Genomic DNA, 72,089 nt, shown 5'->3' with positions numbered 1-72,089 from the left:
AGTTTGTTTGTTTTTGCTGTGGTGTAATGATGTGTAACAGTAAAGATGGATACAGAGAGACAAATAAAGTATGCATGGAGTAATATAATGTTTATGCGTACAAGTTCTATCGACAGACTGCATGTGAGTCAAGAATTTCTATTCAGAAGCTAGGAGTATAGCTCAGCTGATAATGTTCTTGCCTAGCATGTATGAAGCCCTGGGTGCAATTCCTAGCACCACATAAACCAGATACAGTGGTACGCATTTATAATTCCAGCATTTGTAAGCTAGAGGCAAAATGCTCTGAAGTTTAACACCATTCTTGGCTATTTAGAGAGTTTAAGAGGCTTGGGAAATATAAGACCCTGTCAAAAATATTTTGAATAATTTTATTCAACAAAGAACACAACTATGGATATATCTCAGTTGTTTGTCTTGCATGCACATGGTACTAGGTTTACTCCCTAGTCCCACGTAAGCCAGAAGGGTGGCACTTGCTTATGATTCTAAGACATCTCAGGTAGAAGCAGAATGATCAGAAATGTGAGGGTACCCTCAGCTACATGGGAAAATCTTTACCAGGCAGAAATAAATGGAACTCTATGACTTTGAGTCCAGCCTAGGATATAAGGAGGCCAGGTTCGGCCAAGGCTACATATAGAGTCTTTGTCTTCTGCAAACAACAACAATAACAAACAAAGAAATGAAAATCAGAAAAACAAGGAAAAGAAACAGAAAGGCAAACACTGCTGAAAGTGATTTCAAGGCACATGGGGAATATATATATTGCAGAACCAAATTTGAATTGAAATCAATTAGTCACATTATTATAATAATATTAATCAAATTTGGGGGAAAACACACAAAAAAGTTGTTTGGACCCATATTTTGTATGTTTCAATCTGCGATTGAATTACTTGTTGTTGTTATGGCCCCATGGCAACAACCCAGAGAGATGAGATCCTGTCTAGTAAAACCATGCTACTCACCTAGCAACCTAGCAGGCAGGAAATCAAAGAGAGACAAGGAGAGTAAGACATAGGAGCTCACAAAACCTTCAGTGCAGCACACACAGAATAATCTAGAGACCTCCCTGTAGGCCTCACCCCTTCAAAGTTCCTCCACGTACATCCTTGTAGCGCTCGGCTGGGGACCAAACCTTTAACACATGGGCCTTCGAGGAACAGTCAAGACACAAACGTGAGCATTAAGAATGTGGAAAAATAAGAGCCACAAGTCGTGCTAATGGAAAAGGAGTGATGCCGATTTCCAGAAAGCCATCTGGTAGTACTTAGGGAAATGAAATATGTTTATGCGTGTGCTACAATTTATCAATCTTTCTCCTTGAGTAGGTACCAGACACACTCTCCTAGGATTTCATAAAAAGATATGTACGAACAAGATTTCTCGTGGGATATATGGGACTCAGAAGAATATTTTCGACAGAACTGATCGGCATGTACGACCTTATCAAAATTTATATTTAAAAATTCAGGTGTAGCGGAGTATAGTCAGTGATGAAGTTATGGAGCAATTGCTTACAAAATAGTTTCTTCTTGTCTAAGGAGTTCATGCCATCCATTCGGGTGATCTGCACACCCTTTCCCATCCACTTTTATCGAATGCGCCATTTCTGATCAATTTCACATTTCCTGCCATAAGAAAAAGCAGCATATAGTCGATACTCATAATTTCATGACTATTTGTAGGTTGTAGATGGTCTTGCCTCTGCAGTGGCAGCATGTCTGTTATTTAATACTAGGTACTTGACATAAAGCGGTAACACCCGTCCTCAGTCCCTCCACCCCTGAATACTGCCGCCTAGTGGATACCACCATATATTCTTGTGTCACCCCATTCATGCACAGCAGGTATTACCTTTTTTGTGCATATCACCTATCCTGAGCCTTCCGCACTACAGTCAATGGGTTCCTAAGGTGTGATTTCTCTCTCTAATGACTACGTTGCTTTACTCTATGCGTTCACATCAGCGGGAGTTTAAGGAGTCGTGGAACCGTACTGTGGTCTCAGGAAATGGCCGGCCTTCATTGTTGATACAGATACAGGAGACAGAACACAGTGCCATCCTGTAGGTACCAGAAGATAAAATATGAGGAGGAAATGTTTGTTAGTATAATGTGACAAGAGTACAGTTCTATAATGGCCCTGGAAGAGACTGACGTGATTAACCATGGAAGACTGGCTGACATATGGTTTATAGGAAAAGTAATCAATCTAGGGTTCACAAGTGGCATGGGGTTGGGTGCACAGGGAAGGGGAGTGTGGCGCAGTGTAAAGGACAAACTCCATTTCCTCATAACTTTATATAGCACCCCTAAATTAGTGTGCTAAAATAATCACTGCTCAGTCTGTGGTGTCTGGACCCTAAGCCCTCAGAAGACCTAAAGGCGCGAGCCAAGTAGTGGAACTCAACACGTTAGCAGTTCAGAAAAAAGAAATACAAAGGGAGGAATGGAGATTTAAAGTTATGTAGACTGTGGTTTGGCCTCAGAGCATCACCCTTAATAATGAGCAGTCTCTAGCGTCACAGATAAACCAGGAACTTTCAACACTGTTGTTCCAGTGTACAGCATCTCCTGAAGCTTGTATTAAAGGAGTCTCATGACCAAATCTACAGCCTTGACTTTGTAAGGATCTAGTGATGGTTACCGTTAGAGGTAGCATAGGAAATTCTGTAGGCAGAACGTGGTGTATGAAAATAATGAAATATAAAGTGAGCCGAACAGTCATGGATTCACACTGAGTAGCCAATGTGTCAGATGTGTCTTAGGGGACCTTCCCAGACTGTTGGCCCCATCCCTGAAACTACAACTACACTTCTTCAGATACTACATGGCTGTTTCTGACTTGGCCATATGGAAGATTATTGTCTCCTCCTCTTGGCTTTTCTGTACCCATGCTGTTGGTTATCTATTGAACTCTTTCAAGCATAAGCAAGTGCTGTCTCTGACTGTGGGTGTTAGTTACTGGAGGTCCTGAGTTGGTTAAGGGAGAACAGAAGTCAGCAGATAAACACGTGTCTTGCTTAGGTTCACCCAAAGAAAACAATAAGATGCATTTGATGTCATACTTAGCAAGGTTTCACTGGATTTTTCTGTCCCTGATCACTTGGTTTGCCACAAACATATACACTTGCTATCATTCTCAAATACAGTATTCACATAGAAGTCTCTAACTAAACTATTTGTTTGGGAAAAACCAAGACACATGGGTAGCATTCTTTTTTTTAACAGCATTGTCTAAAAAGTAAAAGATCAAAATGAACAAAATCTGCAGCAAAGTAAAATTTGTTTAAATTGAACACAGTCAGGAAAACCTACATAACAGTATATTTTGGAGTTGTACATATGTGCAACACACACACACACACACACACACACACACACACACACACACCAAGCATTGATGAAGGAGATAAAGAATAGGGAAATGAAGTGGTAGTGAATGATTGATTATAAGTTGAAACCTGAAAATTTGCTCAACAGAAATTTGTATGGAAACAGGGACAACGTGATAGATGAAAATGGGTGTGTCTTTAGCAAAGCCAGACACCTCATGTCGCAACAGAATCCTTTATCTTTCTGATGACTTTGAGGATGAGCATAGGTCACAAAGAAACCAGAAGAGCAATTCGGGAATTTCTACATGGCAGCTATGCTGTCCTCTCAGTCATCGTGTTCAGGAACTGCTGATTCTTCCTGCATGTGTATCTTTCTTGTCTTTGATGTCTCTGCCTCATCTTTGACCTGTTTGCCTGAAGGACAGAATAGTAAGAAATTTAGAATAGGGATATTGCTTCCTTCCAAAGTCTGAACCTCATCTCTGCTGAGTTATTTCATCTGCTTGTGAATGGCTTGTGTTTGACCTGCCTGCTGGGACCATTGCTTTTCTGAGGTTAGGAGGGTGGAAAAAGAGACGAGCCTTTCTAATCTAAAATTAGCCACACTGCGTCTTTCCTTCATGCATACGCATTGTGAGTTTTCACCCAACCATCCTGGGTATTTCAAGAACTGCTATAATTATTTGCCAGCACTTTTTCACATTTGCATTCATTCTGCTTTTGTATTTCTTCAAAATGTGTGAATGTTAACAGGGGAAAAAGTCAGTGGAGATGAAGAAAAATGTGTCATATGCTTCTTGATCCACAGGTGGGCTGCCCAGCTTAGGGTTGGCCTCAGTTATATTGCCTTACAAGGAAGGCCATGTCAAGTGATTTATCTGGCAAATGTTCACTTTTCTTTCACTATGAATGAGAAAGATAATGGGGCTTCCCATTGTGATGGTGGGTACTGAGAGAGAACCAGAGAAGTCAGGTCATTGACAGCAACTGAGTTGTCTCCTTGTAATTTAGCCTTATTCTAATAAATTCAAGCTCTTTCTGGCACCCAAACGAATTAAGGGAGGACCTAGAGTCAAGTGTGAGTGGAGAAGCCTGAATAAAGGAGCTGAGAGCTGAAAACCTCATTGGATGCCTCTCCAGTCACCATTCCCTTGTGCCTGGGCTCCTGTCTGCATTAAGGGGTCCTTTAAGAATGATTCTTCCTTCCAGTCACCGTGCCCCCTTGTCCCTAAAATTTTATTCTCGCGGCTAAAATTTTATGAGGTTAGAAAGATTCCTTCAGCCCTTTTGAAATTAGAATTTCCCAGCTAAAAGGCAGGCAGCATTAAGCTTCTATAAGCCCACTTTTAGTATCTCCAGACTCACCTTGTATCATTGTCCCCTCGGGGAATACCAGGCACTTTGAAGCGACAACTATGTGTGACAGTAGGAACAATAGTTTGTAGAAGAAACTACCTTCATCCATGGCATTTATACTGCTTAGGATTTATTAGAACGTAAAGAGCCCTCATTGTCTGTGGAGGACACATCCAGGAATCTCTGTGTATGTCTGAGACTCTAGACAGAAAGAACACAATGTATATTGTACCTCATGGTTCAAATTATAAATTCGGCATGTAAAAAGTCAAACCAATCATCCCAGAAAAACTGTACCAACATACTAAAATGAAACACATTTAAATATTCTTGCTCTAGATGTATGTATATATGCATATGTGCATGCACATGCGTGCACACATTCACGCGTGCATGTGCACATGCACACAGACACACACGTGCCCGTGCACGCGCGCGCGCGCACACACACACACACACACACACACACACACACACACACACTGGCGTGTACTTATACAGAGCTTCTCCTTTCTGTCTTTGGACTGCACCCATGGAAAATACGCTGTAGATAAGGGGTGGCTAGAAAGGAAAAATGAAAAGGTTGCCTAGGTTCTCAACCTCTGTAGAAGTATCTGCCCCAGAATACCAGGCCTAAGACAGCACAGCACACTGGTACTGTGCTCGTGTCTTCTTCCCTTTCATCCTGCCTTAACACCAAGTACTTGAAGCCTTCATTCCTCTTGGCAGAAAAATGCATCCAAACTATTCTTGATCCCTCTCCTTATGTCTTCCTCCCTCGATTTAAAAATAAATCTTTTGTTCCCTAGGTTTGGAGGTGGCAAGAGAACACTCTTAAAATAGTAAAGTGAGTGAATGGCTGATGTTCAGAAACTTTCAAACATCTTAAGACTATAGACACTGTGAAAATGCTGTTCTAATGATTATAAAATTATGCCTCAGTGTACTCGTTGAAGGAAGAAGACATTGTCTTTATTTTTAACCACAAAAGCTGATAAACTATGAGGCTTCTTCCATGTAGAGAATATTTTCTTTTCTTTTCAATTTTATTTTTTGCCTTAGTGTGTATGCATGTGCGTGTGTGGTGTTTTATGTATATATGGTATATGCACATTATTGTATAAGTATATGGACCCATACAGGTACACATTAAGATCAGACTAAGAAATCATTCTCTATAGCTCTCTGATATTTTCTCTTGAAACAGGGCTCGCACTGAACCAAAAATTTTACCATTTCAGACTGACTGACTGACCAATAAGCTCCAGGAATCTGATTGTCTCTACCCTTCAACACTAGGGTTTACAAGCACACACGGCCATGCCTGGACATTTCTATGGGTGTTTGGGATTCACACTCAGAAACTCACAATTTCATCCCAAGGATTCTCACCCATAAAGCTGTCCTGGAAAACCCATTTCTACCTTAACTCTCTATTGTCCTCTACATGTGCCCCATGTATTGACAAGTTAGAACAGAATAGATACATGGGGATGGGGGAGAAATGGGGTAGAGAGGAGAAGAAAGGAAGACAAAAGAAGAGAGGAGGGATTGAAGGAAGAAGGATGAGGCAGGAGAGATAGAGAACGAAATTTGCTAAAATGAGAAGCCTAAATGATTATTGTGTCTGAAAGGTCCAACATTCTTATGTTGCAACCCAAAGAAATTGGTGTGATAAATTCTAGGCCAATTCCAAAAGCCTGGAAACCCAGGTGTCTGTTTCATTTTTAAAACACAAAGTTGAAGAAGATTGACATCTCTGCTCAACAGTCAGGGAGAAAAAAACTAGTCATTCTCTGTATTTGTTCTCGATCCTGCTCAATCCTTCAGTACCTTGGATGGGATTCAGCCAAGTTGGGGAGAAATTTGATTCATTCCATACTAATGCACTCTCATAGACACGTGTTTGACCAGATATCTGAGTATCATTTACCCAGTAAAGCCTGACACATAAAATAATTAGTCACATTCATCATCTTTAAATGTAAATTTAATGCAAGCATGTCAGGGAAGAGCTTCCAGATTACCCTAAGCACGAGCATTTCAGAGATCTTTAATTAAAAGTCACAATTAGAAGTTAACAAATTTTCTGGGAGGGGGGCAGTGATCGGCATATAAAGCAAATAAGTAAGAAAAAAAGTTTACAAATTTGTCCTCGCTAATTTTGGATGACTAAAATTTTTTTTAAAAATCTGACCATGGTCTCTTAAATGGAAATATTAAAGGATTTACAAATATTTCTTCATTCCAAAATAGTTCCTCAGCATCTTACAAAAAAAAAACCAAAACTGATCAGTATTTTTTCTGACGAGAAGATGCTTCATCTAGATCACAAGCATGTCCTGCTGCTCTCTGATTTTATGACCCACTTAAAAGATATTTGTTTATACTTGACGATGCTGTCACTCCAGGCTTGCCTTGTTTCAATAGGGTGTCATATTGGTGGGCTAGTATGTTGACCTAATATCTGCTGGGCACATGTTCAATGGTCCACATTATCCAAGAGATGCCTTGTCAGCACTTGGGTTGAACTTAAATACAATGCATGGTATATTAGTTAGAAGTTCCTGAAACAAAATTTGGTTGCCTAACTAGTAATCCTTGCTCTACTATTTCCATGACATAAAAAGAATTATTAAATACAAATTTCCTTCTATTTCCTAACTTATAGAATGGTGAAAATTAGAACATTAACTCCATATGGTTATGTGAAGGTTATACAGACATAGATATCATTTATATGAGTCACTATGATTACTAGATGTAAATTGTAGGGAAAATCAACCAAACACATATTATATACAGCTAGGTATCTGAACCTTATGTTCTTACCCATTTTCCTGATCAAGATTATCTTCCTCTTAGGCATCCGTCCTTCACCTCAGATCATGTTACCACATAGAGTAATAAATCTCTCCCTAGGACTCAACCTGGTTGAGAAACCAGACTCTCAAAGATCATATATAAAAATGAATACCCATTCCTACCACCAAAGTGTTATATGGTACTTTCAAAAAAACTCCTAATCCAAGGTCATTGGCTCATTATGGCCAACAATTTCATATTGTCCTCAAGCCTTGATTAGAAGATTACCCAATCACCTCCCCTCCTAAAAAAAAAAGACTCTCTCTCTCTTTCTCTCTCTCAGCTGTCAATTTTTTCCTTAGTTCTTAGTTCATGCTCTGGAGGCACTAGGGCTCATTATGCAAATTAAAATGACTTAGACACAATCCACATCACCTCAGGTTATACTAACGAGTTCTAGATAAGAGTGAATGAACAGAAAATTGCACCAGGGGTATTTAGGAGCAACTGTCCAAGTAAAAGAATAATGAGGTGAGTTGTAAACCAAAGCCATGGAAAAGTAGTTTTGAGTTCATTTTTTTTTTTTTCGTTTTTTTTTAAAGCGCATTCACCTGCTAATGGGTTCTGTATCTGAGCTGTACGTGTAAGAACTCACATGAAATAGCACTCGGTATTGAGCTTGCTAATGTGTGGTCTGGGTTGTGAGGACATTTGCCTCCCTAAGTGCTGGTCCTGAGGGTCAGAGGGTCCTGTTATAGCTCTATAGCTTCAAATTCAGTGACTAGAGACCTCAGCAAAATGACACCTCACTATGCCTTGCAAGAGGAAATTACTGAAAGTATTGGTTTTATTTTTTCAATAACAGAACTCTTTGTCAATCCTAAAAGCCATACGAATCAAATAGGCTTCTACCCCAAAACCCCAAACAGTGCGTGCTAAATCAACATTCAAGACTTGAGATTTTTCATACCTTTTCCTTCAGGAATTCCCACTTGGGGATCTACTTTTTAATTTAATTTATCCTTTGACAATTTTATACATGATTATAACACATCTTGACCACATTTATTCTCCTTATCCTCAGCCCCTCCTCTACTCTTTGCTCTTTAACAAGTGTAAAGTACATGGAGGAAAGTGTATGACTTACATGTGACTACTGTTCAATTTTATATAAGAGGATGAATAGATTAGACTACCAAGAGATCTTGATGCTCACGGGAGATCATAAACCTCATAAGACAGTGGGCACAATGGTACCTATTAGTTTGTTATTATAAGGGCTAATCAATGTAGTTTATTTGAACTTAGAAATTGCACAGAATTGGCTCTCAAATTATGAGGAGCTTATGGAGAGATAAAACTATAGAGAGAAAGAGAAAGCTTACACTTCAGAGTAGAACACACCTGGAACTGTGTTTCCTGATCCAGTCATTGGCAAAGAGCTTGGAGTTAGGTAATTGTTTTGACTTTCCCTCAGTTTTTCTTTCTGAAGAATGTAGTTGCGGGCACAGAGTCTATCATCCAGTACATTCTTAGATGTTTCTAAGATGATTCTCTATGTTTTGTTGCCTGGAAACTTCTGCTAGCCCTTTTGTCAGGCTACCCTTTTCCTTGATTATTTAGTCCATATTCATCTCTGCTGGTCACCTCCTATCTAAATTAACACCCGAGGGGAGAGTATCAGTACCTTCATGCACACCAAACTCAAACCAGTGCCTCAGGACACTTTTCTTCATTTGTGTAATGAGCAACTTTGGAAAAAATTTTTAAAAATTGTTAAACTGTTTATTGAGATCATTACTTCTTTACCTCTAGTTAAGAAAGTTACTTCTTATGTATAGTTCTTTTTAGGAGTTTAATGCATGCTTAATTATGTTTAGTGAGTGTATTTTCACAAAACATAGATTCTTAGAAATAAAGGAAGTCTTTATTCTTAGAAATAAAGGAAATATATATTATATATAATGTATGTTATACATTATATATATAATGTACATTGTATATTTAATATAATATACATTATACATAATGTATATTATATATAATGTACATTGCATATATAATATATTATATTATATTATATTATATATATTATATATTATAAATGTATATTATATAGTATATTTAATAAAATAGAAGGTTGTATTTTTCTTAACTTGAATTAGCACTTCTTATAAAACTTATATAAACTTAATTATTGGTTCCTCACTCCAAGCTTAAATGTATTCATCCAAGCTTTTATTGAACATTCTACTTATATTCTAGTTAACATAAGACCTTGCCCTTGACTTCCAGAAACTCTTAAGTAAATAGAAAGAAAAAGATATGGAGATAAGTGAAATCACATACTTTTCCAGCAAGATGCAATTTAAAGGCCGGCCTGAGCTGCAAGAAGAGTGGGCTGGCTTTATGTTCGTATTCCAAGGGCATAGTAAGAGCGGATCGGTGTGCTCTGTGACAATGTGTTTCTGATGCTATTTCAAATGTGCCAAAGGAATAAAATTGTTTAATTCTTCTTGCTATGCATAAAAGGTGTCATTATAAATATTTTGTAATCTTAAGTTACTTAAGACTGACAAAATACTTTGCAATCTGTCCTAACTAAAACAGGCTAAAGCACATGGGAAAAGTCTCGCTGTAGCATGGAGTAAGACTGGGTTGGCGACAGTTTCAGTGAGAATGGTCTCCACAGGCTCGTAGATTTGAATGCTTGTTAACGAGGGTGGGACTAGCTCTATTTGAAAGGATTAGGTGTGACCTCGGAGGAAGTGTGTCACTAGGGGTGAGCTTTTGAGGTTTTACCCTGTGGCTTTACCTTCTTTTGTTGCCTGTGGATCCCAAGAGAGAACCCTCAGCTACTTCTTCAGCACCATGACCGAAGGCATGTTGCCATGCTCCCCACCATGATGGGCACTGACTAAACCTCTGAAACCATAAGCGAGTCCCAGTCAGATGCTTTCTTTCATAAGGGTGGCCTTGATCATAGTGTCTCTTCACAGGAATAGAACACTGACTACCATGTATAGTGACAATTTAACTCTTTAAGTCTGCAATTTGTCTACCATGCGATATTGCAAGAGAGAACCCTTTCCCAGGGTAATGTCTTTTATAAAAGCAAGAGCCAAATGCAAATTGACAGATTTTGCTAATACTTAGACTAAAGGACAACAACAATACACCCACAAAAGTGGAAATGGCAATATCTAAACCTAAGTTCAAATAAATTCTGAATATTGAAATTTTGATTAAATCTACCAAGGTTAAGCATATTTGGAATTCAGAGATGATCCCTAAGTGAAGACACTGGCTATGTTGCTATTATTCTCTATGCAAGATTAGGCCAAAGCTGATATAATGCAGAGCCCAAAAGTGCAACTATGAAACTCTAGAATCAAGACTAGAGAAACTTTGATATACGAATTCATCAGATAGATTTGTGAGGTGATAGGTGGAGAGATACAGTATGCTATAATATGTGGAGAGGAGTAGAAGTCAGGAAATAATCAAACTCAGAGCTGAAATCAACCAAGTAGAAACAAAAAGGACCACAGAAAGAATCAACAGAACCAAAAGTTGGTTCTTTCAGAAAATCAACAAGATAGATAAACCCTTAGCAGGACTAAGGAGAGGACACAGAGAGTGTGTCCAAATTAACAAAATCAGAAATGAAAAGGGAGACATAACTACAGATTCAGAGGAAATTAAAAAAAATCATCAGATCTTACTATAAAAGCCTATATTCAACAAAACTTGAAAAATCTACAGGAAATGGACAATTTCCTAGACAGATACCAGGTACTGAAGTTAAATCAGGAACAGATAAACCAGTTAAACAACCCCATAACTCCTAAGGAAATAGAAGCAGTCATTAAAGGTCTCCCAACCAAAAAGAGCCCAGGTACAGATGGGTTCAGTGCAGAATTCTATCAGACCTTCATAGAAGACCTCATACCAATATTATCCAAACTATTCCACAAAATTGAAACAGATGGAGCACTACCGAATTCCTTCTACTTACTCCGAATGGAATACTCCGAATTCCACAATTACTCTTATACTTAAACCACACAAAGACCCAACAAAGAAAGAGAACTTCAGACCAATTTCCCTCATGAATATCGACGCAAAAATACTCAATAAAATTCTGGCAAACTTAATCCAAGAGCACATCAAAACAATCATCCACCATGATCAAGTAGGCTTCATCCCAGGCATGCAGGGATGGTTTAATATACGGAAAACCATCAACGTGATCCATAGTATAAACAAACTGAAAGAATAAAAACCACATGATCATTTCATTAGATGCTGAGAAAGCATTTGACAAAATTCAACACCCTTCATGATAAAAAGTCCTGGAAAGAATAGGAATTCAAGGCCCATACCTAAACATAGTAAAGCCATATACAGCAAACCAGTAGCTAACATTAAACTAAATGGAGAGAAACTTGAAGCAATCCCACTAAAATCAGGGACTAGACAAGGCTGCCCACTCTCTCCCTACTTATTCAATATAGTTCTTGAAGTTTACCCAGAGCAATCAGACAACAAAAGGAAGTCAAGGGGATACAGATTGGAAAAAGAGGAAGTCAAAATATCACTATTTGCAGATGATATGATAGTATATTTAAGTGATCCCAAAAGTTCCACCAGAGAACTACTAAAGCTGATAAACAACTTCAGCAAAGTGGCTGGATATAAAATTAACTCAAATAAATCAGTAGGCTTCCTCTACACAAAAGAGAAACAAGCCGAGAAAGAAATTAGGGAAACGACACCCTTCATAATAGACCCAAATAATATAAAGTACCTCGGTGTGACTTTAACCAAGCAGGTTATAGATCTGTACAATAAGAACTTCAAGACTCTGAAGAAAGAAATTGAAGAAGACCTCAGAAGATGGAAAGATCTCCCATGCTCATGGATTGGCAGGATTAATATAGTAAAAATGGCCATTCTACCAAAAGCAATCTACAGATTCAATGCAATCCCCATCAAAATACCAATCCAATTCTTCAAAGAGTTAGACAGAACAATTTTAAATTCATCTGAATAACAAAAAAAACCCAGGATAGCTAAAACTATCCTCAACAATAAAAGGACTTCAGGGGGAATCACTATCCCTGAACTCAAGCAGTATTACAGAGCAATAGTGATAAAAACTGCATGGTATTGGTACAGAGACAGACAGATAGACCAATGGAACAGAATTGAAGACCCAGAAATGAACCCACACACCTATGGGCATTTGATTTTTGACAAAGGAGCCAAATCCATCCAATGGAAAAAAGATAGCATTTTCAGCAAATGGTGCTGGTTCAACTGGAGGTCAACATGTAGAAGAATGCAGATCGATCCAGGCTTATCACCCTGTACAAAGCTTAAGTCCAAGTGGATCAAGGATCTCCACATCAAACCAGATACACTCAAACTAATAGAAGAAAAACTAGGGAAGCATCTGGAACACATGGGCACTGGAAAAATTTCCTGAACAAAACACCAATGGCTTATGCTCTAAGATCAAGAATCACAAATGGGATCTCATAAAACTGCAAAGCTTCTGTAAGGCAAAAAGGACACTGTGGTTAGGACAAAACGAAACCAACAGATTGGGAAAAGATCTTTACCAATCCTACAACAGATAGAGGCCTTATATCCAAAATATACAAAGAACTCAAAAGTTAGACTGCAGGGAGACAAATAACCCTATTAAAAATGGGGTTCAGAGCTAAACAAACAATTCACAGCTGAGGAATGCCGAATGGCTGAGAAACACCTAAAGAAATGTTCAACATCTTTAGTCATAAGGGAAATGCAAATCAAAACAACCCTGAGATTTCACCTCAGAGAATGGCTAAGTTCAAAAACTCAGGTGACAGCAAATGCTGGCAAGGATGCGGAGAAAGAGGAACACTCATCCATTGTTGGTGGGATTGCAGACTGGTATAACCATTCTGGAAATCAGTCTGGAGGTTCCTCAGAAAATTGGACATTGAACTGCCTGAGGATCCAGCTATGCCTCTCTTGGGCATATACCCAAAAGATGCCCCAACATATAAAAAAGACACATGCTCCACTATGTTCATAGCAGCCATATTTATAATAGCCAGAAGCTGGAAAGAACCCAGATGCCCTTCAACAGAGGAATGGATACAGAAAATGTGGTACATCTACACAATGGAATATTACTCAGCTATCAAAAACAATGACTTTTTGAAATTCATAGGCAAATGGTTGGAACTGGAAAATATCATCCTGAGTGAGGTAACCCAATCACAGAAAAACACACATGGTATGCACTCATTGATAAGTGGCTATTTGCCCAAATGCTTGAATTACCCTAGATGCCTAGAACAATTGAAACTCAAGACGGATGATCAAAATGTGAATGCTTCACTCCTTCTTTAAAAGGGGAACAAGAATACCCTTGGCAGGGAATAGAGAGGCAAAGATTAAAACAGACACAGAAGGAACACCCATTCAGAGCCTGCCCCACATGTGGCCCATACATATACAGCCATCCAATTAGACAAGATGGATGAAGCAAAGAAGTGCAGACCGACAGGAACCGGATGTAGATCGCTTCTGAGAGACACAGCCAGAATACGGCAAATACAGAGGCGAATGCCAGCAGCAAACCACTGAACTGAGAATGGGACCCCCGTTTAAAGAATCAGAGAAAGAACTGGAAGAGCTTGAAGGAGCTCGAGACCCCTTATGAACAACAATTCCAAGCAACCAGAGCTTCCAGGGACTAAGCCACTACCTAAAGGCTATACATGGACTGACCCTGGACTCTGACCTCATAGGTAGCAATGAATATTCTAGTAAGATCACCAGTGGAAGGGGAAGCCCTTGGTCCTGCTAAGAGTGAACCCCCAGTGAACAGTGAATGTGATTGTTGGGGGGAGGGCGGAAATGGGGGGAGGATGGGGAGGGGAACACCCATAAAGAAGGGGAGGAGGAGGGATTAGGGGGATGTTTCCCCGGAAACCGGGAAAGGGAATAACACTCGAAATGTAAATAAGAAATACTCAAGTTAATTTAAAAAAAAAGGAGAAAATAAAAAAAAAGAGTATCTTTAGTTCCAGAAAAGTTGTCAGTGAATTATACATATTTTGAAGGCATAGCTGAGACTCTTTAGAGGCAAACCTCAATATATATATAAAAGATATATTAAAGTCATTTTTATTTTCTCGTTGCCATCTGTGTTACTATTTTCCTTAACTCTATTTTGCTCATTTCGGATACTTAAAAGTGTTGGCATTCTAATTCTTCTGTTCTTTCTAATCTGTATTACTCTACATAATTTCAACACAGTATCTCTAGGATTATTGGGTAAACAGTGATTGAGGATAGGTAGATCAATAAGTAGATATTAGATAATAAGCAAATGGAAGATAATAGATGAGAGATAGATGAGAGATCAAAGGTAGATGGTAGACAGGTAATAAATAATAGATGATAGATGATAGGCAGATGGATATTAATACAATACTTCTTAACAACACTATGTGTTCACCTAGTGACTAATGTAAACATTTTATAACACTAATTTAATTTTACCCCTCATTTTCCTACTTTTACTGAGACTTTTTTGTTTGTTTAACAGTTCCATACACAAGTTCATCACTTATATAGATTATTTAATACAATTGGCTGAATTTAAAAAGAAACCCATGAGTGTTAATTCGAATGTCTTGATTCGTCTTTAGACCTATTTTTACAAATTGCCTTTTGCATTTGTATATCTCAGTTCCAAATGTTAAATGCTGGAGTGTACCCTGCAGAAACTCTAGATTCTGCTGTCTTCCAGGGATGAAAAGCCTTTCTCTTGCAGACAGCTAAACTCACGGGAGGAAACACAGGTTGAGTCATGCTTGGTGTCGCTATCTTTAAGATCAAGTACATTTCTCTTTTGTCTCTAACATGAATCTCTTGGCTTTTGTAAGTGGGCATTCAACAAAATGTCTAAAATAATTACCAAACCACCTTAGTCCCATGGGACCTACGTCCCTAAACCAGACTCCTCTGTGAAAGGGAGCTATGTTGCAACTATTTCTCTCTGAATCTACCTACTCCCTTCTGAGCCCTGAGGTCCCTCCTCACACATATCCCACAGTGCGGTTTAACATATCAGAAGGTAATTAGGGAGTTTATCACACAACTTGGGTTTCTCCTTGTGTGGCTCTACTCTTTCTGCTATGCCCCTCACCTGGCAATTTCCCACCATTTTTGCATCCCCACACTTTATCCCTTCACTCATGAGACTTAATAATACTTGGATTTCTTTCTCATTTTTTTCTCCAACTGGGGAATCTGGGATTTCCCTGGCAGGGGAGAATCACATTAACAGGCTTTTGCCCACCTCAGGTTTCCTTCTTTCATGAGATGGGCCCCCTCCGGTGTCTACCTGATTTGGGTCATGCTCCAGTGCTTTCAAACAGCTTTCTAAATATAATTGTTACCAGCAGGCGAACGTAACCAATGCAAGCGACTGCAGACTATGGAAATAGGAACCGAAAGATAAATTCTTAAATATGAATTAATTTCAATCTGAAAGAATAAATTGTATTCATCACAGAATGTAAGCCAAGACTAATGACTAGATCCCGCTCTAGATCCTAATCTACTCATGTAATTGAAGGTAAATGGAATTGGGCTACTTCACCTAAAGACTTGTTTTCCTCCATAAAATGGCTCTTTCCCTAGGGGTGCCCTCCCTCTACAGGGGGCAGCTGAAGACCACTGGGGTTAATATTTTGAAGTAAGGTGAACACTGCTGGGAAGAGGGAAGTTCTCTGAGTTAATATAATTTCGGGGTTGCTAAAGCAACTGAAGGCTGTGCAGTGTAAAAATATGATTTATTAAGTTCTATGAATAGTCTCACTTATTTCTCATCACTTGTCCTTGACTTTGCCTCTTTCCTGGTTGGTGGGAAAGACAAATCCTGCCTTCCCCAGTCATTATTTTTTTTAAATCTATTTTAATTTATTCTTTGAGAATGTCCTCATGTACGTTGTAGCTCAGCCTTCTCTATGCATGCACCCTCTGTCAGCTGCTCCCAGACTCTCCTTCTGTGTCCCCTCCCAACCTCATGTTCTTTTAAATATTATTTTATTAATACTTTAAGCACATGTATGCATGTATGGAGAGGGTTGTATGTATACGTATGTTCAGGTATCTTTAGAAGCCAGAGGTATTAGATCCTCCTGAGTTGAAGTTACAGGTAGTGAGTCCAGTTGTGTGCCAGTCCAAGCGTGTCAAGGGACACAACTCCAGCCTTCTGAAAGAGCACAGTGTAGTCTTGGCTGCTGAGACATTTCTCTAGTCATGTGTCCTCTTTATTCTTTGTTGTTGTTGTTATTGTTGTTTCTGCTATTGTTGTTGTTTAATTCCATCTCTTCTTTTTATTTATTCTTTAATCTATTTTTACAGTCCAGACTTCATTTCCCTTCCAGTCTACCCTCCAACTGTTCCACATCCCACACCTCCTTCCCTGTGCCTGCTCTCCAAGAGGATGTCCCCACCCCTACCCCACCAGACCTCCCCATTCCCTTGGGCCCAAATTTCTCATTTTTAAAAAATTTATTTATAATCTACTATGTCAAATTAGTACGTGAATAACATATCAGAGACCACAGTCCTAAAGAAAACTGCCTCTTCCTTACCCAGAAAGCATCAACTGCCAATATCTTTTCTGGTAGGAGTGAGACATCATGAACCCCTTCATTATCCATGCTGGAAATTTGACTAGCTTCATCTTGTATGGGTGTTGTACATGCAGTTTCAATCCTGCTGTGAAACTATGTGAATATCTGATGATTGGGAAAACATAGCCCATATGTACAAAACTGATAATAAAAGTTTTTTTTAATGGAAATTATTTTCATGTTACAAATACATCTTGAAGAAGAATCAGAAGGTTGATTGAGGCCAATAGACACCATATAATTCTTTTGTACAAAAAGTTTCCAAATATTCTAAATAGCTTTCAAATCATTCCTTTGAGCTAACTACATACTAGAAAATATTTTGAAATAAAATTTTGGCAAATTCTACTAGAAATTAAGTTTAATACTATTGCATAGATGAGAGTTATTTTCACTATTAGAAGAAAATCCTACTATAGAGGTGTTGACCGTGGAAGCTTATGCAATCAGTTTGCGTTGGAAGAAAACTTACATTTCTATGATTTTGCTGTATCCTAATATCATGGACTTTTGGTGTCTACTTTTATAGGAGGTAAAAATGCTAAACTTGAAACAGGAGAGTGAGACATAAGTGTGCATATTCCCTCAGCAGATTTATAATGTAAGCTTTCATTGGGGCAGGAGGTGATGATGAAGACCCTGTCTGGTCCTCCTTACAGATGAGAATCTGTACTATGCCAGAGGAGGAGTCTCCACTTCCACTAAACAAAGAAAGCAGTGATGGGGTTTCTCAAGATATTCCCCAGTACATGGACACCAAAAAGAACTCACCAAATGTTATGTAGAAAGGTTGATGCTTTCCATAAGAGCAATATGAATGGAGACAGAGGGGGGCTGGGTGGAGAATGACCAGTGAGGGAGAGAGGATAATAAGAAAATAGAGATGGGCTCGAGACCCCATATGAACAACAATGCCAAGCAACCAGAGCTTCCAGGGACTAAGCCCCTACCTAAAGACTATACATGGACTGACCCTGGGCTCCAACCTCATAGGTAGCAATGAATAGCCTAGTAAGAGCACCAGTGGAAGGGGAAGCCCTTGGTCCTGCCAAGACTGAACCCCCAGTGAATGGGATTGTTGGGGGGAGGGCGGTAGTGGGGGGAGGATGGGGAGGGGAACACCCATATAGAAGGGGAGAGGGAGGGGTTAAGGGGATGTTGGCCTGGAAACCAGGAAAGGGAATAACAATCGAAATGTAAATAAGAAATACCCAAGCTAATAAATATGAAAAAAAGAAAAATAAATAAATAGAAATCAAAAAAATAAAAGAAAGAAAGAAAATAGAGGGATAAAGGAAGGGGGAGGGAGAGAGGATAAGGAACACTGGGACTCTACAACTCCTAGAAATGCAGGGAGATGAATTGGTATTTCATCATAAGAAAATGTTTCTTAAGGAAATAATAGTAAGTCTTGATCCCACACAGCTGTGTTTGAATCTGTTGTCCTTGTTGTTTATTTGTTTTGTTTATTTCGGACTGATTTCCATCTGTACCCCAAGACTGGCCTCAGGCCCACAGCAGTCCTTCCGTCTCATGCTCTCAGATGCTTGGGTTACGAACTGAGGAACCATATCCAGAATGGATTTGAATCTTTATTCTGTTGAACTCTATGTAAAAATTATCAAAATTACTTCTCTGAATTTTTCTCTTCCTCTCTATAAAAATAAAAGTAGCATTTAAAAATCTGCAAGCATTTCCCTGGGATGATGTGAGTTGTGCTAGCTAACCAATGTTAGAAATGGTGCCGTGATACACCCAGGATGACTCCTCCATAGACTAGAGATGAATGATTCAAACTAGTGAAGCAAACTTGCAATTTCCTTCTTGATTGTTACCGTCTTTGGGAATAAATTTCTTTTCTTTTTAAGAGAAAACCAAACCAAACAAAAATAATTTGACTCTACACATCTATGCAGAAAAATTGTTCCCTGTCAAGTCTATAATTATCCCTCCAGATATACAGATAGGTCTCCTATGATATTTTAGCATCCTCTTTTTTTTTTTCAGGGAAAATCCGAATTTCCATTTCTAAATTTCGAAGAGCAAGTTAATTACTCAATTCTGCAAAAGATTATATTTTTGAAATGATATGTTCAAACAAGGGCCACAAGTAAGGATACAGCTGACTGTGATTAGCATTCAAAACCAGAATGATCTTCCAGTGGTCACACATCACATGAACAAATCACTCCACTCATCCCTCTGGTCGGTGCACTGGCAGAATTAGCTTCAGTGCTATCTTGAAATGACCTCATGGAGTTCCTTCTATGTGGCTCGCCCCTTTGTAACTACATTAATTCAATATTTATGCACCTAAGCCATTTTATTGCTATCACCTCACATTATTCTGACACCAATCCCTAAACAGTGATACCATTATTCTCTTTCACAAGGGAAATAGCTGAGATTTAATGAGTTTTCCTCCAAATCACACATCCAGCAAGACCTAAAGCTAGATTCCGCACCAGACCCCTCCCACACCAACGCTCTGCTTTTACCTACACCCTTCCTGGGCAGACATGCCCAGACAAAGGCACTGTCATAGCTTCTCTCTGGGACAGAAAGTCTTCATAACACTTTCTGTTTTCCTGGATGGCTTATCCTGTTCCTTCAAGGACTTGCAGGATAGTGGTTTGTAAACAAAACACAAAGGATGTGTTTAAATGAGAATATGTGTCACAAAATGGCCTCTGGTATATGTGTGTGTGTGTGTGTGTGTGTGTGTGTGTGTGTGTGTGTGTGTGTGTGTGTGTAGTAAGCATGTGTTCACTAGTATAAGACAGGAACTTTGAGCTTCTGTGCTTTGCCTAGTTACCCAGAGCGGTTTTAGTTCCTATAGCAGCAACAGTGGCAACCACAACAGCAACAGTAAGCCCCATATTTATGTCCTGGGGCTTCTTTTGCCTCACTTGCACGATTTAATACATTTTTCCCAAACACTGATTGGCCTCACTTCATAGTATAGATGCCATGGAGGGCCTCCGAGCAAATCTCCTGAGTGCTTTAACAGTGGAAAGCTCTGGTGTTAAACACACAGCTCCAGAAAAGACTACAAGATATTAATGATAAAAACACACATCAGATATGTTTATCAGAAGAAAGCAATTTCACTATGAATATTGAGGTATTTTCTGTGTGGATGAGCCTACAGTAGCATACAGCTTACCTTAAACCTTCCACCAGAATCTCTAATACCAAGTTGGTGTTGTTGTTCTTGTTTTAACAACCCTCATCACATTATTTGAAAATTCCCTGTCATCCAACAGATGTAAAAAGTCATAGCAATTCCGGACACTCCCCTAAGGATAATAAGCAGAATTTCCCTATGAAGCTGGTGATTCAAATGAGCATAAAGTTTGAGTAGGAGGCAGATGCGGAAGAAGCCCTGTGAGAAGACATTGTTCATTTTCATGTTGGTCATGCACAAGAGGTCTCAAATACATACAACGTTTCCAATATGGACGGATAATGAATCAGATGCATTTTTTAAAAGATGTATTTATTTTTACTTTATGTATATTAGCATTTTGTCTGTATGTGTGTAAATGCACTACAAGCATGCCTGTTACATGCAGAGGCCAGAAAAGGTCATTGGACTACCTGGTACTGAAGTTACAGATGGTCGTTAGCCACCATGAAGGTGCTGGGGACCCACACACTTCTGCAAAAGCAGCAAGTCTTCCCAAACCATGAACCATCTCTCCAGCCCTTCTATGTATTCGTTTTTGCTTATTCGTTTTTAATTAGTTATTCTATTTATATTTTTGTTGCCCCCCCATTTCCTGTCTCCCCTTCCCGATCCCCCTCCAGAACCCCCCACCAAATTCTCCCTCCCCTTTGCCTCTAAGAGGATGCTCCCCTAACTACCCATCTACTTCCACCTCACTCTAGAGTCCCCTTTTTCTGGAGCATTAAGCCTCCACAAGTAGATGTATTCTTAAACGTAAGTACTTCCCCTAAAGCTTCTAATAGCATGTGGATATATAATTTTTATGATTTATTTTATGTATGTGCATGTGTGTGCATGCATATGTGCTTATGTGTGTGTCCATATGTGAGTACGTGTGTGTGTGTGTGTGTGTGTGTGTGTGTGTGTGTGTGTGTGTGTCTAAAAATACCACGGTGTCTGATTCCTCAAAACTGGAGTCACAGGTAGTGATGAACCATTGTATGCAGCTGCTGCAAATCACACTCTTGTACCCCTGGAGAACAGCAAATGCTCTTAGCCATTCAGCCATCTCTCTAGCATAGATACTTTTAAGTCCCCCTCTTTCCAAATTGGACTACGATAAATATTGTGACTCATTACTATACCACAGGCTATTGGAAGCCATTAAATAAGTGGAAAGTTGATAACAGATATTGAGAAATATTGGAGACAGGAGGGAAAGGACAACCAGAAGTGAGTTTTGGGGTATTCAAGGGAAATCATAGAAAGACACACAGGACTGTCCCCGTGCCTTTGCAGATGGGAAGTTGGCAGCTGGAGAGGCCATGTGTAAAGACAAGAATGGGAGCCATCTTCCAGGGACAGGAAAAGAGATAAAGCTATAAGAGACAGAGCACAGGCAGGCGTAAAGACCACGAATTCATACAAATGCAGACAGGAGGAAGACTTTGAAGAAGAGGTGGGGGGTTAATAAAGCACGGAATCAACAGCTTTTGTTGCATTGCATTTTCAAGACCAGAAGAGATCACATCTGTGTGTGCATGGGCATGGGCATGTGTGGACTCTAATTGTGATGTGTGTGCACATACATGTGCCCTTGCACTAATGGAAGCCCAAGGAGGAGGTTTTCAGTGTTGGGATCTATCATTCACCTCGAACTTTGGAGTGACACTGGTAGACAGCAGGCCTTAGGAGACTCCTGTCCACAGCCCAGAGCAGGGGACTTATGGACTCCTTTGTTGCTATGCCCAGACTTCTACACTGTTGATTCCTAATTTGAACTCAGGTCCTTGTGCTTGAACAGCAAGTGCTCCTGCCTACCCACCTAGCCACCTCTCCAGGACCACCATAGCATAAGCAAATACTAGTGACAAGACAAAACTAAATGAAGACTTAAATGGAGTAATTAGGAAAAGAAAGTCACTAATAAAAATACCTAAAGACCCCTCAGGGATTCAACTTGGAAGCAATAGGACTAGGAGGATGGACACTGCTTACAAACTCAGGAAAAGCCCGTGTAGATGTGAACAGGTATATGTACTCTATATTTTCTCTCATAACTCCTCCCTCTCCTACATATTATATTAAAAACTCCATCGCGTAATGGACTAATTAAACTATGCCAATGCAATTAAGATTCATGGAGACATTAGGTGGTATTTGTGTGCTTGTTGTTTGGGTCAGGCGCACGCTAGTAGCATCTGCTAACGCCCTCTAAGGAGCAACTTTGTCAAATGTCAGGAGTTGGGTATAAAATTAGCCCATTCCACAGCCTCATTTATTCCTTTTTGCCGTTCGGTCAGCTTTCTTCAACATCAGGCTGTGTGACCAGGATTTCATGTTTATGTTAACACATCCGAGGCAGGCAGGATTGAAGAACTTCAGTGTCTCAGGTACGGCATAGAAACAAAACACACCCGCCCATCTTGGTTCCCATACAGGGCTCCTTTGTGTTCTGAGTTGCCTCTGAAGTTATTTTCGGAAAATCATATGGATTTTTTTTTCATTGAAACATCTGTGTTAACTTTTATTATCCCTGCTCTGCTTTGTAATTTTGGAAGCGGATAGAAAGAGTGAGCATCCCAAAGCACAGTAATATAGTGGGAAGCATCCTTCATAAGTCAATGGAGGAATTTAATAATCTCTTTAGAAGTAAGCTCTACAGCTATGAGAAAAATGTGTGGGTTAAAGGCCTTCCAATTAAGAAAGGTTTCTCTGTGGATTTATAGGCTGGTGCTTCACTCTTCCTGTTCGTGTTTCCATAGCAACTGTCAGGTAGATTTTCTGCTACTTGCTAGGAAGTTGGAAATGTTGAGTCTGGTTGAGCCTTTTCAATTCAGTGAAGCTTAAATGAAATTCTTTGCAAGGAACTGGCATTTAGCCTGGGTCATTTATTCATATCTAGAAGGAAAAAAATCAATTATAGTAATCAAATGTGCAAATGTTTTATTGGGGATTATTTTGGGTACATATTTTGTGCTGTAATCTATTTTTAATGCCAGGGTGCTAAAGGTTTTAAGGCTGCAGCTGGCCTCTTTGCTATCTGATGGCTTGTGGCTTTAATTACAGCCCAAGACATAGGAAGGCATGCCTTTTTTTGGTCTACTTTTTTGCAAGCTATAATCACCCCTGGTGATATTCAGAAGCGAACGAGGATCCAGAAGGCTCATTAGTTTGACACACCTATACTGCACAAAACATTGTGTACAACCTTTTGTTCTTTTTATTTTTCATGTCCCATTGGTTATTTGGATCGCGGCCTAGGGATATAAATAATATAGATGCTATTATTTAACCTCCTTGTGAGTGCAGTGTCTTCGTTTTCCCTTCAGATTAGACCCAGTTGGGCGTCACTCTCTGTGGTTAATTTCAACTCACATTGACTGATGCCTGACAGCTCCACGTAGGATGGTCTCCTTTAATCCCTGAAAAAGGAAAAGAAAAGAAAAGAAAAGAAAGAAATATCAAGCCTGTGGGAGGGCAAAGGGAGGAGCGCTTTATGTAACATGCAACATGTGCCACACAAGGGACAGACATCTGAGGGGCATGCCTCAATGTGTCCTTTTGTATGCCTCTTTGCTCACTAGCACACAAACACCAGCTTCTATAGAAAATAAGGGGCAGACTTTACCTGACAGGGTCCTGGGTTTTTGCCTGCCAGCTTCCCTGTGGCTGTTTCTTATGTATCGTTATCCACGGTGCCTTCAGATAGATATTTCAGAGCCTTTCATTCTGTCTCTCTTCTTTTCTCTTGTCATTTATGTGGCACACCTATATCTATTATGTTGACGGTTCATAATGCTGTAATTGACTCTTGGTAAAAATACAAGTAAAGGAAACATACACATGGTGGTGGAGATGGAGAGGGAGAGGGAGAGAATATGACAGAGACAGAAACAGGAAGACAGAAAGAGCAAGAGATAGCAAGATAGATTTTACGTCAGAGTTGAAATGTCCCTTTTTCCTCCTCTTTGGTCTAGAAACTGTGCTTTCTTCTGTTAAGCTAAATAAAAACTTTCTCAGGAGAGCAATTGAAGTTGAAGGAAGCTCACTGTTCAGTCACTCTACTAGAAAGTGGAAATGAAGTTGCTCGGCCCTGCTCTCAACTTTATTTACTCTAAAAGGTGGGCAATTTTCTCTTAGAATCAATTGTACTTGGAGCTGCATGGCTCACTCAGGAGAAGATGTATCTGTACTCAGGAGCGGAGAGAGGAGGAGAGCTCTGTTCAGGATACTTGTGGCCTCTGGAGAGCTGAGAACTGAGAGATGAGCTGAGTTACAGAAAGGCATTGCAGTATACAGATGTATAAACACAGAAACCATTTGGCAAGACGCAGACATGCTGACTCATGCTTTTGTCCATGAAAGCAAGTTGCTATTGGTGAAGTAAGAAAGCTGGAAGTCCCCTCTTGGGATGAGTGGCAACCCCTAGACTTGGGCCAACAGTGCCCAGAGGATCCAAGCCATGTCCTCCTTGTTGCCAACTCTGCCTCCATTTGCACATCAGTGGGAGTTCCCCCTCACTGGCTCTTGCCTAGCTGGGAACATAACAGTATTTGAAAAAAGCACTTATCCATCTTAGTTGACTATGCTGTTAATTAAGTAAATGTTCCTATATCCTTAACTCAGGTCCTTATGACCACTCTTGCTCAATGACCTCTAAGCTTCCTACCTGGTTCAACTTCTATTCTTACAAACATTTGCTCTTAAAATAATAGAAAACCCCTACCTCCTAATTAGATTCACTGTGAGAAATCACTTTTAGGACTCAAGCAATCAACCTTGAGTTTCTTCATTTCTCTAAGGTTTCTTTGGTACAGCAGTGAAGTGAGTAGAATTGTAACCCATACATGTTCCCATAGTCCTGTGTTTCAAAAGCTTAGGGAAGAAACAAATCCTGGAGTTCCAGCCCAGTCAAGGAAAGATAGCGAAATCCTGTCTCTCTGGGTCAAGAGTTTTGACTGTGAGTTAGTAACCCTGTCCCTCCATTTGAGGCCCCATCTATCTCCTGGAGGTTAACTCTTCCAGTTCCCTTTCCCCAAAGTTGAGTCCAAAGGTCACCCCCAAGGAGTTCGAAGACCAGCAGTCTCAACTAACCCAGACCCAGGGAGCTCTCAGAGACTGAGCCACCAACCAGGAGCATACACGGGCTGGTCCGAGACCCCTGTAGCAGAGATCTACCTGGTATGGCCTCAGTGGGAGAAGATGCACTTAATCCTTGACAGACCTGAGGCCCCAGGAAAGGGGGAGGTCTGGTGGGGTAGAGCACCTTCTGGAAGGCAAGGAGGAGGAAGAATGGGATGAGGTACTGTGGGAGAGGGAATGGAGATGGGGGCGAAGACTGTAATATAAATAAATAAAATAATTTAAATTAAATTTTAAAAAGAATAAAATAAAACTGTCCTAAACTACATACATCTAAAGTTCACTCTCAATGATTCATTTCCTCCATCAAGGTTCCAAGTCCTAAAAATACCATATCCTCCTTAAGAAGCAGCAACAACTACATACCAAATATTTAAATAAGTGAAACCAAGGCCAACATTCATCATTCAAACCACAACAAAAACCAAGCAAACATCAACACCGACAACACAAGCAACAGATAAAATCATTAGATGTAAACAAAATCTCAACAGGAGAGTCCAGCACTCGAACACTGTTGGATAAATATTAGCTTACAGAATTGGCATTGTGGAACGTCTTATGTTGTCACAAAGACCTGAGAGCCGAAACCCTACAAATGCCTGTCGAAATCTCTTCTCTGCCATGTGACCACAAGAGACCTTCAAAATGAATAAAGTCTGCTTCTCTTTTGGTAAAGTAAAAAAAAGTCACACTTGGTCCCTAGGTCAGTGAAGGTGTGTTGCTGGTCTGACATCTACTTCATGTCTATATGTTCTCTTCTGACCCATTAGCATGTTGACTCCTTAAACATCTTAACTATTCCTATGGTAGACTTACTATTGTGAGTCTATTGCATGTATACAATTCCCCCCATATCACTATCGTATTTTTCTATAAAATGTCCTTTTTCTTTATTCATCCTTGACGGGAAGGATGTTTATTTGATACCAGAAGACTTGGAATATCATATGAAAGTAGAGCAGCCATCAAGTCATCCCCTTCCGTCTAGGTGAGTGCTTACAAATGTATGAGTCCCACTCACCAGGATAAGACGTCCTGGCATGAAGAAGGCGTGTCGTACACGGGGATGGTGCTGAAGGAAGACGCCTTTAAAGCACCTATAACCCCAAGAATCCTCTTTCCCCTTTGTTCAGGGATACATCTTTTCGACAGGGCATGAAGTGCTGGAGATGTTCTATGTCTCTTGTTCCAAATTTATATTTGGATTTTTTTTTAAATCCATCAATCCTTGACATGTTTCTAATCCCTTTGTTAAGTTCGCAGTCTCCTGCAGTTGCCAACGGTAGAATTATTTGTGTCAAAACTGCCCCTTTCAGATTGGCTAACTCGAAGATCAGAGCATTCTGCACAAGAAAAGGCTTCCTGGCTCAGTGTGTCAGCTCCTTTTCATGTAGCTAGATCTTTCAATTTGTAGCATAACCCCTGCAGCACCAGAGAGAAAGGATGGTCTGTCTGAAATACTGAACTGCAGTCACCCCTGCCTACCATTGTATTTCCACGGGCATTTCTATAAAAAGCTGCCAAACCCAGGGCTCGGAGATCTGACACCTGGAATGGCTGCAATCGCCCAAAGGCACCCCTTTCTCCAGCTCTTGCTGATTTGACCCCATCCCTTCCTGTCTTTCAACACACATCCCATCGCTCTATATTTAGGCGGATGACCACAGACACCCACGCAGCCGCCAGACACTTCTCACTCTTCTCCGGACAGCTCGCCTGGAAAGTCTGATGTCAACTCGGAAGAGCTCCATTTCTGTGTCGGCTGAAACACTTAACTGAGCGACAGTACGCACTTTTCTGGAGCTCTCCAAGGTCTCACTGTCTATGTAATAGTAAATAATGGTGAACCGATTTCTGCCAGGCATGATGCTGAGCACATTAAGTATGTGACTGCATTCGTGTGGAAACTCCCTTAAATCTTTAAAAAAAAAAAACAAAAACAATGATTTCATATTTTGAGTTTATAATTACATCACTGCCCATCCCTTTCTTCACTAAAACCCTGCCATATGTGCTTTATCCTTTCTGTGCTTCCATTCAAATTCATGACCTCTTTTTACATTGACAGTCATTATACACATTGTATATACTCATCCATTCTTTTTTTTTTTTTTTTTTTTTTTCCGGAGCTGGGGACCGAACCCAGGGCCTTGCGCTTGCTAGGCAAGCGTTCTACCACTGAGCTAAATCCCCAACCCATACTCATCCATTCTTAAGTATACAAATACAACCTGTTCGGTCTCTATAATTTTACTTGTATACATGGTTTCAGGGCTGGCCATTTGGTATTGGTTAGTCAGTCAGTGTGCTCTTTTCTAGAGAAGATTATTTTTCCCGATCTCAGCATTTCTTGGTTGCCTGTAGATTTTTGTCCACAGTGGAGGCCTCAGGAGCTTTTCCTTGTGCACATTAACATATCAATAGATATCCTTGTAGTTTATTTAATGCTTAGGTAGTCATGTTAGTGAGACTTTATTATTACTTCACATATTACTAAAAAAAAAAAAAACCATAATCTTCCAGCAAATCCTCTGGCTTTTCAAATATTTCTAGCCCCTCTTCTACAGTGTTCCCAAGCCTTGGGTGCGTGAGCATTTTGTAGACGTATACATTGGAATTGGGCTCCATAGATCTGTGGTATGATTAATTGTGGTTTTCAGTAATGCTCTCCTTCTGCTGCAAAATATTCTTGACTAAGGGTGAAGACTAGATTTAACTGTGAGTATAAGGAAAATATTTAGAGTATAATTAGGGAGTATTCTGTTTCAATCGAGCGATGGTTAGATGAATTTCCTCTTCTTGAACAAGTCTCAGGTCCGTTAGAGAGTTGTCAATTACTCCCCAGATCTAAGTCCCACTACAGGACCTCAAGGTTTCATGACACGCTGGTCACTGTGGTGGTTCACAGGTGACTGTTGCTTGCGGCCCTCCTTTGGAAGTTTACATGGTATCTTCTAGTACTACCCGAGATGGTCCTCAGGGAGGAGGCTTAGGTCAGTGGCCTCTGGGCATTGTGTCTGAAGTGCCTGGTGTCTTCAGCAATCAAGTCTTATCCTTTACTTCAGAGGGGTGAGGGAAGACAATGAAAGATAATAGCCAGAGCTTGTAATGTGCTGAAAATATCTTGGACAACCCTGACCAATGATTCAAGACTGCTTTCCATGTCCGGTGTGGGTTTTATTGTTGTTTTTAGAATTTTCTTTGGTTCTTGAAGGTAACATTGTCATCCTAAGTGGGAAATTTTCATTTCACCCACATAGGCATACTTATACACAGATTAACATGTATTATAGGTACGTATAAGTAGGTAGTTGAGAGTATGATTCCTTATATGATTTCTTCTCAGATAGCTTTGGTTTTATTTTAACCTCCTCCTAATTAAACCACCACAGTATAATCCCATATCCTCCATCAGATCGTTTGTATTGTCCTCTCCCTTCCCCCACCCTGACTATGGGCCCTTTTAATGTCCTAGCTTCTGGACTTATTCAGGTTATATCTTCATATTTGAAGATTTGGGCTAGGAGGCTCCAATGTGCAAGAACATGTGATGTTTGGTTTTCTGTGTCTCTCTTACCTCACTCAGTGCGATTGCTTCTGTTTAGTTCATGGTTATATTTTTCTTTACAGCTGAATAGTATTACATATCGCAGATGTGCCACATTTTGCATTATCCATCCATTGGGTCTTTTGAAGGGCACTTAGGTTGTTTATTATTTGCAAAACATTGTAAATAGAGCAGCAAAGAACATGGCTAGTCAAGTATCTGTGGTGTATGATGTCGAGTCCGTTGGACATATGCCAAGGAGTGGCGACGCTGGGTCATAAGATAGATTTGTTTTAGTTTTCTTAGGAACTTACCATATTGATTTACACAGTGGCTACTCCAGTCCGCAATTTCACCAAGAGTGAAGAAGTGTCACCTCTCCCTGTAATTAACTCCAGCCTCTGTTCTCAGTTGCTTTACGGATTGTCCCCATTCTGATCTTTTCAGTTCCCTAACTGTTGAAGAAGATGAATGTTTTTCTATGATCTGTTTGTGAATTGGGCATTTTTGCAAAAGACGGAATCAAAGGATGTTTTTCCCAAGTACTCAGTGGTAAAATTGCGATTTGAACTCAAAGCCTATGATGAATAACTGTGATTAGTATAAAGAGATGTGGTGACTCAGGAAAGCACGGTTCTGAGTGTTTGCAGAATGGGGGCGGAGCTTCATAGATAGCTGGTGTGTGGAACACCAACTGAGGGAATGTGGATAGTACCACACAACATGGTGGCACTTCCAATGGTACAAAAGGAGGAACATAGAAGCCTACCTGTACAGGCTTGTCCTGACAGCTCTGATTCTAGGCTGCCATACATGAACCAGCTTTTTGTGACACACCCTTTCATCATAATGGTCTCTTTCACTATAGACCCCAAAACAGGAAGTCAAGGGTAAACACACTGAAATTACAGAAATCACGAACTGAAATAAACCTTTCCTTCTTTTATTTTAACCAATGCATCAATTGATTTTATTTATATTACCAGAGATTAAGACCTGGGTTTTGCAATGTTGGATGAGTTCAGCCTCCCTTAGCTCTGTAGTCAGCCTTCTTTTTATCTTTAAGTCTTTGACACAGTATCTCAGATTACTTTGGCCAGAATAACCTGAAATTTACTCTGTAACCTATGTTTTAATTTTTCTAGATGAATTTATTTTATTTTAAGTATATAGTTTTGTCTATGTGTGGAAGTGTACCATATGTGTTCCTAGTACCTATGTAGGTTAAAAGATGGCATTAAGTCCCCTGTTACTATAGTTACGGTAGTGAAGGACTACATGGGTTCTGGGTATTGAATCCAGGTCTTCTGTAAGAGCCACACCTGGTCTTTCCTCTTGAGATATCTCTCCATTCCCCCTATGTCAGCTCTAAACTTGTAGTCTTCATGACTCAGCATCTTATGTAGCTGGAATTACAGGCCTGCACCAGGCTCCACTAATCCTCCTCTTCAATATTTTCTTTCAGCTATGTGTCACAGCAGCACAACATTAACAGAGCCCATGTGTTTAATTGGAAGTAATTTCTTTGCTTCAAAATGCATTTTGTAATATAAGTTAGAAATATATTTATTATAGTCCACTATTACTATAAGCAGAAGTCATGGTCTATACAGTAACTAGAAGCATTGAATTAAAAAATATTCAGCCATGTATCAAGGGTGAAACACAAGGGTAAGGATCTACAAGACTTTGGCCAAATGAACTGATCCATGTATAATTTTATCCTAGGATTATTTCTGTTTAAGGACCCCTTGCTTGCTATAGACCTTGGATTCATTAACAGTTAACTTGTGGCCTACCGCATTATATCTCTTGTTCCTGAATAAAATTTTTGTGACACATGGATTTTTCTGTGAAGGGGGCATCATACAGTTCTTGTACACAGTAAGTCTCAACAGCACTTTATGATTACAGTTATGGGTCATTTGAAACAGCAAAATCACTAAAAAGAAGAAAAACATAAAAACACAGTGGTAAACAAATCAGAAAATGGTCTTGGGTTATAAGGGTGAGAACAGAGCCGGGAGGCCTTCTATATCTGACCGCACCTCATAACGCTCTCCCACTCAGATCATAGATTTTGTAAACTGTGATGTATAGGTAGATGAGCTAGTGGCTGGGTGCTGGATGTCTGCTGTGGTTCTGAATATGTTGTTATCAAAGATGGTGAAAATGGCATACGGGCTAGCAACATTGTTGTTACCTGATTGTTTATAAAAACGTGGATGCTTTGGCCTCCCTGGAATCTGCTTAATTAAGTCTATATATACTTAATCTGCTGAGCTTCCTGTCAAAGACAGAGAAGTAGGCCATTGCCACACCCACTCTAGTCTGGTTTGTTGGTGTTTCCTGATATTGGATACCCATTCATTTTCTCCTCAATCATAAATTTAACTACAGCTTTTGCATGATGTCTACCTGGTCATGTAGTCTACATGTTGGATGACAATTTTCCCTGCTATCTGGCCCAAATAAGTGTAAGAGGATTTTAAATAGTTCAGTTTGTTGTTTTTTAAGCTCAAGCTTCTACCCTATACGTGTGTCTAATTCTGAAGCCCATGACTCTCCAACTTAGTCATTATGTATCAGAAGATTCAGTTAAGATTCTCATTGTTACATATAAGTTCTCTTAACCTAGTTTCTCATCGTGTTGGCTATTAGATAATAGAACACTGCTCTGATTCATCCAACCATCATAGAGATCTAACGAGAAGGCAAGGATGTGCTTTCTGTACCACAGAGTGCTCGGGTAAAGGTCAGTTACTATCTTGCTCTCACAATAGTAACAACGCACAGTATTAATTCTCTTAAGATCAGCATCCCATTAACACCAAAGATATATGTGTGTTTTCACATTCAAGCATAGAAATATATTCTCTGTATGGGGTGTTATGTGTCTAGAACTGCAGCTGGAGCCTCTGAAATCAGCTCACATCTTTTCACTATTGAATATTTGATGCTTCCAGAGTGACAGATAGCTAGACATCCTGGTTTCTTTATGAAGTCTGAAGTTATTTCAATGCATAGAAAGTACTCGGGCCATTTTTAGTGAAACTGTCATCCTTGGCATTTATGAGAGCACCAGAAACTAACAAACTCTCCAAGAAACCTCACCTCATATTACCTTTGGAAAGCAGGGGTGGTTGTGCTATTAAATGTCCAGTCATGTCATCGTTTGCTGCACTGCACATACCATAATATATTTTACAAGCATATGAATGGATAACTGCGGTTGATAATCCTGACTCCCCTTAGATTCTGAATCTTATTAGAACTCTGCTTTTAAATAAAAGGATATAGCTAGAGAGGTAGCTCAGAAATTAAAAACACCTGCTGTTATTGTAGATGATTGACTATGATTCCAGTTATGGGTGGATCTGATATATTTTTCTGGCCTCTGTGAGATATAAAATGGCGCAGACATACACCTAAAAAATGAGGAATAATGTATGTAATTCTTGAATCACTTCTGAACACCACACATGAAGTCCCATAAAACCCTCATTCCATTCTGTCTGATAAAGATTCATTGGTCTCTATTGTCTAAATCATTTTGTATTGATACCTGTGAAATTTTATAGGGCATACTTCTTCATCTGAACCATGGAATTGCTGCTTCAATAGCATAGTATAATCAACAAACCTAGCCATGTCTGACAAAGCCTGAATGGTCCCCCCCCTCCATAATGCAGAAATGATGGACTTTGTCCCCTTGAGGTGACAATGTACTACTCAACAAAGGGGTCTCATGGGAAGTGTCAGAGCCTAAATTTTGGGTTGCTTATTCTTTTGTTTCCTCCTTGCTTAGGATTAGCAAGTATTGTTTTCCAGTTCATGTCATGATGTCTGCAGCCCAGTGTCCCATCTAGCATGTGGCTACTGTAAAACCCACACAGGAACAATATCCTAAGACTTTTCTGTTATACTTTCCAAGACACAGTCAGAACTAATTCTGATAGCTTCTGCTCCCTTTTAGAATGTCACACTCCTCTTCATTTCAGGATACTGTTTACTTTGATAATGTTTAGATCAAAATAAGAAAATTGGGGAAGGCATGGACTTAATGTTGAAAAGACTTAGGAGTCACTAGAAATAATAGCACTGTGTTGATGAGCTACAGTGCTTTATTTTCAAGGTCCTTGAGCGCTCAGCTTTTTCATCCTCAGAGAAAACAAATGTCAGGCCCTGAGGATTCACAGGTGGGAGGAGCTTGGTCTTGGTCTTTGGCTCCTTGCAGTATAGAAAAGACCAAAGAACAGATTCAATATGGTGGTGGGTGTGAGCTAGAAACAAGTCTCCAGAGTTCCAAAGAAAACCAGCACGGGACCTGGGAGAAATGTTGTCTGCTTATTAAGAGGCAGATATGAGTAAAATACATGAGGAAGTTGGGATGGAAATGGTAGGTAAGAGGTGTTTCACACAGAAGGGCACAAAGGTTGAAAAGCCTTCCAATGTGGCAAATGTCAAGCAGCTTGGAACCACTAGAAAACAGTGCTTTTAGGGAATGGAGGCCTAAGAGGGTAGAAAGGAGGCCAGAGGCCAGATCAAGGCCATGTCTAGGGACCTGGCTTTATCTTTAGTCAAGGTGAGGGGATGAAGGAAGAGGGTTCATCCTGAGAACCAATGCCCTGTCATAACTGTACAATAAATATGAGTTCAAACTGCTGGGGCATGGAAGGTAAGGGTGTGAACAGGGAGGAGAAAGAGAGACGATATGGATATGAGGAATCCTTTCAGCTTGTTGGGAGACCATGAAGGGCTTCTGAGGAAATCTTCAGTCTGGAAGAAGACAGGGTGACAGATCCAGGAAAAATTCAGGGAGAAAGTTATCATGAGTTGGCAGCCTGCCTGGTGTGCTCAAGTGGTGATGAAGGGTCCTTTAAAGACTGGTATACGATGGTCCTGAAGGTCAAGTCCATGGAGAGTCATTGCTACCACTTGCAGAAATAAGAGCAGTCGGGAATGTCTGGACATCCTCTCTCCAGCATGAAGCCCTCACCACTTATGAAACATCTCAATGAACTCATGCCAAAAACTCAGAGGAGAGTCAGAGTATCATTTTATGGCCTTTTAAAATACAGTGTTGGTTTGGTGAGTCACCTAATTTTTTATATGAATGTTTGAATTCAGTATTTTAACAACCAATTTAAAGCATGCATCATAGCCCATATTAAAACGTTGAGATTATCATTACACTCATTGGCATTCTTTTGTTTCCTTGAGGTTTCCTTTCTTTTTCTTTCTCTCTTCCTTTCTTTTCTTCTAGTTTCCTTCAAGATTATCTTAGTTCACTAGCTGAAGCTGTACTGACTCATCTATGGAGAAGAGGGATTTATGATGGTGTATACTTTAGAAAGTTGGAAAGTCAAAGAGCATGGTGCAAAGCGTATGTTCAGTTTCCTTTAATGCTTTGGGTTTATTAAGTATGCGGTCAAAAACTAAAGGGTAATTCAGCATAGGTGAGCAGAGCAAAGTACAAGGGCTAGACTTGCTTTAAACAAAGCTATCTCTGGGTAATTAAATGAGTCTTGCCAGAGCAGGACATGCTCATGAGAGAAACATTAGCCCTATATCTGATGGTCCTACTCCATTGCCAACCCCCACCTCCAAACACTGCCCTTTTGTCCTATGGAGGAACTTATGCTCCACCATGGGGACATTTGGAGGACCCCACCCAAAGAAGCAGAGCAGAAGGTTAATATTTTAGGATGAGTTGACTTTTATTCATTTATTTCTTTACATTACATTTTTAGATATCTGAGTATGTGTGTGTGTGTGTGTGTGTGTGTGTGTGTCCATAAGCAGTTGCCTACAGAAATGAGAAGAGACTATCAGATCCCCGCAGCTGAACTTGCAGTGGGTCATGAGCTCCTACACTCAGGTTCTGGGAACAGAACCAGGGTCCATGACAAAAGCCACACATGCTTCATGTCTACAGCCCATTAATTTCTTATCCATTTACAAATATAAAACCAGTTCACTCACTTATGTGTGGTTTTGTATAACATGTAAAGAAGAAAACCTTCAGCATTCAAAAATTAATATCCTTATTCCTAAACTTCAGACTTTAATGCCTTAAAAAACTAATCTGACTTCATTTCATATCCAAACAGTAAAACACAAGATATTACTCATTGAAAGGTTTCGTATTATTTGAAAATTATGTCACTCAATGGTTTTCTGTGACTATTTCAGCTGTTCTATTATTAAGAAACTTTCCATTCTCATTTTAACATATTTTTCAAATATCATAGATAATCACCAAAATATTCATTAGCCATCTACAGAAAAATTTATTGAAAATATCTGAGCTTCTGCTTATTTTTCTTATAATAAAAATAGAATAAGTTAAGCTATACCAGCTGTTGCCATGGAAACTAACATATTTACACATTGAGAATGAACATGAAAATTTCTAAATGCACTTCCAATCTTATGAAGTATATTTTTTATGAAGAAGACCACATACTTCAGGTGACTTGAAGTCCAGGAGGTCCTAGACAATTCCACCCTGTGAGTATTCTGCGCCCTCAAGCAAGGATGCTTGAGCCTCACTTGGAAGGGGGAATGGAATGGTTGTAGAAGTCAGATGGAGGGAGAGAACAGGGTGGAAGAGGGCATTGGGAGGAGAGTGGGAAGATTCCGGGACAGGTGAGGGACAAGGGGAATGGCCAGATGGCCGTGAGAATAAATGAAAATCTACAACCAAGGGGGAGGGGCATCTCCAGGAAGAGATAAAGACTTGGGATGGGGGAGGTGCCCAAGAATCAATGGGGATGACCTTAGCTTTGTCTTACAGCATTAGGGATATTGAGCCTGTGGAGGTTGCCTCCTATGGCCAGGCAGGAACACAGGTGGAGCAATATGGACACCAACCCACCCACAAACTTTTGACCCAAAACTTATCCTGTCTACAAGGAATGCAGGGGAGATTGGGGATAGAGCAGAGACTGGGGGAACAGCAACAGCCCAACTTGAGACCAACTTGAGACTCATATGGGCAAGCACCAATTCCTGACGCTATTAATGATACTCTGTTATGCTTCCAGAAAGGAGTCTGGCTTGGCCGTCCTCTGAGAGGCTCCACGCAGCAGCTGACTCAGACAGATGCAGGCACCCACAGCAACACAGTGGATGGAGCGTGGGACTCTTGTGGAAGAATAGGGAGAAGGGTTGTGGGCAGCTAAGGGGATAGGAACTCCATGGGAAGAACAACAAAGTCAAACAACCCGGACCCTTAGGGCTCTCTAAGACTGAACTCCCATCCACAGAAAATACACAGGCTGGACCTAGGCCTCCTCACACATATGTGTGCAGCTTGGTCTAACTAGAGTGGGGGCTATTCCAAAAGCTATTGACTATATATGGGGTGTGTTCTAGGTGGGCTGCCTTGTCTGACCTCGGTAGGAGAGGAAGTACCTAGCCTCACAGAGACTTGAAATACCAGTGTGGTAGGATACCCAGAAGTCCCATACCTGCTCAAAGGAGAAGGTGAGGGAGATGAGAAAGAACTGTGGGAGGGGGTAATTGGTAGGGGCACAATGAGTATAATGTAAAGTGAATAAGTAAAAAATAAATAAATAAAATTCTGTGCTCTGTTACTCCATAAAGATAGATTTCTTTTTTGATAATTCTGCTGTGTGTGTGTGTGTGTGTGTGTGTGTGTGTGTGTGTGTGTGTGTGTGTGTGTGTCTTGGTCTTCATGTGGCTTGCGAATATATAGATATAGATGATAGATATAGATTAGATATAGATGAAGATATATATAGATAGATATAGCTATACAGAAAAAGGGGGGAGTACAAAAATGAAATTGATCTCTTTTGATTTTAAAGAAGATTGGAAAATATTCCCAGCACAGAGGCACAGAGAGCTCATGCTTTAACTGATTATTCAATCTTCCAAATATCTAATTTCTAAAAAGGCTTCAATCCTAAAACTTACTGGTAAGTCACCTATCTACCTGAGTTCTAGTCTTAGTGGGCTCTAAGGTAAACAGAAAACACATTTGATTTTCATCAAGTATTTTCAGTACCCAAACTGATAATTAGTGCCACATTAATAATCATGAGGAGGGACACTCAGATACCAAACACAAAATATGCAAAGTGATAGATGCCAGGAGAGAAGTGTAAACTGGGTATCACCAGGAATTCTACCTGAGCCTGGAGACTCAAGAAGGCCCGGTTAATCAGAACTGAAAGACAGGTGAGCGTGATACCTGACTTAAATCTTAAAGAATAATGCTTACCTTGTAGGACATGTTTACCCGAACAAACCAATACTTAGATATGCAACAAAGCTTATAGTTAGCAAGTGCAAGCAAAAAGCCTACTGTGAACTTTTAAAAAACCATGAAGAGAAAAAGTCAAGGATGGTAAGTAATTGGATAATGAGGACTAATTTCATCCTAACTCTATGGCTTCATGCCATGATGTTGCCAAACATTCGATAGCTATGAAAGTGTTTTCAGGAGGATTCACCCTATATGAAACTTAACCTTAACAATTGGGTAAGAGCATTCCTCCCTCGAAGCCTCTCCTACTCTATGGAGTTATTTCTCAACTTAATAAACCTAGATTCTCTCTTCAAAAAAAAAATAGTTTTTAACTTTGTTCTATAATAAAGCTCTTTAATATATAAACACATGTACTTATAATTTTGCTTACAGTTGCTTATTTTGTGGTGGATAAATTTTTAAGATAATTTAAATTGCATTAATATTTTTCCATAAAACCAGGGATGAATAGGTGAAATCAGAAGTTATAGCAATTGCATTTGGAATCGGGAAGACTAATTCTTCCCTCAGTATCGCTCCTATTTTCTTCTGTTGTTGATATTGTTGAAGAATCAGATGAGAACAGAGGCTACAAACACAAGACATTCAAGCAAGCTGAAAAGCAGAGTGGAGGTAAAACCCACAAAGCTACAAATGAAGGGAAGTCAGAGCAATTCTTTTCTTGCTACTGACGGTCTTGCAGATTTTCATAGACAAAGCTGTAATTTGTGCTATGTTCTGAATGTTTTGTGTCTCTCCCAAATTTATGTGGAAACTTGTTCCCTTTGTTCTTAATTAAAGGTAGGGAACCTTGGGGGCCACTAGGTGTGAGAGCTCTGCCTGCACAAACAGGATTAGTGCTTTCACAGAAGGAAATTGGTGGAAATTTCTGCCACATTCCACAGATGAGGGGATGTGAGGTAACAGAGGAAATGGATTGCCTGTAAATGTATCACCTTAAAGCAGAGGGAGAAAGAGCTTCACCAGACACTGAATCAAAAGCAGTAATTGTAGGTTCTTCCTAAATAAGTTATGTGCCTATGACAAATATCATAGTAACCTAACTAATTCACAGTAGAAAACTGGGGAACTGGGTATGGTGCCCATCCCAAACAGAAACAAAGTAATAAAAGATGAATAAGTATGGGTGATTGGCCTTAATATGCTCATTGTCAAACTGGAGATGATGGAAATATACATCTGCCTGCCATGGAACACTAAGAAAGGAAGTATGTGTCTTTTTCTTTTTAATATATTTTTATTTATGCTTTAACAGTTCGTGCATGCTCATAATATACGTATTCACATTCAACACTCATCACCTTCGTCTTCCTCCTCTCACTTATTCTGAACTCCTCCTTCTTTACAAACAAGTTTCCCTCTTATTTTTATGTTTTTCCGTGTGTATGAGCATGGCCCATTGAATTCAATTAAGGTTGCTTGCACAAAGTGGGAAGGTGCTGTTTACTGGCGCGTGGGCAACTTGTCACTGAAGAAAATGACTCTCATACCCTCAGCGTTAGACGCTGCTATCTCCTCAGGGAGTTTAAGTCCTCATCAGCCACCCTTCTTCGCCAATACACACCCATGATGGGACATTGACAAGCCCAGTCTTGTTCAACTCTTGCACAGGAAATCCCAACTACTGTGAGTTCTTGAAGATGATAGCCAATCATGTCCTTCTTTTTATGTCAACTTGACACAAGTCAAGTCTGGTCTCTGTGGGCTTGAGGCAAGCACATGCTGCACAGGGATACATGCAGGCAAAACATCCCTGTATAATAAAAGAAGGAGGAGAGGGAGGAAGAGGAAGTGGAAAGAAGAAAGGAAAAAAGGAAAGAAAAGAAAAATGAAAAAAAAAAGGTAGGCAGAGCAAGCTATGTGGATCAAGGCACGAGTAAGCAGTGAACCTCCGCAGCATCTGTTTCTGGTCCTGTCTCCAGGTTGCTGCCTTAAATTCTTGCCCTAATTTCTCTCCATTATGGATTGTGATCTGAGTGTTGTAAGATGAACTAAACCTATTCACCCAGAAGTTGCTTTTACCCCAGCAATAGAAACTCTCTGACTCTCCGCATCCTCTGGCCCTTGAAAGTTAAATCTGTAATATGTTCATACAATGAACTTGAAGGAAGTAAAATTCAACTGTACTTTGTAGGACCTGGGAAAGTACCACCTTCCCAGGAACTGATTTTCTAGCTTTTCTCATGGTCTGTGTATTCCTATAGTCCACCCTTCTTGGAAAATTGACTTTCCTGTGCATTCTTTATATGGCCATTGGCCGAGATACAGTCTCTGTTGTCATGTTGTTGCTTTAGAAGGCAACATCTGGTACTCCACCATCCTGCAGGCATCTTCTGCCACATGGTCATGGAATAGCACTTGATGCATCATTCTAATAGCAAGGAGACCCACTGTGTTAGGCGTGTGCCCTTTATCCAATCAGTGGTAGTCGGGTGGAAGAGTTATAAGACCTATTTATCACTTCCCATGGCATTAAGACTAGGCAAACAATGATAACAAGGGGGACTATGGCAGATATAAACTGAGTAGCTATAGATCTTCTATGCACACTGCAACTTCAGCCACTTCTGCAAAGCTTTCATTCACTGTATGTCAGACCATGTGACAGGGTCTTTCTCTACAATTGACTATCCCATTTACTGCCTAGAAATGAAAGAATTAAAGGTTCTGTTGCATCCTGGTCATTTGGGTAATTTTCAGCTTATGATATGTACTCAATAAATACAAATTCAAATTTTATTTTGTACATTAATGGTTAATAAGCACTCATGGGATCAAAAATCAAGTAAGGTTGATTTAGCAGATGAGAGTTAGGAGTAAGGGTTTCAAGGAAATGTTTCAAATTAATTTTAATTTAATAGACTAAGTGATCTGTGTACTTAATAACATATACCATATACATGTATGTGTGTAGATACATACACAGACATATGATCCCTCTGGTAAATACCGTCTACTTACAATAGCAGTATGGCTAATGTATGCCTAATGTAGGAAAACTAGGAAGTTTCCTCAAACCAGAATCCAGTCAAACATATCCTTGCTGTGAAATAAAATTCACTATACATAGTTAAGGCATGAAACATACTGGAAGATACGTATGTATAGGTATAACAATAAGCATACATATATTAACATAGTGGTTTTAGTAGTAAAAGTGAATGTACCTGGGCTCATACTGTCTGTTCTTGCCTATGGCAAGGGCGGGTGTGATTGCATTTCCAGAGCATCTTGTGTACAATGCACCATCAGCAATGATATTTCCCATGTTAGGTACTGAACTTTCTAACTTTGCCCTGTATTCCCTCTACATCCTATCTTTTGCCTTTATTCCTTCCCTAGGCCCTGGACTCATGGTTTGGTTCTCTCTCTCCATATATCTGAACTTTTGTTGTTGTTTTTATAAATCTTACACCAGTAAACTCTGTCAATATGTTTCTTTCTCCACTTGATTTATTTCACCCAGCAGAATACATTCCAGGTACACCTCGTCCACCATGCTTTAGAAAGTGGCACATCTTTCCCCCTTAAGGCTGAATACACATTATGGGGGGTGTGTGTGTGTGTGTGTGTGTGTGTGTGTGTGTGTGTGTGTGTGTGTGTGTGTGTGTGTGTCTGTGTGTGTGTGTCTGTGTGTGTGTGTCTGTGTGTGTGTGTGTGTGTGTATGTGTGTGTCTGTGTGTGCATGTGTGATGATACATACATGGTGGTTTCCTACTGCACTCACTAATAGACTCCAGGGTTCCTTTTGCCTATTTTGATACTGTGAATAAAGACACAGTGTTCATAAATGTACAGATATTGTTAGGGTATGACCATCAAAAAGAAGAATTGCTGGGCCATGTATTAATTCTATTTTTAATGTCTTTAAAACCTTTCATACTATAGTTAGATCAGCCATTGGTTGACTGTTCCCTCAATCTCTCCTCCATCTTTATTCCTGTGCATCTTATAGGCAGGACAAATTTTGTGTTGAAAGAGAGCAGGTTGATGTCCCCTTTCCTCCACTGGAAGTTCTACTAGGCTACAGGAGGTGGCCACTTCAGTCTCCATATCCCCAGCTGTTAGGAGTCTCAGCTAGGGTAGCCCAGAGACCCCTGGAACCCTCTGCTGTCTCAGGTCTCCAGCTAGTCCTAGAGATGCAACCTCTGATTTCTATTCTCTCTCCTAGCCCTCTCCCACCCACTCAACACGTGATCCCCATTCTGCTACTCTCCTCACCTCCACGCCCACGGAGCTCCCTCCCTCCATCCACCTAATATGTCTATTTTCTTTCCTCTTCTGAGTGAGATGCTTTGACCTCCCTTGGGCCCTCCTTATTACTTAATTTCTTTGGGTCTCTGGACTGTAGCATGGTTGTTCTGGACTGTCCAGTCAGGCCTCAGTGTGAGAGAGTACACGGGAGAGATACTCTTAGTCCTGCTGACATGATATCCCAGGGCAGGGTGGTACCCAAGGAGGGTCTCTTCTCCAGGGAGAGGCAATAGGGGAAAGAGTTTGTCAGGGTGGGACTCAGAGGAGAGGAGGGAGAAGGGGCTGAGATCGGGGTGTAGAGTGGAAAGAATAAAGCCTCCATACTGTACCCATCTACATCCCCACCTACAATGTCCATATGTTCTCTTTTCTCCTGTTCACATCATTACTGACCTCTGGTCCTTAGGAAGACAGCTAGTCAAACAAGAGTGATGTGCTACCTCAGGAGACTCCTGAAGTTTTCTTTGATGATTGGTATTGTTGAGCCCTTTTACAAGTAACTATTGGACATTTTATGCCTTATTTTGAAAAATAAATGTCTACCCAAATCTCTTAATTATTTCTAAACAGGCCTTAGCTTCTCCTTGATGTTGAGTTGTATGGACTGTCCATTTGTTTGCTTCTTACAGTTATGTACTTGTGGGAGGGCGAGTAAATACACAGCACAACACACGTGTAAAGACTTCCGGGAGCTGGATCTCTCCTTCCACCATGTGGCTACTGGGGATTGACTAGGGTCATCAGGATTGGGATCAGTGAGATGCACATTTATCTAATGATCCATCTCATTAACCTGAGTTGCATGGATTCCTTGTAAAGCAAGAGACTGAAAGAAATTTTCAAATTTTCTTTATATCATGTGAAGTTTAGTATCCACAGCTTTGCACTAGGGCTACTTAGCATCATGCTAAGACTATTAGAAAATAATGAAGCATATTTTCAAAAAGTCTCCCCTCTTGAGTGAACTGAGAAATCTATGGGATGCCAGCACTCGATGCACAAATCAACATTTCTGTATATTAATAGTATATTAATGGTTAAAAGTTGGAAATCTCATTTCCCCTTTAAATATTTACACTAGCACAGGGACATAGCACCAATTAGATATGCATGTCTCAAAAGAGAAGTGCATGATTTTTATGTTGAATATTAAATGTCAATTAAATAATATCTATGAATTAGAGAGTGGTAGTATGTTTAGGAAATAGAAAACTGATATTTTTAACGTGTCAATTTTTCCCAAATTAAAAAACTAGGTTTAATGCAAGTCTAAGCATGCAGTTTTTGTAACTATCACTAAAAAAAATTTTAAAATCTAAAATCTATATAGAAATAGAATCATGAAAACATTGAAGCAAAGAAATTCTATCTAGAGTGCATAAAGAACTCTCAAGACTTAAGAAAGTGTCAATCAAACAAACAAACAAAACCAATTTGTTGGGAAAAGTTGGGTTTTATTTTTTTACAGATACTCCACCATAGAAAGAAGTGCAGATGGCAAATGAGTGCTGAAATTGGTGCTAAAAATCATTAGTCATCAGGGAAATGTAAATTAAAGCCAAATGAGATGTCATTATATCCATATTAAAATAGCTATTATCGTGGATAACGCCATCCAAAAGATCCACTGATTCTCTGTGCTAAAGACGATGTAAAGCAGATAGACTTCATCTGCACGGCTGACAGGGATGGAAAATGGCCCTGAACTGCAAAAGCAATGCTTCGGGTCCTTAGAAAGCACAGTCATGAAACTCACGTGTGCCCCGCTCCATATCTACCAGTGAGAAGGTCACACAAGCACCTGGCCACAAATGACAATCGAAGTTTGACTCATGATTTCCAAGAGCCTAAAACAACCTGGGTATGTTTGGCATAACAAAAATATTATGAACATGATATTAGTGTTCTATAACCATACAATAGATGTAGTAATAAAAAGGAATGAGCTGTTGACTCGTGCAACAATTTAAATGAATCTTACATGCAGTTTGCTACGTGGTTGCCTGTCTGTGATCCCAGGTGTATATTTTTGTTCAAAAGCAGGGCTCCTGAGGTTGCCAGGTTTGGGTGAAAGGCATGTGTTTTAGAAGCAGATGGAGACTCAACATTGCCACTGGGAATACAGATACTGACCAAAGCTAGCACGGATGTTATTTGTTACTCTTGATAAGAACGTGGTAAGACCCTAATGCTGGAGACGTTCCTTTTAGCTGCAGGGCATAGAGAAATCAATCGCAAAGCAACCAGGAAGTCTCCACTCTGATGGCTACATTCCATAATGCCAGGTGGTATTATGCAGGATTATGGGAGAGAAACTAAGCAGTGGTCTTACCCAGTGCTACAGCATGAATACTATCTCCCTGCCAGACAAGAAGAGCCTACTGATGCGATAGTAGAACAATTGTTATGGACTAGCAAATTGCTTTTGAACTGGATTTGAGCCATGCTCCATAAGAGAGAGGCATGTCTATTAGTGTAATCCTGGTCCAAACTTATAGCTTGGGAGGTCAAAGGTCAAAGGCCCTAGGATAGAAATTGCTATCATTTTTCTGCTAAGTGTCCATGCTGTCAAATTCTCCTTTTAGTATTTATGTTAATTCCTAATGATCTGTGCTGCTCTCAACCTCAGTAGAAGAAGTTTCAATTTTTTTGCAGTTGATAATATAATCAGATGCATATCTGATCAAAGTGCTGATAATAAGGGACTCAGTGATCATCCCTAAACAGGATGTCTACGTCAACTCTACCACCACCAAGATTTAGGGAACATCATAGAAGAGGATGCAAAAAGACTGTAGGAGCCAGGGGGTGGGGAAGAGTGCTGGGAAATGCTGTTTTCATGATGTAACAGTCCCTATTTACCTGCATAAGACCTATATAAGGTGGTTAGCCATACAGACTATAGATTACCAGTCTATGTGGCCATGCCATTGGAGTCTACAGTTAATATTCCACTATTAGTCCTTCCTCTGACCTCCAAGATTACAAAATGATCTTCAACAAACTTTAGATGTTTGAAACATGCTAGCATGCTAGTACTGTTAGAGTTCTCTCTCTCTCTCTCTCTCTCTCTCTCTCTCTCTCTCTCTCTCTCTCTCTCTCTCTCTCTTTTCCCCCAGCCACAAAGCTAACTGGGTAGAGATTCTGAAAACCCTGCCCAGGATGCTGGGAAATTTTTGCTATCTAATGCTATCTTTTTAATGTTAAATCCACCCTCTGTACTATTTCTCTATTTATAGTCCATACAATTCAGCTCGAGGCAGGTGGCTCTATTGAAAAATAAACAAACTTGTAGGAGACCCCCATGGGTTCGGAAATGGCCCACTGTGCTGACAGGACAGGCTGCAGGTGACTGAGCCTATCCAGGGATGTTTGGTCATTTACTACAAAGCAGGGGACCCCACGGTGTCTTTGGCCAAGAAACAGCTGGTGTTTGCAGCATTTTTATCTCTTAACAAAAAAATCAAAACCCACGGCTATACAAGCCATTTGAAACTGACAGTTGGGTTTTTCATCTCATTTAACAAACTCCAAACTATCACCCTTAACTTCTTTTGCCTAATGTGTTCATTGATCTCTCAGCATCCTTGAGGGTTCCGTTGAAAAGTCTTGCTTTTGAAAATGTGATTTGGTCCCGATGGAGCAGTGCCAGCCTCTTGGAAACACAGGCCCTCTCTCATTGCTCCTTTCTCTGTCTCTTCAGCACCAGGGCATGGTCTGGTGTATTCTTACATGGAAAGACGTGATATAGAACGTAAGAAGTTCTTCCTCAAGGATGGATTTCTCATGTCCTTTTCTAATTGTCCAGTCTATTCCATGGTCTCTTTTTTTTTTAAGGAAAAGACTTTGCAGTCTAGGTCCTTTATTTCCTTTGTGTCCATTAGGCCATGAATTCGTACGGAATGGGCTCCAGCAGCTCAGGCTCCTTCCCGTTAGTCCTCACAAAGTGGGCTTCTCCGGGTGGCGCAGGCTGGCGCTTCAGCTGAACCCAGGCGCCCTTCTCTTTGGCTTCCTTTTTCTTCTGATCGTTCTCCTTCACCCGCTTCAGGAAGCTGTCTCTGCTCTTTTGAGTGCTTGATGTGCTCAATCCGCACATGGATCCTCTTGGCCAGAATCTTGCCTTTAACGTGCTTGTTTACAATGATGCCCACCGCATGCTGGGTAACATTGTAGACTCTTCCGGTTTTGCCGTGGTAATACTTATGGGGCATTCCTTTTTAAACAGTGCCCATTCCCTTGATGTCTACAATATCACCCTTCTTGTAGATTCGCATGTATGTGGCCAAAGGAATGACTCCGTGTTTCCTAAAAGGTCTAGAGAACATATACTGAGTACCTCTCCTCTTTCCTTTTGTGTTCGTCATTTTCGTCGTTACTGGAAGATGGCTGCCCGGGCGGAAAGCCATAGTCTCTTTAGATATTTATATCACCTAGTTAATGAATCTACAATGAATTTACTTGCCGCCTGGTCAATTACTATGATAGGCTGAGGCTACCCACATGTGACTGAGTCCATTCTTTACTATTCTATGTTGACTGCCTGACAGACAAAACTCTCTGAGTATCTACAAGTATCCAAGAAGTGTCTAGTAGAAAGTTAGCATCCTTCCAAGTCAGGGCTCAGTCCAGACACAAGTAATCACTCTCCATTAAGGAAATGGAGCAACTTCCCATAAAGGCATTTAGGTATGATAGGTGTCCAGTTGGTCGCAGTACAGTTGCAGTTAAGGATATGGTACACATTGAAGTTTGGATTGGTGGTCCTCAACCATCACTATGGTAAAATTTGGCTCCCTAACCTGTGGTCACAGCGGGATGTGTTGGAACCCATAAAAAGCTGTACCTAATGGAAGGTTCCTAGGTATCAGGGAAATATTCTCAGAGGTGATTTTGGAACATCTATCCCTACATCTCTTCCTGGCCGTGGGGTAAGTGACTTTGTACTGTCTCTCCCAAGTCCAGATAGCAAGGAAACCAGACCAATTACAGACTGGAACTTTAAAGACTGTGAGCTGATATAATCTTTACCCCACCTCTGGATACATTGATGAACACAGATAGGTTGTTATTGTCATGAAAAGCCAAAACGGTGCAGAAACGAAATGAGCTGGTGAAAAAAAGTTAGGCGAGGAAAAAAAAATGATGGGCTGGCTGGGTGTTTTAGGGGTGGAGATTGAGAATGATGGGGCGTCATTGAAAGTCTCTAGCAAGCACTGTGTGTGAAGTGTCCATTTCAAACTGTACTGTGACTACAGTCTAGAAATTGACTGAGACAGGCTCAGGGTGACAAATGCAGCTATCAGGATGCTGCCAAAATTCATGACACCGAATACGCTGAGTAACAGATGTAGAAAAATGTCTAAAAAGTTTTAAAAGTGTGTAACTTAAAATAAGGTTTTGAACTTCAACTGAAGATGAGCTAGATATTAGAGACAGAAACTTTGGGAAATCTTTTTTTCTAACTAGCATCCCAGAATGAATTGCACTGTCTTTTCGTTTTTGCTTTATAATTAAGATTATTTATTGGCAATGACAGAAAATAGTTTAATCACAGTGCACAAATAAATTGAGAATGAAAAAAATAAAATTAATGCTAATCAATTGTTTAGCAACTATAGCTCATAGCAGGAGAAACTGTGGTTTTTGAAATATGAGACTGAATGGAACATTCTTAATTTTTAATCATCCATACTATTGATCAGAAAGATATTGACATATGAAGTGGCCGCTTATTATGCTGAACAGAGAACAAAGCCACCTCTCAAGACAATTAAGTTAGCTGGACTTCATTACTGTGATAAATATATGAGAGAAATGGCTTCAAGGAAGAAATTATTATATTGACTCAGAGTCTCCGAAAATCTTTTCCCAATCCTTAGCAAGACAAAGCATACCTGGCCAAGGCCATGCAGGTGGAACTGCAGTGGGCAAGCAAGCTTCCTGGAGCCTGTCCAAAGATTGGCTGACATGGGAAGCTTCTTACGTCATGGCATCGAGGAAGCAAATAGGAGTAAGGAAAACAGGTCACCACAAGACACATTCTTCACCCAGACAATTGGTACCCACACCTTTCCAAGAGTCTACTCACCTTTGTAATCCATCAAAGCATTAAACTATTCATTAGGTCATAGCCCACCTTCTTGAATCATCTCTGGAAATGTTCTCATGGATACACCGAGGGCTGTGCTATATTATCACCTTGGTATATCTCAGCCCAGTCACCTTAACAGTGAACAGTAACCATCAGCGTGATTTGAAAAGGATATAAATTGGCAACACATCATCTGAAGGCAAGGTTTTGTTCTGTGCACGTCTTTTATTTCCTAGATCGAGAATGTGCATGTTGATTCACATTCCTATGCAACGACTGGAATTCATGTGGCCCTCATGACTTATCTCTGCCCTTTTAAGGTGCTAGGTCACCAGGGCTTCTAAAAGGATAAGCGAAGCAGTAGCTGTGACTTTATAGGTGGAGCTCTCATAGGAAAAGCTTCGGCATTAGAGGCCATAATAGATATTCGTTATTGTCCTCTAATGCCTCTCTAATTTGTGCCCACCTTCAGCTGTCCTTCAGATATTGCTTATCTGCTGGGGTAACCCTGATTTTTATTTTTGAGGGATCTGTAACCCCTGGTTACTGTGCTGCATACCTTGCACAGTGACTCATCCATCACTAGGCACAGAGTTTCCTAGAGATAGCTGGCAACTCCCATGATTCCAGAGTGTGCTCCCTTCCTCTGGCATAGAGCAGTGATCCTCTATTTTCATGAAATTCCGTGTTAACCAGCCTGCACTACTGACATAGCAATTCCTGGTTTTCTGCCCCAGGGCAGCTGACTACCGACCTCCGAATAATCATGTAGACATCATTAACTTAGGTCTAGTGGTATCATTGCAATATCCTCTGCAATTATATGTTTCTTACCAGGAACTAGGTTCTTTAGGAAAACCTAGTTTCATGAATGCCATACACAAAGGACACACGTCATTTTGTAAGAACCGATAGCGATGGAGTCCTTCCTTCGGTCGGTGGGCCCATGTTTGTAGCTTGAGTGACACAGCATCATATGATGGTTGCTTAGGCACAAAGTCCAAGCGGGCTCTCATCTCCCTACCGCAGAGCTTAGCCCTCTGCTTTTGATAGGATTCTTTACTGTCCTATCAGGCTGTGAATGTCCTCAATGCCGTGTAAGGAGGCCGTGCGGGTCCTCTAAGGCATCTGACAGTGGTGCAGAGGCACCGCATCAGAAGAGATGAATCCAAGCTTAGGATATGTTTTCTACTCAGGAATGGTGATGGACAGAAGGACAGAGCTGTCTAATGCTATCTGGTTGTCACAGTGTGGCCAGATGCTCACACTTCAAGGGTTATAGATGGTCTTGAGTCAGAAGGAAGGTGGTGAGATTGAATCAATAACAACCACGGCAAACTGTAATATCATGAAAAAAAATCTCTTTTTCTTGGAAGTCAATTAATTTTAGGTGGATCATGCTAATTTAAAAAAATACTGTCACAGCGACATCTAGACTAGCAATGGACCAAAACCATGAGCATTGTTGCTTCGCATAAATGGTGTAAAATTAGTCATCATTTTATGATGTCTATGTATAACATGTCTGCCTTTACGAGGGGACATAGTCTAAGCACAAGAAATGTTTCAAACTTCTATTTTATTTCTTCCTAGAAGAGTTTGTAAAGTGGATTCAGAGGAAGATAGAGATCTGGGATTAGAGCGTGTACACTCTCTGTGACAGTGCAGTTTCTCTTCTTTGGGCACTCGGATTCTCTTTCAGTAGATGGGTTCTGGTTCTTATCATTGGCTAAGATATGGAACTGGAGTACGACGTGATGTTGATGTTCCCACAGTTAACACAAACCTTCTCTTCTTTGCTCTTGCATGTATGTATGTATGTATGTATGTATGTATGTATGTATGTATGAATGTATGTATGTATATACAGGTCCTACCCTACTGCTAGCTCATCTCTCCATGTCACCTTAGAACACCATAGTAAGTTAGCCAATCACCGCAGACCCTCAGAAATCAAGACAGTTCTCATTTTCATTTTGCCGCATATTATGGTGATTTTCCCCTTCTTGACTTGGATGGTTAAATATGTCACTTTCTTCTGAAACTTCAGGAATCATCACATTTCAAACACACTAGGAAGCCCAGTTCAAAGCAGTCTTCCCCACTATCAAGGTAACATTTCCAATTCGCAGCAAGGCAATATCAGATTTACTTTACCTCACCGTAAATTCATGTAATAACTTTTAGGGAAAGAGGTGGGGGAAGCTCCAGGAACCTGACCTCCGAAGAATATTCCCCATTGATCTTTTCAAACAGAGAAAAAGAGGTTGGAGACAAAAGAGTTATGTGACTGGCTAATATTTTTGATGGGAAAAGATTTAAAACACTTGCCTAAGTGGGGAAAAAATGATTCATTATTATAAAATAAGACAGGACTCCTTATCCACATTTGGGTATAGCAAGAAAGGTTCTTAACATATTTCCTCCCACTGAAACTGAAGAAGTTTCTTCTTACTATCTGTCTTCATTTACTCACTACAGGGTCACGGTTCTCTGTGGAGAAGACCATCTAAGTAGTGATATATGTGCTGATAAAATTGGTTATGTATGGAACGTGGAGGCAATTTTAATACTGAATTTATTTAGTCTAGTACTTGTCTTTTTCTACATGTGAATATAACTTAAACAGATTAATTCCATCTGATTAAACTCACTTTCCATGGTTAATGTACCATGGACCCTCCTTCTACCAACATTTCCCCAAAGATCACAGGATCAGCAGTTAGATGTTCATTTTACATGTCACCCTTATATGCACAAAAGCCAATGGACTCAAAAGCAGGCGCGGCATGAAATTAAATTCAAAGGCTTTTTGTGTAAGATAAACAAGCCGAGGGGAACAATAAGGGGCAGCGTCACCTTTTATTTGATATCAAAATCCACTCAAAACAAAGTATTTCTAATTGGAGGTATCCGTCCTTACTCTATTTTCATGCCATAGCTTGTTAGGGAACAACATCAACATCAACAAAGCCTTCAAAGACCAGAAGTTAAAACAATTAATGTGAAGTTATAAAGGACTTACAGCAGTGGTTCTCAACCTTGGCTTTACTTTATAACCACCAGGGGAGCTAATAGTATTCCCAACTCTCAGGACTCAACGGAGACTAATTAATTCAGACTTTCTATGCCCAAGCATCAATATTTTTTAAAACTCCCTGGATAATTTCAACATGTGAGTTAGGTTAATAGGCTCTGATTTAAAGAATGATTCTCAAGGCTTGGTGTATGGCAAAACACGCAGAGAGTTTGTGAAGACGGAGGTTACTGGGCCCTATCCCGGATTCCCAAATGAGTATATCTAGAACTCACACTCAAACAAGTTCTCAGGTGATATTTTTGATGCTGGCTCAGTGTGAGAACAATTACAATAGAAAAGCCCAAATAAAAAACACGTAAGTGTTCATCAACAGGTATAATTTTTTTTTTAAAAAAAAATTGTGGAACAATGGAGTTTTTATTTAGGTGTAAAGAAGAGAATTATGTCATTTGTAGGAAAGTTGGTAGAAGTAAATATAATCATGATAAATGAGATAAGACACAGAAAGACAAATATTACATGTTGTACATGAACATATATTTTTCTGTCATATACATATACACACATACATATATACAACACTCATGCATGCATACATACATATACACATACATACATACATACATACATACATACATACATACATATGTATTTGGCATGGTATAAAGGTAGATGGAAGATTGTTAGGAGGGGATACTGTAAGAGGAAAAGGGCTAGCAGCAGGGAACTCTCTTGATAAAACCTATGGTGGTGATGATGCCTAGCACACAGCAAGTATCTTTATGGAATGCATTTTGAATAAAGATTTTTTTAAATGTAAATCCTGTTCAGTTACCATTGATACAATAAAGGAAATGACAGAATTTGGGGGATTGTTTCCATGAGAAAAATCCTCTATTACCTTGTAAGTTTTGTGGAAGAATAAACTGGTCTAAATAAATACATGCCCAAGTTATAGACCGCTGAGATCCTCAAACGAAATACCTCGCCCACATGGAGACCCTGGATGGAGAGGACTAAATAGTATACATGTGATCTGCAGTATTTCGGGCAAATGAGGAAGTAAGAAAATCATTTCTTCATTAGCTTAGCAACTCTGGGATTTGAATCAAAGTAATTTCTAATAACAATGGTGATGTTGTTAGTGACACAGTTGCATGGGCATTTACATAAATTTCATAGGCTGCATTTGCTGGTTCCTCTGTTCATCTTCTGCTAATTTGAAGTATTTCCCAAAGCATAAGTCGCAACAGATTAAGGTATGTACTGATTCCCTCTCCTGCTCCAGGCTGATACCAAGATTGGACAGCATCATCCATATGATGACAACGGAAGGGATTCAGTAAAGCCTGTGTGGATGACTGGATAGATATTAGTAGATAGAACAGCTGTGCCATCAGTGTGCCTGCTTGTTAGACTACTTCATTGTTGATTGGTGGTTGGCTCGCTACTTGGATGCCTGACTGGTGGGTTGGTAATTGGTTGTTTAGTTGACTGTTTTGTTGACTGATTGATTTTAATTGTTTGGTTGGCTAGTTGGGTTAGTGTGTGGGTAGACAACTACTTTGTTATCTGGTTACTTCGTTGGTTATTTAGTTTTTTGGGTGTGTGGGTGAATAGGTAGTTGGGTAGGTAATTGATTCCTTGGTTGTTTATTTGGCTGGATGGATAGATTGTTGAGTAACTGGCCAGTTAGTCCTTAGGTGGTTCCTTTATTCTCTATCTTATTGGTTGTATTTTGTTAATATTTAATCCATTAAGATCTAAGCTGATTTTTTTTCAGTATTGTTTCAATCCCTGTCACCTCATCCATGAGAGTGTCCGTGACAACTAAGACATCAGTCATCTCAAGTTCAGATAACTAACGATACACAAGCAATGGCCTTGCTGCCTGGGAATACACACTGTTAGATGGCAGTAGCCCATGTATCTATGCTTGTGTACACACTCTAAACACAGAATTGGTGACATCCTCTCCAAGCTCTATTTTGAAGGATGTTGGTATAGTAAAGAACTATAATAATACCTCTCTAAGACAGAAGGCACATCACTTTGCTGACAAATATAAGAATAACTCTATGATGAATTCTTGTGAGTCAAAGATCAGACCATTTAGATGATAGTACACTTTAAGAATCCCCTAAACTTGAGGTTCCCTAATTTGGGCATATAGACTGCATATGAGCAGACTCTGCTAACCCCTCCCTCTCTGTCTTCACCAAGAAATATCAAGGGGAGGGGAGATCCTTGCATGACTTCAGGGACTGACTTAGCTAAAGAATTGAGGAAACAAAGACAGAGAGACACACACACACACACTCACTGAGAGACAGACAGACAGACAGACACTCACATGCAAATGTGCATACACAAAGAGGGGGTAAAAGAAAGAGGAAAGTTGAGAGGGAGAAGAGGGAAGGGGAGCACAGGGATTGGATGGACAATCCTGTCTGATGGAAAGTCCTCTCGACATCCTGAAGCTCCTGATGTTTACTACATATAGTTGAACAAGGAGGCAGGGTTATCACAGCTGAACAAGAGAACAGGTTCACTAGTCTTGGGAGGAGCAGTCTCTGTAGAGAGGCAGTCTTTGGCAGTGAGAGAAAGCTACAGTGAGTATTTTCTGTCCACACTGTCAACGCTGGAGCAGCCCGGGCTTTGGTACCACACTGAGCTTCACCTGGGGAAGGGTTTGCCACTCCAACAGGGCTGAGTCTTTGGTCCTGGACATGGCTGTACCTGTCCATGTCAAACAATACACATTCACATTCATGCAGGACTTCACTCCCTCCCTACAGAGAGGGGACCTTATAACATGAATCTCTGATTGCTTCTCAGTAGATGGAAACCTTTTGCTTCAATTGTGGCCTTAAAATAGGTCAGAGAAAGCCACTTGTGGGAGTATTGACTCAGCACCTGGAAGGCCAAGTCAAAAGAATAACAAGATTCAAGCACAGATATACACATTACCAACATGGAAAGATAGCCATGATATTCTTAAGTAAACACATTCAATTTAGGTTGATATATTACAGAGATATAATTTCGGGGAAAGTTCAGTCTTTGCTTTTTATACTTTTGAACGTTTGCATTGTTTATGGCATGCTTTCTTCTACACTGCAAAAGAAGATTAAATTGTCAACTGTCCACTGGTCAGATTTCCATATAAAGGGTACTGCTGAACTCAGAGTACCACAGCCATATACAAAGACTCTGTTTTCAGCCTCTCCTAAGGACCGGTTATCAGGAGACCAGGTTCTGAAGTAGCTGCGTTATTTGTGCCTCCTCTGAGTGTCTTTAGAGGAGTACAATGAGTTTCTTTGTTGGCTGTTTTTCTCTCCAGAACGCAGATTTGATTGCTGGAGCGTAGATAGCTAAGGAAATGGAAATGCAAACCACACAATTACACTGACACTGGATTACCAAATAAATAAATAAATAAATAAAATAAAAATAAAAAATCATGCTCTGCAATGTCCTGGCAATTGAGTATTTCCTGAAACAAAAGGTGAGGGATTGGGGGAGGTAGTGTGGGGGCTGGGTCCTGGAGAGAAAAGACAACAGGCAGAATGTAAACTGTGCAGTTATTTAAACCATGAGCAGAGCTGCAGGTATCCAGAAGTGCAGCACGTGGCTAAACGACAGGAGTAGTGTGCAGGACCTGAACAGTAGCTAGGAAGGAAAGACAGGCAGGACACGGGAAACCGCGACTATTAGGGATGTTGGAACCAGAATGAGCAGGGGTTGTCATGTGAGCCCCAGTGAAGAGTTCAGCTTCTGAGACCTCAGCGTCAGAGCTGATTCACGAAAACAATGGATTTATGATTTATGAGACAGTGACAACGAAAGATCCCAAAGGAGATTGAATTGAAGGTTGGGAGCAGATATGGAAATTATTACAGAGTCTCAAGCAGAGGAAACCACGGAAAGGAAGAACGGGGCGGGGGGGAGAAGAAGAGAGACAAAGTAGGATAGGAAGGAAAGTGGGAATTTTCCAGTTCTCTGTTTTGTAGAGGACCCTGTTGTAGCTATTTCATCTGTGCCCATTCACTGAACTCTATTGAGATAGGGTGGATGTTGATCTCAAAAGACATACATATCATGTCCTAAACCCAGAACAAAATATCGTTACATTATTTCAAATATTATTTTAAAATTTTATTTAATAATAATAAATATATAAATAATTAAATTGAAATTATTTAAAGACATTTATTTAAAATTTAAAAATAAATTTCCTAAGTATTCCAACTAATGGTTTTGAGGAGTGATCATCTTGAATTCTCTCCTTTTAGGGGTCAAACAGAAGCAATGGAAATGGTGGCAGACACTGGAGTGGGACAGCCACAAACTGAAGAGTATCATCAGGCACCGGAAGATGAAGACGTGGATGAGGATTGACCCAGTGGCTGGAGGAGGTACGTGCTTGTTTTCACTTAGACTTGGATGGTGTGCAAGCAAGGACAGTGAGGACCATTTTATTTTGTTCAGAGCTACAATATCAGGGTCACTGGCTTCAACAGGTACCAATATGAATACGTCCACAAAGTGGGGAACAGCACCCATATTTTGCAAATAAACAAATGAAACCTTAGGGAAGTTAGGAGACGTACTGGCGTTCCCTAGCTGACAGGAATCAAGAAGGGGATTCTAATCCAAGTAACATGGCTGCAAAGCTCACAGTCTCTACCTGGCTGGCATCATCAATGTTAGATCCTTATATGGCAAAGCTGAGGGCCACCCAGGAAACAATGAGCAGGGGCCCAGAAGAATAGGTCAACATGATCTTCAAGGCTCACAACGGTGACCCACTTGGCTAGTCAGGCCACATGTCCCCAAGATTCAACAGTATCCCTGAGCAGTAACACCTGCTGGGGCCCAAGTGCTCAAATCTAGGAACCCGTGAGGATACATTTAACCTGCAGGAGCTCCCCAAGTAACTTTCCCGTTTCTTGAGATGTGCACAGAAGAAGAACATTTACGGGTAAATACTCAATAACCTGGATCCCTACAGTAAAGACAACAGTAACAAAAATTATGTTTGTAGTGTATGCTGACATTCATAATATAAATACATTTATCACGAATGTCACGCTAATGAAAATGCCATTACTTGATCGAAAATAGGAACAATGTACAAAAATAACAGCAGCACACTATACTTCCAATACTCAAAGTGCATTAGGCAAAAACAACATCTAAAACATAAGGGTTAGCGAAGTCCAGTAACCAGGAGCAATTTCTGTATCTTTCCTGTTGTATTTAATGTAGTTTAATTAACTGTGCTGATGGTTTTTAATTTTTTAATAATGGTTAGCAAAAAATCCTGAAACTTAATAATGGATTCTTGAGGCCCTGTGAAGGCTCAATGCCCCAGTGTAGGTGAATACCAGGGTGGGGAGATGGGAGGGGATGGGGAAACACTCACATAGAGGCAGGGGAATGGGGAAGGGATAGGGGGATTAAAAATAAATTAAAAAAGAAAAAAACAAAAAAGATCTGAAACATAAATCTGGGCATATCATTATATAAAATAAGATACTTTTGTAATTACATTTGTATTGATATTGTGTGGTTGGGTTTTTTTCTTTGTTTTTATTTTTGTTTGCTTGTTTGGTTTGGTTTGATTGTTTTGTTGACTTTTGCAGACGTGGTTTCATGTAATACCATAACTACATGGACTCAAACTCTCATATATAGCTGATGCTCTTCCTGAATTCCTAATCCTCCCATGTAACGGGAGATTGTGGTGTGAACCACCATGCACTCTTTGGAAACGTATGCTTATTATGATCAATCCATTAATAAAGTGGATTCCTTATAGATATATTAGATATTCAATCATCAAGACTCTGGAATATTTAGGAGTATTAAAGAACAAGTAGGACTAGAATTAAATTCGTTTCTTTTTCAAAACAATAGCTCGTTATTGTTAACAAATCATATAAACATGCCATTCTCAAATATGTGCTGTCTTTCAACATCTTAAGAAATAGAATTTTGAAGTAGGTGAAAAACAAAAAATAAAAATGGACTCTTGAGAGTTGCTTGTGCTTTTCTATCACAGGACGGGGGAATAGGCATGGGTTCTTCATCAGCCATCTCTGAATTCATATTTCCATTCAATGATTGTGAGATCTGGATGAACTCATCCTTCTGTGGCTGCTGCAGCCTGTATCCTATTATGATCACCACCATGAGATTTTGTTCTCTAAACTGTGGCTGCCTCGGTGCTATGCACTAGATACTTGTAGGTGTTTGTGGATGGGGGGGGGGCATTTTGTATTCAAATACCTTACACGACTAAAAACCTAAAAATTAAACTACTTGTGATCTTTGAAAGCGAGCTGGCCATCCGGTGCCGCCTGACCACTGGCGATGTCCACAGTCCTCCTCTCTGTTTCAAGGACCTATTCTTCCCTTTTTATAATCATCACTTATTTTCAAAGAAAAACATTGATTTATAACACAATATATTTGGTCACATCTGAATCATGACTCATAGCCCTCTATTTGACTGCTCTGGAATGCCATCACCGTTTTGCTTTGGTTTGTTTATTAGTTTCAAGCACTAATAATTCTGGGTGGAAGAAGACCTTTGAGCCTAGTTGACAAATCAATATTATTGGTGATTGGCTCATCCCCAAATAAGGATAATGTCCCAGAGAAGAGTCCTCCAGTTTCTGTCACAGGATCCATCTTAGACCTGACTTAAACTGTTTGAAACCCAGTCATATCTGGACATCTTGGGCCTGCTAAGTTTTCCCTCCCATGTGGCTTTTCCCAGAGAATCCACTTGTTTCTCCTTTCCCTGAAACAAAGTACAACAATGTCCCGCAGCTGCTGGCAATAAGAAACTTAACAGCAAACACCAGAAAGTGTGAACAAGTCTTCAACACAGGTACTTACTTTAAACCGGCCAATCAAGCGTCCTGTGGGAAAGTGTAAGCAAGAGAGCCTGGATAGCTTCGTAAGGCCATGACCTTACCCTTTCTGTCTCTCTGGTGTCCTCTCAGCTATAGCTGCTTTGAAACAAAATCCAGGTGACTCCCCTACCCTCCTGGAGATCTGTAAGCAATGCTTCTGTCTCCTGACTTTTGGCTCTCCCAACTCTTTGCATCTAACCCAAGAAGTGGAAGACCTTAACCAGGATGCTCACAGAGCAGAACCATGTTGGCCCATGTCTATTTTAGCAGAGTCCTCCAGGCCAAATTTAATATAAATCTTGATGATAATAGTCAAAAGATAAGAGAAGTCTCCTTATTATCTGACATGATAACAAGGTACTCCTTTAGAGCAGCAGTTTTCCTCCTGTGGGTCATGACCCGTTTGGGCGTTGAATAACTCTTTCATGGGGGTCGCAAATCAGATATCCTGTGTATCAGATATTTATATTATGATTCATTTCAGTAGCAAAATTATTGTTATGAAGTAGCAATGAAGTAATTTTATGGTTGGAGTTCACCATAACATGAAGAACTGTAATAAAGGGTCGTTAGGGCAAGTGAGAACCATCACTTAGGGACTCTGATAATCTCAAAAGAATTAATCTTTGGTTAAAGAAATCAGAAATTGGATACAAGTTTGTGGTCATGGTGGGGAAAGGGATATTGTCTTATCTGTTTGTTTAGTGTGTCTAGAACCCTGGTCTATGCTATTATTTTCAGATACCTAGTCCTGATTGTGGCAGACTACTTTTGAAGTACTCCAAACTTTCATTCATAGAAACTGGTCAAATAACCTCATTTCAAACAGCCATACACACCCCTGTGGTGCCAAAATGTCCAACTGTGGGGTTACCCTTCAGAGTCAATGATGAGAGAACAGGCTACGCTTCATCCTGGGTTAGCATGTGCTATCTCAGCTCCTGCCCGCCTCCCCCAGCCAATCGCTGTGTCTATAGCACGAGGGACAGTCCTGGTTCTGTTCTCCAGGAGTAGACCTAGGCAACCCTGTACTGTATTAAAGCAGCTCACCACTTCTATGTGAACTCGTGTTCTCGTTCTCCATGTTGTAATTTCAGCTGTGTTCAGCTCCTGGCATTGAGATTGCACCATTTTTTATATATAAAAAATAAATTAGTCCTTAAAACACGTGCATGTACATTCATGTAATCTCAGAGAGTATTACAGAACATAAGCATATTACTTCACTCTCGTGAAAAATAATCCTGTCTTATTGTATTACATGTTAGAAAAAAAAACAGGCTAGATGAGACTTGGTATAATAAGCCATTAGCTTGAAATCCATTTCAGGTAAAAATCCCATTGAACCAAGGTTGGTTGGAAACCAAATTGCTATAGTGTAATCAAACAACAAAATAAAAATCAATTTCTAAGGTATACACGGTGGGGGACTATTGTTTACCATGCCTTTTCTTATTTGTTTACGTAAGGCAGATGTTTAATGCATTCTCTTTGTACAAATATCATCTCTGACTCTTTGGAATTGTTATGCCAAGAGGGGCACATTATTGACTTTGAAACTAAGTCTAACAGTTAAACTTTAGCCACGCCTGTAGGAGTCTGATTTTTTCCTCTGCAAGGGCTTAAATGTGTGATGACTGTTCTTTGAGCAATTTAATGTGATCTGAAATATACTCTTGGTAATAAATGCTTTTTAAAGATGCATCCATTACCTGAGTGCCTCCTTCAAAAGCACGTTCTTCTACACTCGTCTCGAGTTGGAAACTTTGCGATGGCAGGAATACATCTTATTAATCTTCATGCCCTAGTGCCTCTAGACACTTAATAGACATTCATTAATATTTATGGATGGGTAGCTTTGGCAGGATGTTTGCACTGAGACCAAATGGCAGAGATATTTAGGAGCAAACCAAAACTAATTTGGGAGAGCTTCAAAGTCAATATACGTGGCAGAGTTTAAGGATTTGGGCAGAAGGGGAAAGGATGAATGGGGACAGGACTGGGCTTTGCTTAGAAGGCCTTGAGAAAGGTGGGCTCCACAAGGGAGATATTTGAAACATGCTAATGTACTGGATATGGCTTTGTGAGTAGAGAGAATGGTTAGGAATAAGCAATTGTTATCTAACACTTGACACAACTAGCCCTAGTTAATTAATTGATTGATTAATTAATGTTGTATGAGCTATATATGCACGTACATGTAAGTGGGCAAACAGATCTACATCCAAAGGTGCCGAGAATGTCCAGCAAATTCTCCTGTCCCTGCCCACTACCCTAATTACTAGGGTTCTGAGTGTGCATTTGAAGGTGGGCAGCCTCTTCTGTGCACTCTGGCCATTCGAACTGAAGTCCTGCAGCTTGGAAAGCAAGTGCTTTGCGCCAATAAAGCTGTCTTTCTTCACACCCCCAACTCCCTACCATAATTTTATTTCTCCTACCCGGCCAATTACATTCTTCCACCCTCCAAGGATTTTGTTCTGAATCTGATAGGCATCGAGTCTCAGCCTCTCTCTTTACTTCCTCTTACACCTTTCTACCTCACGTTCTCCTCAGACCACAGCAATGTTGTATAGATTATTATTTAAGTGAAAAATAGAAGTATCTATGCAGATAACTGCCTGCGAAACTGATTTTTTCAATAACAAGATCATTTTAGAATCGCAACAGAAGATAAAAAAAAAAGAATACTTCCAATTTCTTTTTACTGGAAGACAGAATCTCAGGGAAAGCCTAAATTTAAGGATGTTATATCTTATGGAGGACAATATAAGCATAGATTTGTGTAAAGATATCTCACATGAATAAAGAGCTATAAAGTGGTTGTGTATGTAATGACCAGGAGCCTTTAAACACATTTCTTAAATAGCATTTTCATTCCATTTTATGGCGATTGTCATCACTAGGAACATTGGAACATCGGGTGCTGGTGCTTTTCCTCTTAGGTATGATGCGCAAAGTATAGAGCACCAAAAATGAAATTGAATGAAGTGAAAGTTATACAACCAAGTATAAATGAATTATCAAATATTCTCAAATGTCTTGATGACTAAGGATAGGATTTTCAAATTCCTAAATGTATTGATGACCTTAACTATAAGCAAAGATGTTTGTATCTTTGCTTAGTTAGTGCTGCATTTTTTTTTTTAGTTAATGCTGTAGTTATTGGCTATGGGGATTATAGGGTAATTTCTTTTTAATTCCAAAGTTTAGACCATAGAATGGGTTAATCCCTGTGATTAATTTTCAGTGAGGTTCCTCACTCACCGGTATTATCTAATGTGGTCACGGTGCATACATGAAGCACTTTGCTGAGTGATGTACTCAGTGTAGTCTTAGAGACGAGGATACAGTTTCAGCCTCTCTGTAGCACAAAGATAGCGTCGTGGGCAACAGGCAGACAACAACATAGAGACTCCACCCAAAGCAGTTAGGGCCATGTCATGGGGCAGAGTTTTGGCAAACATGAGCAAAACAAGCACAAATGCAATCCAGAAGGACCTGTCTTGTTCACTTGTCATGGTACCATCATGTGACCTATTTTAAGGGAGAATTCCCTAGATCTTTTCCACTTACTCCTTCATAATGATGACTGTGATGTCATTACAGAGGGTATTTGTCTCCATTGTTTTCTTGGACCAAGATCTCACATAGTTCACAAGCTAGCTCAGCTAACCCTTGAATTCACAGGGGAGCTGAAAGTAGTCTTAAACCTCTGCTCTTCCAGCCTCTACCTCCTGCCTGGCAGGATTATAGGCAGGCGCTACCATTTCTGATTTTAGAGTATGGATCTGATAGAATAACTTAGTACAGTTTGAAGGATCAGTTATGATAACGGTACAGTTATCTGAGTTTATGGAGAGAACTTAGGGTTTGTGGAAGCTGAGCAAAAGCCTTGAGGATGGCTCAGTTCCTTAGCAGCAAGGACAGAAGGAAAGAAGATACATTGACAGCTATTGAAGTGCTTAGGGTTGTGCTTGACTCAAGAAATAACTGGACATGCAACTCAAATATGAGATTATACTTATTCTATTCAAATAGCTCCAAGCCACTGACAAACCACAACAGTAACGTGAAGATCTGGCCAACTCAGGACTCTCATGTGCCTGATCCTGAATCCTGAGTTCCTCTTGGGTTTTCCTCGACTTCCGTAGGTCTTCCTGCCCAATCCTCCATCCTCCCACAAATGTCAGATCTATAACACGATGTGAAAGGTCTTCCCGAGACTGTTTCTGGCCTGCTTTATCTGTCCCCTGTGTCACCTCTGGATAAATTGCTCACGTCCATGTCTCTATTTTCAGCTTTCACCTCCTTAGAAAGGGGTTTGCCTTAGGGTATTTGGGAAGCAATTAGAAAGCAGAAAGGCTGGCATGTTTATTGAAGGGATATTTAATATTCACAAGGATAACTCGAAGACAATTCTAGATTCCTGAATGAATGGCAAGTCACTGAAATCCAGTCATGGGAAAAATAGATAGATCTGCATGTGTTGGCTTTGTAATGGGGAGGCATGTGGTAGATCAGTCCATGCATAATTATGTACATAGTTTTAGGGTTCGGAAGAGAGCTTATAAGGCCACCTGTACACGATCAGGATCCATATCTTATGTGCACAGAAATTTTCCTCTCTGCACTTGATTAAGGATAGTACAGTTGTCAAAGGCATCATTTGTATAATTCTACTAATGTAAGTAGCTTTGATAAATATGTTCACATACATACACATGCACAGAGAGAGAGAGAGAGAGAGAGAGAGAGAGAGAGAGAGAGAGAGAGAGAGAGAATGATTAGCAAATAGATTCGAGGCTCCAATGGGAGGTCTTTTGCTCATTGGTTGTGTGAACTGGGAGAACATATTTTTAACAGCCATGCAACTAGGTGGCAGTATTTTAATATCTCATTACTTCTTTGGTTGTATGGTAATTTTAAAACATTACTGACATCAAGAAGTTCTTGTAATTTTTAATGTAAGCTGATGGGCCTTTCATGTAGTTCTGTAACTGGTGGATTTCTGCAAACAATCATGCATTTCTGTTCTCTATAGCAGCATTTAGGGTATACCTATATAGCTCATGGTTTGGTTTTTTGTTGTGTGTTGGTTTTTTGTTGTTGTTTTGTTGTTCTTGTTCTTGTTGATGATAATGATGTTTTGGCTCAGACAATTAATGGGATATAATGTAAGTGAAAACAAAATTAAGATTTTGCCACATCTTTATGATATTATACCCCAAGGAACAAACCTTATTTAAGAAGATCAAAGTCTTTATTTTAATTGATCATTTTATTTATTTACATTTCAAATGTTGTCCCCTTTCTTTATCTCCCCTCCACAAACCCCTATCCCATCCTCCCTCCTCTATGCCTGTAAGAGCATGCCATGCTCCCCCACCTGCCCACTCCTGCCTCGCCCCTCTAGCATCCCCTACATGGAGCATCAAGACAAAGGTCCTCCCCTCCCATTGATGCCATACAAGGCAATCCTTTGCTATGTTCCTAGCAGCATTATTTACAACAACCAAAAGCTGGAAACAACCCAGATGCCCCTCAGTAGAAGAATGGACTTAAAACAGCTATTAAAAACAATGACTTCATGAAATTTACAGGCAGATGGATGGAACTAGAAAATATCATCTTGAGTGAGGTAACCCAGATCCAAAAGGATTAAAGTCATAAGCTTTAATTCTGGCAGTCTCTTCGGTCTCCATTGCTAATATCTAGAATTCATGGCAAGGACAGAGGTACTGTATTAAACCCTCCCTGCGTCAGTCTGAGGATGTTGCTGTCACCATCAACCTGGTTAATTTTTCACCCTCCAGAAATTTTACAGGCGTCCACCTCAATATTCTCCGTAATCTCAGGTTGCAGGGAAAATAAAATGTTGTATTTTGTCCCTTCATAGACCAGTGGTGACATTTGTTCATGAACAGTGAGTGAGTCACTGCCAGGTCAGCACAAAGGCATTTTCTGTTTGTTTATTTCTATCACAATTAGCCACGTGAGCTGTACCCGACTCAGAGGCCTTAATTTTCTCTCTAGGGTCCTTTCTTGGGGATGTCATTTAAATGTGTGTGCCTCTTCCTTTCTTACCAAACCAATGCAATCACTAACGTGAGGATTCGATTTCTACCTGGATACTGCAGCACAGGCCTGCATTCCCAGTACCCAGGAGGCAAGAGCTGCAGGTCCCATGGTCCACACTGGTCTCAGCTACATAATGAGTTCCTATCAACCGCAAAAGATGCTACATCCTAAATCTTTTCTTAGAGTATACAACCTGATAATATTCGTTCCATTTAAATGTGCCTAGAAAATATATCTGGAAAATACAGTATGTATATAGTATGTACTGATGCTTTCCAATAAAAGAAATAAAACCAGATATCTCCGAAACCCTGGAGGAAGCCATCTTCTTAAGTACAGGATTTATCCCGTAATGATGATCCTGCAACATCTGATCCACATTATGTGAATTAACAAAAAGCCAGAGGAGTGACTCAGAGATAATATTCCCGTTCTCATAACCCGTGGACGGTATACAAAAGCTCTGGTGGAAAATGAATGCCTTAATATTATCAGGATGGCATCGTCCCTCGAGGCCCACATTCGTATGCCAACCCCTGTGCTCCTTACTTTTAGTATCTGTATAATTTGCACACAACTTAATATTAACCTCTCCGTTGCTTTATTCCAGACATCAGGCATGTTAACCAGTTCAAATGCAAAATTATTAGATGCTCTGAGTGAAATATTGGGTCTGTGTAGAAATTCAATTTGCACGATATTACTAGAGTTATATTTTATGTTAGCGTTTGCTTCCCTCTGGCATCCAATGGCAGCCAGTTCATTCCATATGTAATTTTGGGGTCAATGTGGGCTGTTTAATTAGCAGCTAGTTGAACTGCAGAACAGTTTCACTGAGAGTTTTCTCAGCTGTAAATGCTTCCTAAAAGTTGTTGTGTAGAAAGAGCTGGTAGGATCAGGCTCAGCTTCGCTGCTACCCAAGGTCCATTCTCCTTCACCTGCTATAAAGGACCTCCCTGCTGGACCAGGGGTCGCATTTTACAACTTCACAAGTCCAGATTGTAGACACCTTTTCCCTTCACTCAAATTTCAGTACATTTTGGGGAACTCATGGCAGAGGGAAAGTGATGGATAGATATTTAAGTATTATTTAGATTATATTCATATAAGTCTGCTTGTAGAAATTTTATATCAGGGAGAGGATAGGCTATGTCAATACAGGTTAGTTATGACCTCTTGTCACCTCCCAAGGATAAGACCATGCTTTGCCTCTATATTAAAACCAATAGGCAAGCCCTCACTGCCTATTTCAAACACTTCCATTTCAACATTTGCCTTCTAATTTTCTGCTTTTCTCTAAACATCCACCTGTGGGTTAAATACTAGTTTATTGAGGAAAGCACGTGTGCAACACGCACATGCACATGCGTGTGCACACACACACACACACACACACGCACACACACACACACACGAAGAACAAAACACCTACATGACCTCATCCCAAGTCCTTGTCTGCAGTTTGGTGACATAACCTACTAATTTTACCATTAAAATTGACAATTCTTCACACTGCCAGCTCTCCTGATTTTGATCAGTCTAACTCTTGATTCTAGCGAGAGTCTCGAGGCCTTTCCAGGCAGCTCATACAAATGAGGTACTATCCATAGAAACAGACATATGGTGGCTTAACAGAAATATTCAGCAGGTTTGGGAGCAACAAAAGAGGACAGAAAAGAGAAGTCGGCTAACAAGCTTCCAGAGCCCTGGCTAAAGATAAATGACAGAAGGAAACGAGATCTTGTCCTTTATGTTCCCTTAAATTTGTCCCCCTTGCTCTTAAATGAGCACACTTTGGGGTGGGATTATGTAGAAGAAAGAAGTGGCGTCTTTGGAAAGCGTGCACGTGGCGATTGCTAATTAAATGCCCTCGGTATCTCGTAGCCTGAAATTCGGTTTCAGAAATAAAGATCAAGAACCAGCCGCAATCCAACACGTCCAGGTGAAGAATGGGTGGCCTTGGAGCGGGTGGGAGTCTTCAGACATCATTATCTAGCTGGAAGTACTTTGGGAAGGATTTCTGTGGCGAGATCTAAGGAGCTCATAAAATTCAAAGCAAAGTGTTTGGAGCTCTATTCAGAAAAAAATTTTGACAAATGCTGCAGGGTCCAAAGGCAAAAATCACAAAGGTCCCCGTGTCTCTGCTCCAGCCGCTCGCCTGGAAAGCTCCTGTTGGGTTCAAAGACTGACAGACTCTGTTCATCTTCTGGGGCTTGGAATAGGGCAAGGAAAGGACCAAAGACAGGAAGAGAGAAGGGCTGAGCAAGGGGAACAGAAAAGTTCCATGGAGGAATTTTCTAACAAAAGAATTCCCCTTTTTTCTAACCATTCCATTGCTAAAGAGGCTGACAGAAGTCTCTTTATAGTCCATCATATACCTACCAATGCACAGGTTGTAAACTGCTTCATTTAGGATATAGATGCATGTGATCGTATCACATATATAATATCTAAATCACGATATGTTCTTTTTAATCGGATTTTTTCAAGGCGAGTAAGGTAAACAGAAGAGGGAAGACTCAGATACTAACATCACCCATGCTATTTCTGTATCTATTTAGGGCATGAGGCAGACCTACAGACCCAGAGCACTGAAGCTGAGAGACTTCCGGCTTCAGAAGACTCATGAGGAGACTTGGGAAAAAATAAGCAAATCTCAATTTGTTTTTGGAGTGACAAAAGTATTATGTTTAAGTGTAGGTCTTTGGTATGTGTACAATTTAATCCTATGACTCACGTTTAGTATAGATACCACTTACCGTCTCAAATAACTTATTAAATAATCTTTTCTTCCCCAGAACTTCACAACCATGATTCTCTCATGCTCAATCCCTTTGCTCACTTTTGTCTGTTTCAGGATCTGTTATTTTTCTATCTTACTAATTATAAGGTAATAATAAATTACCGTGTCTGCTCCAGGTATAAAACAAATGCTAGTATATGGTAGACCATACTCTAATACACACAGACACACAGACACACAGACAAATACATACACACACACACACCACACACACACATGACATTTTACTCCAACGTTGGCCTTGTATTTTGTTTTGCTTGGCAAATTCAATATCCAGATGGTCAAGTTTAACCAAAACCATGTAGGGAGTTCACTTTCAATTATGTTTAAATTACAGGATAATTTGGGATATTTTTAATCTTGGTATTATTTAGTTTTCTCATCCATGACCATACAACCAGAAGAGAATTCCCGATGATTATCAATCTGCAAATGTCACTGTAGCCTGTCCATTCTGATGGCCTCAAGGGTGCTGTGTGTGTAACTGTTACACACCTAGCCGAAGCCACTCTGACATTGGTCCACACTCTTTTTCCATCTCTATCGCCTTGCCAAGCATGTCTCCTTAGCAGTCCTCAACTGCCCTTCAGTCTCCAGTTCTTGTCTGCGTGAGAAGGGTACCCATCAGTCTTCAAATATGACACCTCAGCTCCCGGCCATTTATCCCTCCACTTCCCTGGGCCCTAGAATTTGTTCTCAGCATTGGTTTTTTTCTCAGTTCTTCCTGATCGCCTCTCTGAGTCCGAACACCTGCCTTCCGACCACTCTTGTCAATACAGCCAAAGCCTTCCACACTGAAAATCCCAACCATTTATTTTGGGAAGAAACAGGTACCAGTCTCTCTGATTTTCACATGTCCTGCACGTAATTATCTTTTTCTTTTTCCTGCTGCAATGCTTTCCATATTCATATCTAGTTCCAGGCCTGTGTTTCTTTATTCCATGTTGCCCCTTTGTATACTAGAGTTATATTTTTTGAACATCTCTTTTTATATTGGATTTATTTTATTTATTTACATTTCGTTATGTCCCTTCCCAACACCCTCTGCAAACCCCATCCCATCCCTCCCCTGTTTCCATGAAGGTGTGCTCCCCACCCACCTCACTCCCTGCCTCAGCATTCTAGCATTCCCCACACTAGCATCAACTCCACAGGATCAGGGTATCCCTCCCATTGATACCAGATAAGGCCATCCCTCTGCTACATGCAGCTGGAGCCATAACCCTCCATGTACTCTTGCTTGGTGTTTTATTCCCTGGGAGATTTGGATGGGTGATCTGCTTGGTTTATATGATTGTTAGAGGAAGGACTGAAGAAGCTGAAGTTGTTTGCAACCCCATAGGCAGGACTAGAGGATTATTGATATGGGTTTTTCTCTTTTGTTTGTTATTTTGTTTTTTCTTTTCTCCCCCCCACCCCAGCAGCGTTACCGGGCTTTCTGTGATCGTTCATCAGTTTCCTACTTTTCCAGTGATATTTTTAATTTTAGTCTTGGTTTTATTTTTGCCATACCTTCTCTACTCATGAATTTGAGACTTACAAGAAACATTGTTAACCTACACCCTCAATTTTAAAGTATTGTCTTTAAAGTGTTAAGTTTTCCTATGCATTCTTCCATTGCTATTTTCAAAATATCTTTTGGATTTCCTGTGAGGCTTAGATTTCTGGGAGTCATGACTTATTCTAACATCACACACACACACACACACACATTTTTCTCTACCATCCAGCATGAGGGAGGTTTGTTCATTATCCTTTAGATCTCTACTTAACTGCAATAGAGGGGGAAAAAGGGTTCTTCCTTATTTAATTTCCTAAAATTTGGTGAACTTGTTTACAACCCAAGGCACAATCCAAATTTAATGTGTCTTTTATATGTACTTGAAAGAAATGTATTCTGCAGCTCTGGGGCACAAAACCTGTATAACACAGCAGATCAATTTACTAGTAATATCCAAATTTTTCTCAGTTTTTTATTAATTGTTGACAGACAGTCATACTGAAATGTAAGTTATGACCATGAATTTCTGATTTTTTCTTCTTGTAGTCTCTTCCAATTTTGTCTTATATATTTTGGGTCTACAGATTAGAATAAATACCTACATTTTGAAATTGCATTTATCTGATAAGTTGGATATTTTGTAGTTCAAACCAATCATTTCTTATCTAAGAAGGCTTTTGTCTACAGAGATTTCTTATGGAAATAGCTCATCTCCACCTCCTAATTCAGCTTTCCCATGTGTTCTTGAAGGTCTCTGACGAGAAGTCTGAAGTGAGACGTTAAGTTTTGTTCTTATTTCCAGCCCGGCGTGAGTTCTAATAGCACTGAACCTCTTCAGACTTAATGACATCTCTGTGCCTAGTATCTTTTGCACCTGCTTAATTTTCTATCCTTTATTGCTTTTATTGATATAGATATCTCCTTCATTTTTCTTCATTTTTAGCCTCTTATATGGGAACGTTTATACATCATTTTAAAAGTATCTACTTTTTTCAATTGATTTCCTGTTGTAGACAGAGTTATAAGCATGCCAACCTCCATGACCTTTGCCCTCTCCTTGTGGCTGTGTAGACTCTGAAATATTAAAGGATTTCTGTCCTATGATTATCTCTTATATAGCAAAGAGAACTAATCATTGAACCCTCATGGGAGATAAGAACTAGAAACAAAGAAAAAGATCATGAGTTGAAAGTAAAAGATTAAAAGGCAGAATCCTAGCTGATTTCACAAAAAGCATGGGAAATCAGACATTATTGACATAGCTTCAGTGCTAATTTTTTGAAAATGTCCACATAAAACTTTGTGGTAGATGAAAGTTTCTTTCAGTCATAAGAAAATAATAAGGAAAAAAATCTTTCAGGCAAATAATGACTGAGTTTTTACCCACATGAAATCATTAAAAGAAATTGCTAAAGTATACTTACTGGTCAGGAAAGATCAGTTCTAGATGAGAAATATGAGATTGGAGAAGCAATAAAGAGCAAAATACATGGTAGATGTGTGGTTCAATCTAAATGGACATTGGCATTATAAACCATGATGTCTATAATTGGTTATATAGCATTAAATACAATGGGAACTTTAGGCACTGTGGCATGGAGGGAGGTGTTCATGTTTCATTATCTTGGTTAAAAAATATTATTAATTTTAAAATATAATAAAACATTTGGTAAAACTTTCTAATATAATTGCAGATGTATTGGCATCTTGTCCCTGTATAAAATACCTCAAAAACTCAGTGGCTAAAATAATGAGTGTGAGGGCTGAGACTTAATCCCACCATTCTAAGTCTGAGAAGGACAACAGGAAGAAACACAGAAAGACCTTCATCTCAAATGTATATACATACATGTCATAAAAATATGCATACATATCTTGACATGTCTCAGATACTTATAGGTGATCCTACACATCTATATGTTCTATGCTGCTCATATTCACATAAATACATATAGACATATTATATATGCATATACACATATGCATGTATATATACATTATATATAAAAAATTTTTAAGTTCTTTGTAATTTCATACATGTATATAATAATATATATTGTTTCCTATCCCTAGAAATCCCTCTTCTCTCTGCCCATTCTTCCCTGAACTCATAATTTTGGTTTTGATTCTGGATATTTGTTTAACTATAGCGACATTAGGTGCCATCATTAATTTGAAACTATCTTTTGGAGTCTTTAGTTGTCTTACTCCTGGATCTATCAGCAGCAAAATAATTCAACACTGAGAGGCCAGCTCCCTGAGCCCTTCCTTCATTCTTGTAGGCCGCTAATGAGGCCCATCATAATGTCCATGGAGAGGAAATTCTATAACATCTGCTCCATGACCACTACATGCAATGAGAATCAACTGCATGTACCATATACATATATACTTTATTGAAAGGACTTCATTTCATGGCATGAAAATATATACAAAGGTAGTAAGAAAATCATAATTCTAATATAAGCAGAGGCGAAAGGCTTATTAGTACTTCATGAAAATGAGATTCCATGGTTAGTGAACATAAGGGAGGCAGTAAACTCCTACATGTCTTAAGTCTACTTATGGAATAGTAAGCTCCTGCACATGTCTTAAGTCTACTTACCTACCAAGTTCACTCCACAAACTGATACTCTAAGCAAACGGGCCCAGAGAAAGTTAATTTTAAGTAATTTTAATTTTATATATGTTTTGTTGTACTTTCTTTCAGAAAAGCACAGAGATGATCACTGGTAAAGTCATAGCTACTATGAAGAATAAAACATATGACTATAACGACATAAAGACAAATCAAATACCTCTCAAAACTACTATTTAGCAAAGCTTAAGTATGTTAAAGTAATGTTTGCTGAGCTTCATGCAGTAACTGCATGGAGTTTTAGTAGAGAATCGGTATTTCGGGGGCAAATAGTTTGGATGGAAAAATTAAATTCCTGTAAAAAAGAAAGAAAGAAAGAAAGAAGAAAAGAAAAGAACAGAAAAGAAAAGAAAAAAATAAAACCATCCAATTCCAATTTCAGGTGACTTTGTCTTGATCTCTTTGAATCTGAGATTTTATCTTATTGCTAAGTCTTGGTCAAGCATTTCTCTATGTGGTTTACTACTCAGTTCTGGCCATCGGCCACTGCCCAGATGAAAAACACCACTTCTCCATTGAAACACATTCTGGCCTCTCCTGTAGGCATGATACCTTCTGCTTGGGAGTTTACACCATGCTAGACAGACTCTTAGACATTTCCATTCCACTTTAATACATAGATACTTATGTGTGTGTACACTCTAGATTATAAATCCTGTAAGGAGAAAAGACAGTAGACACTACCTCTAGACCGTAAAACATGGGCTGTATGCAGCAAGCATTTAAAGAACACAGGCTATAGAATAAAATTGAATAATTATTTTGAGAGAATGAAAAAAAATATGAAGATAAAGAACAAGGTCTGCAAACAGCAAAAAAAAAAAAAGAAAAAGAAAAGTAGAATTACAATATGAGCGGGGCCTTACCAATACATATGAGACGCTACAACTAACCATGGACTAAGCATGGAGACCCCAGTAAAGAGAGTTAAAGAAAACTGAAAGGCTGAGGAGTTTACATGGAAATCTGAAGGAGTCTCCTTAGGAAGAACAACAAAGTTGAACCAACCATTCCAGACATCCCAGGGGACTAAACCATGAGTACTCACCAGCCAATGAGTGTACATGGAGAGACCCATGGCTCCAGCCACATATGTAGCAGAGGATGGCCTTGTGGAACATCAATGGGAAGAGAGGCCCTTGGTCCTGTGCAGGTCCCTTTCCCCAGTGTAGAATGCCAGGGTGTTGAGGTGGGAGTGGGTACGTGACAGTGGGAGCATCTTCATAGAAGCAGGGGAAAGGGAGATGGGAGAAGGGGAAAGGAATAACCATTGAAATGTAAATACATAAAATATCCAATAAAAATAAATAAACTTTTTAAAAAAGAGTGTGATAGAGAAGTCCTTTTAGAATCAATTTTAACCTGCAAATGCTGCTCT

This window comes from Rattus rattus, chromosome 14, assembly GCF_011064425.1.
Source record: "Rattus rattus isolate New Zealand chromosome 14, Rrattus_CSIRO_v1, whole genome shotgun sequence".
Classification (NCBI taxonomy): domain Eukaryota; kingdom Metazoa; phylum Chordata; class Mammalia; order Rodentia; family Muridae; genus Rattus; species Rattus rattus.
The sequence above is the reverse complement of the archived record's forward strand: the minus strand, read 5'-3'. Positions refer to the sequence as shown.